Consider the following 72089-nt stretch of genomic DNA (forward strand, 5'->3'; position numbering starts at 1 on the left):
ATTCAGCCACAACATGTGGAAGAGTTTGTGGAGTGGATAAATAAGTCGTCCTCATCCTCCTCGTCCTTTGACACCCACGCTCACAGTAGTTTGCCTTCCACCACAGCTTCCAAAGCGACCAATTCCACAGGCTCCTTCTCCACAACTACACCTTCTGTCGCCCCACCATCATGCACGGAGGAGTTACCTGAACTATTTGATCACTGACATGCTGCTGGAGGATGCGCAGCAATTTGAAAGCTGTGATGTTGGTTTGAAGGTTGATGAAGGGGATAACGTGAGCCTAGAGAGAGGGGGGGACAATGACGGACAAGAAACTAGCAGTCATGTTCCCACAGCTGCAGCATACTGCCAAGTTTGCTCCAGTGATGAGAAGGGAGGGGATGATGAGGTCACTGACTGTACTTGGGTGCCTGACAGGATAGAGGAGAGGAGGGGGAGGGGGAGGAGGAAAAGGAGGAGGAGGCACACCTTCAATGAGGCAGGATGTGCTCCAGGGGCCGCCATAGGAGTAGCCAAATTATTGCATCACAGCACAGAGCTCCACAGGTGAAGAGTGCTTCAAACTCCCTGCAGACTCCGAAAAGTTCATTAGTGTGGGCTTTTTTTCAGCACATAAGCAGTAGATCGCAGCGTTGCTGTTTGCAATATCTGTCTGAAGCAGATCAAGCGTGGCCAGAACACCAGGCTGACCTGCTATGCAGTCCATTGGCAACAGCACCTGATAGAGCCACAAGATCAAAACAAGCATACTGCACCTTGCTCCTCATCTGGGATCTCTAACCCTACTATACCTCATGTCTTCTCAAATGCCTGCATTTAGAGGGATGATGGTATAGCAATGAGTGTCACAGAGACTTGCACCCAATCTGCTAGCAGTACGCCACTGCTTGATTTGAGCAGCAGGCAAATTTCACTATCCCAGTTACTGAACCGTAGAAAGAAATACTGTCCCAGGCATCCACACGCTCAGTGTCTTAATGCTAGCTTGGTCAAATTGCTAGCATTACAATTGCGGCCTTTTCATCTGGTAGACTCTTCTCCCTTTTGTGAATTTGTGGAATGTGCTGTACCACAGTGGCAGGTGCCACAAAGGCATTTATTTTCGCGTAAGGCCATTCTGGCTCCCTACCGGCATGTGGAAGGTAGTGTTTTAGCCTTGTTGGACAGAGAGGTCAGCAGGAAGGTGCACATTACTGCTGACTCTTGGTCCAGCAAGCATGGACAGAGACATTACATTTCTTTCATGGCGCACTGGGTAACTGCTGGCAGCTGGGAAGAATGCAGGACAGAGTTCAGTGTTGCAGCTTGTTTTACCTCCATGCCTCCAAAAAGCTTGTGCTGGTTCTGCCACATCTGGCTACTCCACCACCTCCTCCTCTTCTTCTTCCTCCATGCCTCTTCTGCTCAACTGTCCTCTGAAGCAGCAGTGCTCCCTAAGCATTCAAGGGCTTACGCAAGCAGTCAGGCTAAAAGATGCCACACCGTGCTTCAGTTGGTCTGTCTAGGGGATATGAGTCACACCAGGGCAGAGATTCTGTCAGCAATGCAGGGGCAGGCTCAGAGATGGTTGAACCAGGAATGGTTGTATGCCTCCGTCAGGAACACTTGACACATGTTCCCTCCTTGGCACATGTCCAGAATCTGGAGGTGCAGCGTTTCTTGACCAGATACCCGGGTTTCCAATATCTCCTGAGGCAGGCAGAAAAGTCTGTGGCTATTTCCGCCGTTCATTCAATGCTAGTGCTCGCTTATCTGACATTCAACGGGAATTCAACGGGAATTCAACCTGCCCACCAACCGCCTCATTTGGGACGTGCCCACCATGTGGAACTCAACATTGGTGCACAGGCAGCATAGTGCCATCAATGAGTACCTGTGTGAGTATGGCACAAGGATAGGGTCAGGGGAGCTTGGCTTTTTTCGCCACACCAGTGGCTTTTGTTTAAGGATGCATGCATCCTCCTGTCACCATTTGAGGAGGCCACAAAGATGGTGAGCTGGGATAATGCATGCATCAGTAACACTATCCCGATAGTCTACCTGCTAGAGCACACGCTGCGTGGAATCATGGACAGGGCACTTGAGGCAGAACAGCGGGAGGAAGAGGAGGACTTCCTTTCCGCACAAGGCCCCCTTAATGCAGATATAATTTCTGCAGGGCCAGAAAACACAGAGGAGGAAAAGGAGGAGGAGGAGGAGGATTTCAGCAGCATGGATGTAGAGGAAGAGGATAGCATACAGCAATCTTCAAGGGATGGTTTGGATTCCCCAGAAACCCCAGGAGTTGTACATGGTTGGGGAGAGGTTGCTCCTACTGACAATGTCATCCTTAGTGACTCAGAGGACTCAGAAGCTCATGCCTCCTCAAACTTACATTGCATGGGCTCCCTGATTCTGCAAAGCCTGCAAAAGGACCCAAGTATTTGTGCTATCAAGGAGAGGGATAATTACTGGTTGGCAACCCTTCTTGATCCACATTACAAGGGTAAAGTTGCAGAGCTCATCCTGCCTTTGCAGAGGGAGCAGAGGATTAAACATCTTGGGGAGGCCTTGAAAAAAATGTGTGTACCGCCTTTCCAGACACTGGGAGGTCAACATTATCTGGATGTGTTTCTGAGGCATTGTTCAGCCAAAGGAGGAGCGGTGGAGAAGGCAGCGGGCTGACTGATGCCTTTAAACAGTTATTTTGTCCTCAGCAGAACCAAGGGCTGCTTGGCTTAAGCAACCATTGGCAGCGTCTCCATCATATGGTGCATGATTATCTAGGCGCAAGAGCAGACTTGGAGACCTTTCCAGCTGAGCATCCACTGGGTTATTGGGTCTTGAGGATGGACCACTGACCAGAACTTGCTCAATATGCAATGGAGCTACTGACCTGTCCTGCTTCCAGCATTCTTTCCGAATGGACGTTCAGTGCTGCTGGAAGTTTTGTGACGGACAAAAGAGCGCGCCTGTCCACAGACTCTGTTGACCAGCTGACTTTTATCAAAATGAACCAGTCCTGGATCAACAAGAGCTATCAAGCCCCTGATGCTGATGTAACTGATTGAATATGCTAGGGGTCTTCCATCCCTTGAAGACTGCATATGCTGCCTATCCTATTCCTCTACCTTGATTCTGCTAGCTTCCAAAAATGTTTTTTGTTTAGGTCACTACCAACCCCCAAGGCCTAATTTTTCTGCACTTGTATGACAGGTGCATACAATTTAAATGTTGTATGTCATTTTTAACAGCAGGCCCTGTCCCTGTGCCCTGCTAACTGTGAGGGGTTATGGTGTTCAGGCACCACCAAAACCAAAGGCCCAATTTTTGGCACCTATATGACAAGTACATGCAATTTCAAATTTGTATGGAATTCTTACCAGAAGGTCCCGTTCCTGCTCCCAGCAAGAGTAACTGTGAGGGGTTGGTTAAAGTGTTCAAGCACCACCAACAGCAAAGGCCCAATTTTTTGGCACCTGTATGACAAGTACATGCAATTTCAAATATGTATGGAATTCTTACCAGCAGGTCCCATTCCTGCTACCAGCAAGAGTAACTTTGAGGGGTTGCGGTGTTCAGGTACCCCCAACAACCAAGGACCAATTTCAGTTTCAGTTCCTGCCGATACTAGCCTTCCAGGTCCTCATCACTCCGGCCAGTTTGCATAGCCGCCACCCAACCTTGGCCAGGTCAGATGACAGCACAGCACCCCCTCTAGATCACTGATAAGAACACATACAACACTTGACCTTTGCCAATTTCAAATTGGTATGGAATTTTTACCAGCAGGGGCCGTTCCTGCGCCCAGCAAGAGTAACTGAGAGGGGTTGCAGTGTTCAGGCTCCACCAACACCCAAGGACAATTTTTCTGCACCTGTATGACAACTTACAAGTACATGCGATTTCAACTTCGTATGGAATTCTTACCAGCAGGTCCCATTCCTGCGCCCAGCAAGAGTAACTGCGAGGGGTTGCGGTGTTCAGGCACCACCAACAACCAAAGCCCAATTTTTCTGAACCTGTATGACAAGTACATGCAATTTCAAACTTCCATGGAATTCTTACCAGCAGGTCCCATTCCTGCACCAAGCAAGTGTAACTGTGAGGGGTTGGTTATGGTGTTCAGGCACCAGCAACACCAAAGGTCCAATTTTCGGCACCTGTATGACAAGTACATGCGATTTCAAAGTTTGTATGGATCTTTTAGCAGCAGGGCCCGTTCCTGTGCCCAGCAAGAGTAACTGTGAGAGGTTACGGTGTTCAGGCACCACCAACAACCAAGGCCCAATTTTTCTGCACCCGTATGACAAGTACATGTGATTTTAAATTTGTATGTATATTTATATATGACATTTTTTGCTTTAGAAATGTCAGTATTGCTGCAGCAGGCTACATACATCGTAGAGATGCACTACTTTACAGGCACATTCAGGGGACCCCCCCAGGCACGATATTTGAAGGAATTTTTTATTTTTATAGTTTCACTTTAAGCCTCATTAAAATCAGTAAATCAGTACTCCTTTAAAAACGATCGTTTTAAAATCTTTTTTTTTCATTGCTACATGTTCCCCAGGTCAGGACCCGGACCCCCGTACACTTTTTTGGGGGCAATAACTTGCATTTAAGCCTTCAATATGAGGTTGTTTCAAGGTTTCAAGGTTCGAGTCCCATAGACTTCAATGGGGGTTTGTTTGAATAAACTTTTCCTCTGTTCATGGTGTTCTGGTGCGAACCGAACCGGCTCATCACTGCCAAAAATATGTAGCAGAATACGAATTGGGCTAAAATTATGAAAAAATTAGATTTTTTTTTTTGGGGGGGGGGGGGGTGTTATATAGCAGAAAGTAAAAAATATTGTTTTTTTTTTTTTTTTTCAGAATTGTCGCTTTTTTATGTTTATAGCTCAAAAAATAAAAATCGCACAGGTGATCAAATGGCACCAAAAGAAAGCTCTATTTGTGGGGGGGGGGGGGGGGGGAAAGAACATCAATTTTATTTGGGTGCAGCGTCACACAACCGTGCAATTGTTCATTAAAAAATAATGCAGTGCCGAATCGCAAAAAATGCCCTGGTCATTAACCACTTTACCACCGGAGGATTTTGCTGTCTTACGTCCAGGCCACTTTTTGTGATTCGGCACTGTGCGACTTTAACTGGCAATTGCGCGGTCGTGCGACGCCATACCCAAACAAAATTTACATCTTTTTTTCCCTCAAACAGAGCTTTCTTTTGGTGGTATTTGATCACCTGTGCGATTTTTACTTTTTGCGCTATTAACAGAAAAAGAGCGTAAATTTTGCAAAAATAACAATTTTTTTCACATTTTTTAATATGAAATTCCCCCCCAAAAAAATGTAAAAATCTAAATTTTTTAAAATTTTTGGCCAATTTGTTTTCTGCTTCATATGTTTGGTAAAAAAAAATCGCAAAAAGCGTATTTTGATTGGTTTGCGCAAAAGTTATCGTGTTTACTAACAAAGGGAAAGATTTTTGTCATTTTTGGTGTTTTTTTTTTTTTTAACGAGTAATGGCGGCGATCTGCGATTTTTTTTGCGGGACTGCGACATTGCGGCGGACAGATCGGACCCTTGACTGACATTTTTGACACTTTTGGGGGTACCAGTGACATTACTGCAGTAATCAGTGCTATACATATGCACTGTTACTGTAAAAATGACACTGGCAGGGAAGGGGTTAACTGTATTGGAGAGGGAGGGGTTAAGTGTGTCCTAGGGGCGTGTTTCTAACTGTGATTGGACATGGCTACTATTGTAAAAACAGAGATCAACGGTCCTTCATAGTAGAACCGTCTGATCTCCATTTAAACACAGGGGAGAATGACAGGTGGCTTGTTTACATTAGCCGCCCGCCTTTCTCTCTTCCCGGGGAACGATCGCGAGTGACCGGCGGACATTGGGTCCGCCGGTCATACGCACTGACTTGTTAGGGAACGAGCCGGGGGGGGCGGGCGCGCGCCTCAGCGGGCGCGCGCCCGCCCGCTATTGGCTCACAAGCCAGTGACAGGCTAGTGACGTACCGGTACGTCACTTTGCCTGGCCGAGGCTGACCGCCGCAGTATATGTACTTGCGGCGGTCGGCAACCGGTTAAGGGGGGGGGAAATCTTCCGGTCCAGAAGTGGTTAATTTATTAATTCATTCCTTAATAATTTATTAATAATTTTTATTCACTTTTACTGTTTTTTTTTTTTTCCCTATGAATTTTAGGCCTACAATATAAAACAATAGATTTCCAAAAATACTGACATAATCAGACCGCCAGGGAGGTTAATAGGAAACATTTTATTTTTAACAGCACAGCACGCCTGGAACACGGAGCGGAAGTTCACGCAGATGTTATTTGGTCCTAAAAACAGAAGACGTGACTCATTACAAAACATTACTTTCAGTTTCTGGAAAGCAGAGAAGATCCAGCCGCCTGTCTCTTGGCACCTCCAGGAACGTCACCCACAGGTACTGAATATATTTCCCTTGGTGGGAGCAGAGTATTGATATGATGTGGGGGGGGGGGGGGGTGTTTTCTAAAAACATCTTCTAGACTTTCACATGGAGAAACAATGCACGGCACACCCAGCTTTACACGTCTGATACGAACGTTGCATTCCCTGACCGACAAACCGAAACTGTTTTTTTTTTTTAACGTCAAGCCAAATATTCAGCATATTTAACAAAACTGGAATAAAAATCTAATTTTCTTAAGAAAAAAACAAAACAAAAAAAAAAAGTTATCGGTGACAGTTTGCTTTGATGTGGGCAGAAGATTAATCACTTCTGCACCCCCTTAATGACCAGGCCATTTTTTTTGCGATTCGGCACTGCGTTATTTTAACGAACAGTTGCGCGGTCGTGCGATGCTGTACCCAAATAAAATTGACGTCCTTTTTTTCCCCCCACATACAGAGCTTTCTTTTGGTGGTATTTGATCACCTGTGCGGTTTTTATTTTTTTGCGCTATAAACAAAAAAATAGCGACAATTTTGAAGGAAAAAAAAAAAAAACAATATTTTTCACTTTCTGCTATATAACATTCCCAAAAAAAACTAAAAATAAAAATGTTTTAACTTATTAGGCCAATTTGTTTTCTGCTATATATTTTTGGTAAAAAAAAAATTGCAGTAAGCGTATTTTGATTGGTCTTCACAAATGTTATCACGTTTACTAACTAAGGGAAAGATTGTTGTCATTTTTATTGTTTATTTTTCACTAATAATGGCGGCGATCTGTGATTTTTAGCGGGGCTGCGACATTGCGGCGGACAGATCGGACCCCTAACTGACATTTTTGACACTTTTGGGGGGACCAGTGACATTACTACAGTAATCAGTGCTAAAAATATCCACTGTTACTGTAATAATGACACTGGCAGGGAAGGGTTTAATACTGTGGGTGATCAAGGGGTTAAATGTGAACCTAGGGGAGTGTTTCTAATTGAATGGGGGCGGAGCTTGTGAAATGATCTGCGATTTTTAGCGGGACTGCGACATTGCGGCGGACAGATCGGACACCTAACTGACATTTTTGACACTTTTGGGGGGGGACCAGTGACATTACTACAGTAATCAGTGCTAAAAATATGCACTGTTTCTGTAATAAGGACACTGGCAGGGAAGGGGTTAACATTGTGGGTGATCATGGGGTTAAATGTGAACCTAGGGGCGTGTTTCTAACTGTATGGGGCGGAGCTTGTGAAATGACCATAGAGACCTGTGATCCTACATAGAAGGATCACAGGAGCTCTGTGATCATTCCAGAGAGAAGAACGGTCAGCTGTGTTTACAACATCCGACCGTTCTTCTCTCTCAGCGGGGAGCAATCGCGGGTGCCAGGAGGCAATCAGAGCCGTCTGCCCCCTGCATCGGAGTCCCCACTGCTGAGTGTGGGCGGGAGGGCGTTCGCCCCCTAGCTGCAGGCGCGCAACCGACGTATACCTATGTCGGTTCGCGCAGGAGGGACTGCCTGCCGCAGTATAACTGCGGTGGGGCTGGTCCTTAAGTGGTTAACTTCTGGATCAGAAAGTTTTACCCCCCTTAATGACCAAAGTGAAGAAATGTCATCAGCACACCAAGGATTCATCAAAAGGGTCCAAAACTTTAAAACTTTACCCTTAATGATCAGGCCATTTTTTAGCGATACAGCACTGCGTTACTTTAACAGACAATTGCGCCATCGTGCGACGCTGTACCCAAATAAAATTTACGTCTTTTTTTCCCCATAAACAGAGCTTTCTTTTGGTGGTATTTGATCACCTCTGTGGTTTTTAGATTTTGCGCTATAAATAAAAAAAGAGCGGCGATTCTGAAAAATAATATATATATATATATTTTTTTTTTACTTTCTGCTATAAAACATTCCTAAATAAAAACAAAACTAAAAATCAAATTTTTCCATCATTTTAGTCCAATTTGTATTCTGCTACATTTTCTTGGTAAAATAAAATCCCAATACGTGTATATTGATTGGTTTACGCAAAAGTTATCCAGTTTACAATTTAGGGGATAGATTTATGTCATTTTTATTTATTTAATTATTTATTTTACTAGTAATGGCGGCGATCAGCGTTTTTTTGCGGGACTGCGACATAGCGGCAGACAAATCGGACCCCTAACTGACACTTTTGAGGGGACCAGTGACATTACTACAGTAATCAGTGCTAAAAATATGCACTGTCACTGTACTAATGGCACTGGTAGGGAAGGGGTTAACCAGGGGTTAAATGTGTGCATAGGGGGTGCTTTCTAACTGTGTATGGGATGGACTCAATAGATGAACACAGAGATCTGTGTTCCTAAATAGCAGGAACACAAGATCCCTGTGTTCTGTCTCTCTGGGGAGAGATCGTGGGTGGCCGGCGGACATGGCGTCCGCAGGACACGCTGATTGGCTCCCCCTCTGGCTAATCAGCTTGCGCTTGTGCGACCCCACTGGCTATAGGTACGTTGTTTTGCACAATAGAGCCAACCTTCCGCAGTATATGTACTGCTGGTGGCTGGCAAGTGGTTAATGTGCGTGCCATTTTTGGGAAAGAAAACTGTTTTATAAATTAAAAAAAAAAAAAAAAAACAAATGAAAAAGTTAGTTAAAAGTTAACCAAATGTTTTTGTATAATGTGAAAGATGATATTACATCGAGTAAATAGATAACTTGTTATCCCAAAAATGAGACCGGGTCTTATATTCATTCTGGCACCAAAAGACACAGTAGGGCTTATTTTTGGGGTAGGTCTTATCTCCCTCCATGCCTGTCAGGATACCCCTGTGTAAACCTAGTTTAGTGTTTGTAAAATCCTAGAATCCACTTTATGACTGTTTTATAAAATGTCCAGTGTGTGTTTCTGTAATCTAATAGTGTAAAATACCTTCCGTACAGCGCCGCTCAGCTAATCTCCCGCTCTGCTCTCCTCTCCTTCTCTTCTCATAGCTGTCAATAGGGGATCTAAGCCCCTCCCCTCAGAGCGGGTCACAGAATCGCCAAGCATTATATTATAATAGTGTGAAATACCTTCGGTACAGCGCCGCTCGGCACTCAGCTGATTTCCCGCTGCTCTTCCTTCTCTTTTCCCCCGCTGACAGCTGGGGGGTCACGGAAGCGCCAAGCGGCGCTGTACCGAAGGTATTTCACACAATAATAATATAATGCTCGGCATTTCCGTGACCGCTCTCAACACTGCAGAGGGGAGGGGCTGAGATCCCCCGCTGACAGCTATGAGAGGAGAAGAGCAGAGCGGGTAATCAGCTGAGCGCCGAGTGGCACTGTACCGAAGGTATTTCACACAATAATATTATAATGCTCTGCGTTTCCATGACCGCTCTGAACACTGCAGAGGGGAGGGGCTGAGATCCCCCGCTGACAGATATGAGAGGAGAAGAGCAGAGCGGGTAATCAGCCGAGCGGTGCTGTACCAAAGGTATTTCACACAATAATAATATAATGCTCGGCGCTTCTGTGACCCGCTCTGAAAACTGCAAAGGGGAGGGGCTGAGATCCCCCCGCTAACAGCTATTAGAGGAGAAGAGCAGAGCAGGGAATCAGCTGAGCGCCAAGCTGCACTGTACCGAAGGTATTTCATACAATTATAATATAATGCTCAGTGTTTCCGTGACCGCTCTGAACACTGCAGAGGGGAGGGGCTGAGATCCCCCGCTGACAGCTATGAGAGGAGAAGAGCAGAGCGGGTAATCAGCTGAGTGCCGAGGGGCACTGTACCGAAGGTATTTCACACAATTATAATATAATGCTTGGCACTTCTGTGACCCATTCTGAACACTGCAAAGGGGAGGGGCTGAGATCCCCCCGCTGACAGCTATAAGAAGAGGAGAAGAGCAGAGCAGGGAATCAGCTGAGCGTCGAGCGGCGCTGTACCGAAGGTATTTCACACAATTACCGCTCTGAGCACTGCAAAGGGGAGGGGCTGAGATCCCCCGCTGACAGCTATAAGAAGAGGAGAAAAGCGGGGAATCTGCTGAGCGCCGAGCGGCGCTGTACGAAGGTATTCCGCACAATTATAATATAATGCTCGCCGCTTCTGTGACCCGCTCTGAACATTGCAAAGGGTTGGGGCTGAGATCCCCCGCTGACAGCCATAAGAAGAGGAGAAGAGCAGAGCGGGGGCTGAGAACTGAGCGGCGCTGTACCGAAGGTATTTCACACTATTAGATTACAGAAACACACACTGGACATTATATAAAACAGTATAAAAGGGGATTCTAGGATTTTACAAACACTAAACTAGGGCTTATTTTTCAGGGTAGGGCTTATATTGCAGCCTTCCCAAAAACAACAGTAGGTCTTATTTTCAGGGTAGGTCTTATTTTCAGGGTAGGTCTTATTTTCAGGGTAGGTCTTATTTTCAGGGTAGGTCTTATTTTCGGGGAAATACGGTACCTAACATGTCATGCTTTAAAATTGCCCACCCTCATGGAATGACGCCAAACTTCGGTACTTACAAATCTCCATAGGCAACGAGGTTACCAGTTTAGAGTTAGTTTAGGCTAGAATTGTTGCTCTTGCTCTAACGTTCACGGCAATACCTCCCATCTATGGATTGAACACTGTTTACATATGTGTCATATGACGTCCAGCGGTAAGGAAGTGATTAAAAGTAAAAAAAAAAAATGTGATTTCCAAAATTGTGTCAGTGATTATTATGTGTTATCAGCTGCAGCTAAAGTGTTTTCACTGGGTGAGGAACAGCAACCAAACCAATATAAATATAGATAGCCGCGCTAATTAAATTAAATCACATCATCATATTAACCACTTAAGCCCCAGCCCTATTTTGGACACTTTTTGTTTACAAGTTAAAATCAGTATTTTTTCCTAGAAAACTACTTAGAACCCCCAAACATTATATATATATATATTTTTTAGCAAAGACTCTGGAGAATAAAATGTCGGTCATTGCAATATTTTTTGTCACGCGGTATTTGCACAGCGGTCTTTAAAACGCAATTTTTTTGGAAAAATTTTGAAAAATCACATTTCACAGCATTTAAAAAATGCTAAACAGTAAAGTTAGCCCATTTTTTTTTATATTGTGAAAGATGATGTCATGCTGAGTAAATAGATATCCAACATGTTACGGTTTAAAATTGCGCCCCCCCCCCCCCCCCCGTGGGATGGCGACAAACTACGGTCAATAGAGACCTCAATAGGCAACGCTTTAAATTTTTTTAACGGTTACCAGTTTAGAGTTAGAGTGTAGCTCTTTTTTTTTCATTATTGCTCACGCTCTGGCGATCGCGGCGATACCTCACATGTGTGGTTTGAACAGCGATTTCATTTGCGGCTCGACTTCCGTATAAATTTTTTTTTGTGCGCGAGCTAACGGTGACGGGGGCTGCTAAAATTTTTTTTTTTTTCCTATTTATTTATTTTTTTTTTTTTAAACTTTATTACAGGTTTTTAAAAAAAAAAAAAAACTCTGATCACTTTTATTGCTGTCACAAGCAATGTAAACATCCCTTGTGACACCAATATGTAGTGACAGGTACTCTTTATGGAGGGATCGAGGGTCTAAAAGACCCCAAACCCCTCCACTACACTTTCATGTATGCAAAACGCTGAAAACGGCGTTTTTGCATACAGCCGTTTTTTAAATTTGCCACCTTTTGCAGCACAGTAACCCGGAAGTGACGTCATGGACGCTGCCTCCGGGTTACGTCATCAGAGACCCGATCGAAGCCGTTTCCGGCATTCATCGGGACTCCATCCAGCCGGCGGACGTGCCGGCTGGGTGCTCGGGGTTCCCGGTGGGACGGGAGTCCCGAGCAAAGTCACGGAAGGCGGCGGGAGGGGGGGGACGTCCCCTCCCGCTCACCCGGGTAACGATCGAGCGGCTCCCGGGCCACATCGGTTATTACCGACGGAAAGCCGACCGTTGGCTCTAAACCACGGTACCGGGATGGTGTCTCTAGCTAGAGGCATCATCCCGGTATACTACCGCAAAGTTTGCCGACGTAGGGCTACATCACTTTGCGGTAAGTGGTTAACAAAATACATGAACACCACCGTAAAATGTGCACATAAAGTGACTGTAAACCTCTGCACTCTTTTTTTTGTTTTTGTTTTTATTTACCTGCAAGGCAAAGGCATAATGTGCTAGTATGCGAGCTGCAATGACGTCACTACCGCACGTGGGCGCTGGAGCCGCCAGTCACCGCACACTGCTCTGAAGAAACACACGGGCGGCCGTTCCTTCAGAGCGCATACGCCAGTGATGTAACTGGCTGCTAGGTCAGTAAATATCTCCTAAACGGTGCATGTTTAGGAGATATTTACACCACCTATAGGTAAAACTTAAAGATGGAGGTTTACTTCCTCTTTAAATATATTCACAAAAATATAATGTCCATTCATGCAAAAATATATAATTGCTGGCGCCTAATCTCCCTTCTGTAATTTAATATCCCAGTGCTGTGCCATACATGCTATTCACCACTAATATAGTGTGTAATCCTCAGTACTGTATATACTGCTGGTGAATAGCATGAGCTGGGCCCTGATATGGAGAGAGGTTTGATGTTTCTGGGGCTTTGGATGTGAAGGGGAGGAGCTTTAATGTGCAAGGGGTGGAGGTTCTAAAGTGAAGGGAAGGCTCTGATGTGAATGGGAGGATCTGATGTGAAGGGGGCTCTCATGTAAAAGGGGCTCTAAACTGAACGGGACTTCTAATGTGTAGGGGTCTCTCATGTAAAAAGGGGGGTTCTGATGTGAAGGGGGTTCTGATGTGAAGGGGGCTCTGATGTAGAGGGGGGTTCTGATGTGAAGGGGCTCTGACATTGGGGGGCTCTGATGTGAAAGGAGCTCTGACCTAGAGGGGGGCTCAGATGTGAAGGGGGCTCTGAGTATAAAGTAAATGGAAGCTCTGATGTGAAGGGGCGCTCATGTAAAGGGGGGGTTATGATGTGAAGGGGGCTCTGATGTAAAGGGGCTCTGACAATGAGGGGCTCTGATGTGAAAGGGGCTCTGACCTAGAGGGGGGCTCTGATGTGAAGGGGGCTCTGAGTATAAAGTGAATGGAAGCTCTGATGTGAAGGGGTCTCTCATGTAAAAGAGGGGTTCTGATGTGAAGGGGGCTCTGATGTAGAGGGGGACTCTTATGTGAAGGGGCTCTGACAATGGGAGGCTCTGATGTGAAAGGGACTTTGACCTAGAGGGGGGCTCTGATGTGAAGGGGGCTCGGAGTATAATGTGAATGGAAGCTCTGATGTGAAGGGAGCTCTCATGTAAAAGGGGGGTTCTGATGTGAAGGGGGCTCTGATGTAGATGGGGACTCTGATGTGAAGGGGCTCTGACAATGGGGGGCTCTGATGTGAAAGGGGCTCTGACCTAGAGGGGGGCTCTGATGTGAAGGGGGCTTGGAGTATAAAGTGAATGGAAGCTCTGATGTGAAGGGTGCTCTGATGTAAAAGGGGGGTTATGATGTGAAGGGGGCTCTGATGTAGAGGGGGACTCTGATGTGAGGGGGACTCTGACAATGGGGGGCTCTGATGTGAAGGGGGCTCTGACCTAGAGGGGGCTCTGACCTAGAGGGGGGCTCTGATGTGAAGGGGGCTCTGAGTATGTGTGTTCTGATGTGAAGGGGGCTCTGTCCTAGAGGGGGGCTCTGATGTGAAGGGGGCTCTGACATAGAGCGGGATCTGATGTGAAGGGGGATCTTATGTGAAGGGGGCTCTGATGAAATTGGTGGCTTCTTTCTGATGTGGTAGGGGAGCTCTGATGAGTTGTGGGGTTTCTGACATAATACTTTTCTTTTTTAAATTATTTTTTTCAGCTGGTGAATATTTGTAAAATATACTATATGACCCTCGTACTGAAAATATTGCAGACCCCGGATTTAGACATTGAAATGAAAGTCCATTTGGCTGGACTGCCTTATAGCTGGTTGTTTTATAAGCAACATACAGATTGCAAAAAAACCTCTGTAAAACCCTGCTATGGAATAATCGACCATGTAGAGAAAAATGGGGCCAAACTTATATTGTGTACTCTAAAGAAGACTGTATTTGTTTTAAAGGGAAAATCCTTTTTGATTACCTATATACAGTATATATACTATTTTTTTATCACAAGTTATCTTTCTATTTGTAACTGGAAGTACTTCAAAAAGACTTTTGTAAGTGAGAACTTTTATTCCAGCTCCGGAAATGGGCTGCCATCTTAACTGGGAAATATACCGTATACTTTAAAAGCATAGCCATGATGTGATTACCCTCCACAGAGTTGCCCACAAATGATTTTACTGACAGATATTTATTCTCACATTGATTTGATTCCACAGGACCTCAGAATGAGTGACAATATCAAAGATTTCCGTCTTAGTGACGTTGATGGAAGTGGAGGTTATAATCGGGTCATCTTGCAGCTCTTCGGGTTACCGGGAAATGGAAAATCCTCCTTCATCAACTCCTGCAAATTTGTCATGGATGGCGGGGTGTTTGCTGACCACGCGGAGACTGGAGACAGCCAAGGAGGAAAGACCACTAAAAGAATCCTTTATGAGCTCACAGAGACAATATGGATGGTGGATAATCGGGGGATGCCAACTCTGAACAGGTTCCAGACAGGAGAGATTTTTGCTCAACTTGGTAAAATTTTATAAACATTTAAAAATGACTTCAGAGATTCAGTTATCAAAGCAATGTGCAGAAACCACACATCCCAACTTTAGAACTTGAGAGAGGGACAGATTGACATGAAGATGATATACAGGATATGTAGAGCCTATGGATACGTAGGATCTGTATACACCATGACATTATGGCATGGATACGTAGGATCTGTATACACCATGACATTATGGCATGGATACGTAGAGTCTGTATAGACCATGGCATAATGGCATTGATACGTAGAGTCTGTATACACCATGGCATAATGGCATTGATACGTAGAGTCTGTATACACCATGGCATAATGTCATGGATATGTTGAGTCTGTATAGACCTTGGCATAATGGCATGGATATGTAGAATTTATTGATATCTAGGGTTTGAATACACTGTAGCATAATGGCATGGATATGTATAGTTTGAATACACCATGGCATAATGACAATGGATATGTAGAGTCTGTTTACACAATGGCATAATTACATGGATATGTAGAGTCTATGGATAGGTAGGGTCTGTATACATCATGGCATAATGGCATAGATATGTAGAGTCTATTGATACATAGGGTTTGTATACACCATGGCATAATGGCAGGGATATGTAGAGTCTGCTTACACCATGGCATATTGGCATGGATATGTAGAGTCTGTATACACCATGTCATAATAGCATGGTCATGTAGAGTCTGTATACACCATGACATAATGGCATGGATATGTAGAGTCTGTACACACCTTGGCAAAATGCCATAGATATGTAGAATCTATGGATACATAGGGTCTGTATACATCATGGCATAATGGCATGGATATGAAAAGTCTATGGATATGTAGGGTCTGTATACACCATGGCATAATGGGATGGATATGAAGAGTCTATTTATACGTAGGGTCTGTATACATCATGACATAATGGCATGGATATGTAGAGTCTATGGATATGTAGGGTCTGTATACACCATGGCATAATGGCATAGATATGTAGAGTCTATGGATATGTAGGGTCTGTATACACCATGGCATAATGGCATGGATATGAAGAGTCTATGGATACGTAGGGTCTGTATACATCATGGCATAATGGCATAGATATGTAGAGTCTATGGATATGTAGGGTCTGTATACACCATGGCATAATGGCATAGATATGTAGAGTCTATGGATATGTAGGGTCTGTATACACCATGGCATAATGGCATAGATATGTAGAGTCTATGGATATGTAGGGTCTGTATACACCATGGCATAATGGCATGGATATGTAGAGTCTATGGATACGTAGGGTCTGTATACACCATGGCATAATGGGATGAATATGAAGAGTCTATGGATACATAGGGTCTGTATACATCATGGCATAATGGCATGGATATGAAGAGTCTATGGATACGTAGGGTCTGTATACACCATGGCATAATGGCATGGATATGTAGAGTCCATGGATACGTAGGGTCTGTATACACCATGGCATAATGGCATGGATATGTAGAGTCTATGAATATGTAGGGTCTGTATACACCATGGCATAATGGCATTGATATGTAGAGTCCATGGATACATAGGGTCTGTATACACCATGGCATAATGGCATGGATATGAAGGGTCAATGGATACGTAGGGTATGTATACACTGCACACGTACACCAATCAGCCATGACATTATGATAACCCAGCTAATATTAAGTAAGCCCCCTTTTGCCACAAAGCCAGCCCTGACCCATCAAGGCATGGATGCCACCAGGCCTCCGAAGGTATGCTGTGGTATCTGGCACCAAGTTGTCAGTAGCAAATCCTTTAAGTCCTGTAAGTTGCAAAGTGGGGGTCTCCATGGATTGGACTTGTTTTTCCAGTACATCCCACAGTTGTTTGGTTGGATTGAGATGTTGAGAATTTGAAGGCAAATTCATTACCTTCAACTTGTTCTTTTGTCCCTCAAACCATTTTTGCAGTGTGGCAGGGCGCGTTATCCTGCTGAAAGAGGCAATTGCCATCAGGCAATACTGTTTCCATGAAGGGGTGTACTTGGTCACCAACAATGTTTGGGTAGGTAGTACATGTCAAGTAACATTCATATGAATGGCAAGAGCCAAGGTTTCCCAGCAGAACATTGCCCAAAGCTGGCATGCCTTCTTCCCATACTGCATCCTGCCGCCATCTTTTTCTCAGGTAAGTGAGAAACATACACATGATGTAGAAGAAAACGTGACTCATCAGACCAGGCCATCATCTTCCATTGCCCCGTGCTCCAGTTCCGATGCCCACATGCCCATTGTAGGTTCTTTTGGTTGTGGAAACAGGTCAGCATAGGCACCCTGACCGGTCTGTGATTGGACACAGTGGGAGCCAATCAGCGGGTCCAGTGGCCGCGATGTCTGCTGGAACCCGCCGATCGTTCGGCGGAATGACAGAATGGCGGTCTGCCTATGTAAACAGGGCAGACCGCTGTTTTGTCAGAGAGGAAAAGATCTTATGTTTCAGCTAAGCTAAGCTAAAACACAGATCACTCTTTTCCTCTAGTGCACAGGTGTCAAACACAAGGCTCGCGGGCTGAATGTGGCCCCCCAGGACATTTCAGGTGGCCCTCGCACCACTCCTGCAGCTGCAGGACCCCCCCCCCCCTTATCTTGGCCCCGACCTTATCTCAGTAGTAGGCAACACGGGTGACAGAACTCCTTCGCCAGGTCCAGTGCTTCTCTGTGCAGCTGCAGAAAAACTTGTCTTTGCCCGCCCCCCCTTCTCAGCTGTCTGCAGCAGAGAGGAGGGCAGAACTCCTCCTACAGATCCTGCACCTCTCTGTACAGGAACACCAGCTTGTCTCTGCCTCCCCTGGTCTCAGCATTCAGCAGACTCTGGAAGCTGACTCCAGGGGGTAAGGGGGTGCTTTGTAATGTAAGGAAGGGTGGGTGACTCTTGACATCTCATGTAAGGGTGTAAGGGGGCATGAGGTGCTCTGGACATCTAATCTTACAGATATAATAGGCCCTTTGAGGGCAACCATAATGCTGATGTGGCCCGCAATGAAACTAAGTTTGACACCCATGCTCTAGTGTAATCCACTCCCCCCACAGTTAGAAAGCACTCCATAGGAGCACACTTAACCTCTTGATTTCCCCTAGTGTTAACCCTTTCTCTGTCAGTGTCATTTTGTACAGTAACAGTGTATTTTTTGTTTAGTACTGATCACTGTATTGGTGTCAGTGGTCCCCAAAAAGTGTCACGGGTAGTGTCAGATTTGTCCGCTGCAATGTTGCAGCCCCGCTAAAAATTACTGATCACCGCCATTACTTGTAAAAACAATAAAAAATAAATAAAAAGTCCACAAATGTATTCCCTAGTTTGTAGACACGATAACTTTTGCACAAACCAATCAAATACGCTTATTAGGATTTTTGTTACCAAAAATATGTAGCAGAATACAAAATGGCCTAAAATGATGAAAAAATTGATTTTTAAATTTTTTTTATTGGGAATGTTATATAGCAGAAAGTGAAAAATATATATATTTTTTTCAGAATTGTCGCTCTTTTTTTGTTTTTATTTAAAAGCGCAGAGGTGATCAAATACCACCAAAAGAAAGCTCTGTTTGTGGGGGGAAAAAAGCCATCAATTTTATTTGGGCACAGTGTCGCAGGACCGCGCAACTGTCAGTTAACCACTTAAGCCCCGGAAGATTTTACCCCCTTCCTGACCAGTGCCTATTTTGCGATTCGGCACTGCGTGACTTTAACTGACAATTGCGCGGTCATGCAACACTGTACCTAAATGAATTTGGTGTCCTTTTTTTTCCCACAAACAGAGCTTTCTTTTGGTGGTATTTGATCACCTGTGCGATTTTTTGATCATGCGCTATAAACAAAAAAAGAGTGTCAATTTTGCAAAAATAACAATATTTTTCACACTTTTTTATATGAAATTCCCCCCAAAAAAATGTAAAAATCAAAATTTTTTAACATTTTAGGCCAATTTGTATTCTGCTACATAAAAATCGCAAAAAGCGTATTTTGATTGGTTTGCGCAAAAGTTATCGCATTTACTAACAAAGGGAAAGATTTTTGTCATTTTTGTTGTTTTTTTTTTTAACGCGTAATGGCGGCGATCTGTGATTTTTTTAGCGGTACTGCGACATTGCGGCGGACAGATCGGACCCTTGACTGACATTTTTGACACTTTTGGGGTTACCAGTGACATTACTACAGTAATCAGTGCTATACATATCCACTGTTACTGTAAAATGATACTGGCAGTGAAGGGGTTAACTTTTTTGGAGAGGGAAGGGTTAAGTGTGTCCCTAGGGGCGTGCTTCTAACTGTGATTGGCTGTGGTTTGAGGTGTAGGAACAGTGATCAACGGTCCTACATAGTAGAACCGTATGATCACTATTCTTACACAGGGGAGAATGACAGGCGGCTGTGTTTTACATTAGCCGCCTGCCTTTCTCCCGCTCTAACGGACGATCTCGAGTGACCAGCGGACATCGGGTCCGCCGGGCACACGCGTGGGGCGTCCGTGACCGAGCAGGAGCATGCCTCCGGCGGCGCGCGCTCGCTCCCTATAGCCTCACAGGCTAGTGATGTACCGATACGTCACTTTGCCTGTGAGGGGCTGACCGCCGCAGTAAATGTACTTGCGGCGGTCGGCAAGTGGTTAAAACAACAAAGTGTCGTATCACAAAAAATGGCCTGCTCATTAAGGGGGCAACACCTTTCGAACTTGAAGTGGTAAAGAACAACTTTATTAGAAGAGTTGGGGAATACATAATAACCAGAACCCATTGAGACAACGAGATTGGCCAGCAGTATGTAATGTACAGCTCTGCTTATAGAGTGCAGGTGGCAGAAGTATGCAATGTACAATATAATGCAGTGGTCAGGAGTATGTAAAGTACAGCACAGTGTATAGAGTGCAATGGTCAGGAATATGTAAACTACAGCACAGTGTATAGAGTGCAATGGTCAGGTGTATGTAAAGTACAGCACAGTGTATAGAGTGCAATGGTCAGGTGTATGTAAAGTACAGCACAGTGTATAGAGTGCAATGGTCAGTTGTATGTAAAGTACAGCAGTGTGTAGAGTGCAGTGGTCAGGAGTATGTAAAGTACAGCAGTGTATAGAGTGCAATGATCAGGAATATGTAAAGTACAGCACAGTGTATAGAGTGCAATGATCAGGAGTATGTAAAGTACAGCACAGTGTATAGGGTGCAATGGTCAGGTGTATGTAAAGTACAGCACAGTGTATAGAGTGCAATGGTCAGGAGTATTTAACGTACAGCACAGTGTATAGCAGGGATCCTCAAACTACAGCCCTCCAGCTGTTGCAGAACTACAAATCCCAAGAGGCATTGTAAATCTCTGACATTCACAGACATGACTAGGCATGATGGGAATTGTAGTTCCTGAACAACTGGAGGGCCATAGTTTGAAGACCCCTGGTGTATAGAGTGCAATGGTCAAGAGTATTTAAAGTACAGCACAGTGTATAGCGTGCAATGGCTAGGAGTATTTAAAGTACAGCACAGTGTATAGAGTGCAATGGCTAGGAGTATTTAAAGTACAGCACAGTGTATAGAGTGCCATGGTCAGGAGTATATATACAGCACAGTGTATAGAGTGCAAGGGTCAGAATTATTCTTAAGTTACTGGTTGGTGGAGGTCAAAAAAGTCATAACGTTGGAAGTCAGTGAGAGGATGAATGTCCTAATGTCAATGGTAAGGAAATGTCACCATTGGCAGGAAAAAAAAAACCTACAGGTGGTGGTCCATGGGAGGAAGAATGCTCTGGTGTAACTTGGGGGGGGGGGATACCCCAGCACTGGTGTCAGTGGTAAGAAAAATATTACCCACCATTGGTGTAAATAGGAGGGAGAACATTTCCCAATGGTTGGTGCCACTGGGAGGATTTCCCTAGGCAGGCACCAGGGGCGTAACTACAGGGGTTGCAGGGGTTGCAATAGCAACCAGGCCCCATGCTCCAGGGGGCCTGTGCGGCTCCCCTGTACACCTGTACACAATAGAGAACCAGGAAGGGGTCGAGAAATATGTAATTTACCAGCTCCTTCCTTTTCTGCATGGACAGAGTCATAGTCAGTGACATTGTAAAAAAAATAAAATAAATGGATAAAAAATAATACGATTAAAATACCAAAAAATAAAAACTACTGACACCAGTGGGTGAACTTCCAGGATCGCAAAGGTCACAATTGCGACCGGGCCCTGGCATACCATCACCATGGGGAGGCCCCAAGATGGCAGAAAGGGGGCCCACTGCAGAACTTGTGAAAGGGTCCTGCTGTAGGAAAGTAATAAAGGGCCCCGCAATGAGAGTAAAGGGCCCCAGGATCAGTGGGAAGAGCCCCAGGCTTGAAGGGAAGGGCCCCGGCCAGGGGTTCAGGGGGTCCTTCATGGTTTCTTGCACCGGGCCTTGAAGGTTTTAGTTACGCCTCTGGCAGGCACCATTGGGCAGGAGGTCGGTCCACCTCACAGTGCCAGCACAGACCCAGTACCAGGTGTAGGAATGAGCTTTCCAGTGCCAGAATATGGCAAGGACCTGCAGGACATTCGGGGATATACAGCAACTCCCAGACATTGATCTCCTTTCCTGAATCTAATGAAAGGTGAAATCTGATAGAGAAAGAGACAAAGAAAACTCATTACAGTTTCCCATCTTTTCCAGGAAATTTGCTGCCGCTAAATGTGGAGGTGGAATGGGTGGAAGACTTTAATAAAAATGTGGACAGAGTAATTGCTGAATACAACAATGAGGACAGCTTACATGACTTAATTGTCCCAGTTCTTATACACAGGTAAGAGCTAACAATGTACAATCCTGGCAGGGACGGTGCTAGACTATTTTGCACCCTAGGCAAGACCAGCTACTTGTACCCCCCCCCCCCCAAAAAAAAACAAAAAAAAACAAAAACACTATACACATTGCCCCCCCCCCCCTTCCTGCACATAATGTCCCCTTCTTTAACCCTACACTCCCTTTCCTGTATACACTGCCCCTTTAAATCCCACACCCCCTTTCCTGTACACACTGCCCCCTTTAACCCTACACCCCCTTCCTATACACACTGCCCCCCTTCCTGCACACACTGCCCTCCTTTTAATGCTACACCCCCTTCTTGCATGCATTGCCCCTTTAATGCTACACCCCTTTAACCCTACACCCCTTCCTATAAACACTGCTCCTCCTTCAACCCTACACCCCCTTCCTATACACACTGCCCCCCCCCCCTTTAACCCTACACCCTCCTTCCTATACACACTGCCCCCCTTTGACCATACACCCCCCTTCCTATACACACTGCCCCCTTTAACCCTACCCTCCCCTTCCTATACACACTCCTCCCCTTTAACCCTACACCCTCCTTCCTATACACACTGCCCCCCCCCCCGTTTAACCTTACACCCCCCTTCCTATACACACTGCCCCCCTTTGACCATACACCCCCCTTCCTATACACACTGCCCCCTTTAACCCTACCCTCCCCTTCCTATACACACTCCTCCCCTTTAACCCTACACCCTCCTTCCTATACACACTGCCCCCCCCGTTTAACCTTACACCCCCCTTCCTATACACACTGCCCCCTTTGACCCTACACCCCTTCCTATACACACTGCCCCCCTTTAACCCTACACCCCCCTTCCTATACACACTGCCCACTTTAACCCTACACTCCCCTTCCTATATACCCCCCTTTAACCCTACACCCCCTTTCTATACACACTGCCCCCCTTTAACCCTACAACCCCCTTCCTATACACACTGCCCCCCCTTTAACCCTACACCCCCCTTTCTATACACACTGCCCCCCTTTAACCCTACAACCCCCTTCCTATACACACGGCTCCCCCTTTAACCCTACATCCCCCTTCCTATACACACTGCCCCCCTTTGACCCTACACCCCATTCCTTTACACACTGCCCCCCTTTAACCCTACACTTCCCTTCCTATACACACTCCCCCCTTTAACCCTACACTCCCCTTCCTATACAAACTGCCCCCCCTTTAACCTGACACCCCCTTTCCTATACACACTGCCCCCCTTTAACCTGACACCCCCTTCCTATACACACTGCCCCCCCTTTAACCTGACACCCCCTTCCTATACACACTGCCCCCCTTTAACCCTACACCCCCCTTCCTATACACACTGCCCCTTTGACCCTACACCCCCTTCCTATACACACTGCCCCCTTTGACCCTACACCCCCTTCCTATACAAACGTCCCCCTTTGACCCTACACTCCCTTCCTATACACACTGCCCCCCTTTAACCCTAAACTTCCCTTCCTATACACACTCCCCCCCTTTAACCCTAACCGCTCCTTCCTATACACACTACCCCCTTTAACCCTACACCCCCCTTCCTATACACACTGCCCCCTTTAACCCTTCACCCTCTTCCTGTACACACTGCCCCCTTCCTGCACACACTGCCCTCCTTTTAACGCTACACCCCCTTCTTGCATGCACTGCCTCTTTAACACTACACCCCCTTCTTGCATGCACTGCCTCTTTAACACTACACCCCCTTGTTGCATGCACTGCCTCTTTAATGCTACACCCCTTTAACCCTACACCCCCTTCCTATAAACACTGCTCCTCCTTCAACCCTACACCCCCTTCTTATACACAATGCCTTTCTTTAACCCTACACCCTCCTTCCTATACACACTGCCCCCATTGGACCCTACATCCCCCCCTTCCTATACACACTGCCCCCCTTTAACCCTACATCCCCTTCCTATAAACACTGCCCCCTTTGACCCTACACCCCCTTCCTAAACACACTGCCCCCCTTTAACCCTACACTTCCCTTCCTATACATACTCCCCCCCTTTAACCCTACACCCCCTTCTTATACACACTGCCCCCTATGACCCTACACCCCCTTCCTATACAAACGTCCCCCTTTGACCCTACACCCCTTTCCTATACACACTGCCCCCCTTTAACCCTAAACTTCCCTTCCTATACACACTCCCCCCCTTTAACCCTACACGCTCCTTCCTATACACACTGCCCCCTTTAACCCTTCACCCTCTTCCTGTACACACTGCCCCCCTTCCTGCACACACTGCCCTCCTTTTAATGCTACACCCCCTTCTTACATGCACTGCCTCTTTAACACTACACCCCCTTCTTGCATGCACTGCCTCTTTAATGCTACACCCCTTTAACCCTACACCCCCTTCTTATAAACACTGCTCCTCCTTCAACCCTACACCCCCTTCCTATACACACTGCCCCCCTTTAACCCTACACCCCCTTCCTATACACACTGGCCCCTTTGACCCTACACCCCCCTTCCTATACACACTGCCCCCCTATAACCGTACACCCCCTTCCTATACACACTGCCCCCCTTTAACCCTACTCTCCTCTTCTAATACACACTCCCCCCTTTAACCCTACACTCCCCTTCCTATACACACTGCCCCCCTTTAATCCTACACCCCCTTCCTATACACACTGGCCCCTTTGACCCTACACCCCCCTTCCTATACACACTGCCCCCCTTTAACCGTACACCCCCTTCCTATACACACTGCCCCCTTTGACCCTACACCCCCTTCCTATACACACTGCCCCCTTTAACCCTACACTTCCCTTCCAATACACACCCCCCCTTTAACCCTACACTCCCCTTCCTATACACACTGCCCCCCCTTTAACCTGACACCCCCTTCCTATACACACTGCCCCCCTTTGACCCTACACCCGCCTTCCTATACACACTGCCCCCCTTTAACCCTACACTACCCTTCTTATACATACTCCCCCCTTAACCCTACACCCCCTTCCTATACACACTACCGCCCTTTGACCCTACACCCCCTTCCTTTGTACACTTCCCCTCTTTAACCCTACACCCCTTTCCTGTGTACACTTATCCCCTTTAACCCTACACCCCCCTTCCTGTATACACTGCCTCCTTTAACCCTACATCCCCTTCCCGCACAAACTGCCCCCCTTCCTGCACACACTGCCATGGCTGTGCCCTAGGTTGCAGTGTGCCCTAGGCGGCTGCCTAGTTCGCCTATTGGTAGCACTGGCCCTGAATGCTGGGGGTGTTTTTGACATAGTGGAGAATGGCAGGTAAAGCTGTGATCAGATAGATTAGCAGTCTGTATTTACACTTTTTTTTTTTTTTTTGTACGACTTTTGAGAAAACCCAGCAGAAGAACAGAAAGGGAGTGGAGTAAAAAAAAAAGCTACTTACAATCACAAGATTCTCTGCAGCTCAGGTCATTGGACTTACAGTAATTTGTGTGTAGTGCAAACAGCTAAAGAAACTGTATATTGGAGCAATATTCTCTCTGGGGAACGGAACTAGGAGATGGAGTTTATAGAGATTTTTTTTTTTTAAAGATATTTTTATTGAACATTTTCCCCCCAAAAAACATACAGGTAGTAACAAGAGGTGACAACCAATAGTGTATGCTGTTAGATGGAACAAACATAAGTAACATGTGCAAATTAAAGCGGAGTTCTGGCCTCGGGGGACAATTTTAGCTAAAAATACCCCCGGGACAGTCAGGGCTAGTACATTCGTGGTCAGTTTACATGCCTCTGTCGTCCGTAGCTCTCCCCCGTCCTCTCTTCCCTGTAGAAGCGGAGCGGACCAGGAGAGCGCTGGAAGTCAGCTGACTGCACAGCAGTGCTTCAAAAATAAGGTATTGTGCCGCATCATTTTTGTAAAACAAGGGCACTGAGCGATATCACAGGATATAACAGACGGGATTCGACACATAATTACTTTACATAATTACTTTACTTTGATTCAAAAGTTTATACACAGCTTGAGGTCAGGTTGGAGGCATTAGACACAATTAAGTCTTTCATTCTATGATAAGAAAACCTTTGCAATGTCTATAGTTCAACTGGAGGGGATTTATAATATATATATATTTTTTTTTCTAGTGTAAAAAATAGTATTCAAAATGATGTTGAGTTGTACAAAGCGCTTCTGAACACTGCACGAGAACTTACCGGTAAGGAGGTGGCTTCTGGTTTCTGGTGGGTGTCGTGTTTCCTCTCCTCTGTTCATGTAATGGTGGTCTTTCCTCTTTCTATCCCCCCCCCGCCCTTTTCTCTGTTTCTATATTGACTTCCTTTCTTCTGTGTGCCCAACCATGGGTCCTACTAGGTCCATTGGACCCAGGCAGAACTTGGAGAGGGACAGCAAATTGACCCCCTCAAGATTTTTTTTTACAGCAGTTTTGTGTGTCATCAGTTTGCAGTGTGTTACGGGTGGCATTTCTCCATCTCCTACTGCCGCCCATAGTGCAAACTGATGAGTATGAGGAGGCGGAGTGTCTACTCCGGGGAACTTCCCTCACGTGAACGTGGTGTGTGCGCAATGACGTCAGACATCAGCGCACTCCATCTCATGCAGGGCAGGCTGGATCCTCTAGGGCGGTGGGCACGGCAGACACAGGAGTGACAGGAGGACTGAGGACAGACAGTGGGTGTTTGCTGGACTGGTCTGGTGGTGAGTTACGGAAGAGATAACAGTATATATAATATTTTATAAAGGTTATATTTATATAAAATAATGGGGGCCTTTTGTTGGGCGTGATTTATGTTTTTTTTTGGGGGGGGGGGGGGCAGCATTTCATTCTTGGACCCAGGCAGCACAATGTATTGGGCCAGCTCTGTGTGTATATACCCTTTTTTCATCTCTCTTTCTTTAAGACTGCCATTTTCTCTATCTCCTCCTCACTCTCCTCTCTGTCTATATAACGACTACATCTCCTCTGTCTATCTCCCCCTCTCTTTCTATATAATGACTACCTTTCATTTCTCTATCACCTCCTCGCTCTCCTCTCTGTCTATATAATGACTGCCTTCCCTCTATCTCCTCCTCTCTCTCCTGTCTGTCTATATACAGTATCCCACAAAAATAAGTACACCCCTCACATTTTTTAAAATTTTTTTTTATATCTTTTCAAGTGAAAACACTGAAGAAATGACACTTTGCTACAATGTAAAGTAGTGAGTGTACAGCTTGTATAACAGTGTAAATTTGCTGTCCCCTCAAAATAACTCAACACACAACAATTAATGTCTAAACCACTGGGAACAAAAGTGAGTACACCCCTAAGGGAAAATGTCCAAATTGGGCCCAATTAGCCATTTTCCCTCCCTGGGGTCATGTGACACATTAGTGTTACAAGGTCTCCGGTGTGAATGGGGGGCAGGTGTGTTAAATTTGGTGTTATCGCTCTCACTCTCTCATACTGGTCACTGTAAGTTCAACGTGGCACCTCATGGCAAAGAACTCTCTGAGGATCTGAAAAAAATAAATGTTGCTCTACATAAAGAGGGCCTAGGCTATAAGAAGATTGCCAAACCCTGAAACTGAGCTGCAGCACGGTGGCCAAGACCATACAGTGGTTTAACAGGACAGGTTCCACTCAGAACAGGCCTCGCTATGGTAGACCAAAGGAGTTGAGTGCATGTGCTCATCGTCATATCCAGAGGTTGCCTTTGGGAAATAGACGTATGAGTGCTGCCTGCATTGATGCAAAGGTTTAAGGGGTGTGGGGTTTGCCTGTTAGTGCTCATACCAAACGCCGCACACTGCTTTAGATTGGTCTGCATGGCTGTCATCCCAGAAGGAAGCCTCTTCTAAAGAGGATGCACAAGAAAGCCCACAAAAATTTGCAGAAGACAAGCAAACTAAGGACACAGATCACTGGAACCATCTCCTGTGGTCTGATGAGACCAAGATAAAGCTTTTTAGTTTAGATGGTGTCAAGCGTGTGTGGCGGAAACCAGGTGGGTAGTACAAACACAAGTGTGTCTTGTCTACAGTCAAGCATGGTGGTGGGAGTGTCATGGTCTGGGGCCGCATGAGTGCTGCCAGCACTGGGAAGCTACAGTTCATTGAGGGAACCATGAATGCCAACATGTACTGTGACATACTGGAGCAGAGCATGAGCCCCTCCCTTCGGAGACTGTCCGCAGGGCAGTATTCCAACATGATAATGACCCCAAAGACATCTCCAAGACGACCACTGCCTTGCTAAAGAAGCTGAGGGTAAAGGTGATGGACTGGCTAAGCATGTCTCTATACCTAAACCCCATTGAGCATCTGTGGGGGCATCCTCAAACAGGAGCGCAAGGTCTCTAATATCCACCAGCTCTGTGATGTTGTCATGGAGGAGTGGAAGAGGACTCCAGTGACAACCTGTGAAGCTCTGGTAAGCTCCATGTCCAAGAGGGTTAAGACCATGCTGGAAAATAATGGTGGCCACACAAAATATTGACACTTTGGGCCCAATTATGACATTGTCACTTAGAGGTGTACTCACTTTTATTGCCAGCGGTTTAGACATTAATGGCTGCGTGTTGAGTTATTTTGAGGGGACAGCAAATTTACACTGTTATACAAGCTGTACACTCACTACTTTACATTGTAGCAAAGTGTCATTTCTTCAGTGTTGTCACATGAAAAGCTATAAAAATGTTTTTACAAAAATGTGAGGGGTGTACTACCTTTCCTCTGTCTTTCTACTCCTCTCTCTTCTCTGTCTATAAAATGACTACCTTTCCTCTGTCTATCTCCTCTTCTCTCTCCTCTCTGTCTATATAATGACTACCTTTCCTCTGTCTATCTCCTCTTCTCTCTCCTCTCTGTCCGTATAATGACTGTCTTACTCTGTTTATCTCCTCCTCTCTCTCCTCTCTGTCTATAAAATGACTGCCTATCCTCTGTCTATCTCCTCATCTCTCCTCTCTGTCTATAAAATTACTACCTTTCCTCTGTCTATCTCCTCCTCTCTCCTCTCTGTCTATAAAATGACTACCTTTCCTCTGTCTATCTCCTCCTCTCTCTCTCTTTCTCATCTCTGTCTATAAAATGACTACCTTTCCTCTGTCTTTCTACTCCTCTCTCCTCTCTGTCTATATAATGACTACCTTTCCTCTGTCTATCTCCTCCTCTCTCTCCTCTCTGTCTATATAATGACTACCTTTCCTCTGTCTATCTCCTCCTCTCTCCTCTCTGTCTATATAATGACTACCTTTCCTCTGTCTATCTCCTCCTCTCTCCTCTCTGTCTATAAAATGACTACCTTTCCTCTGTCTATCTCCTCTTCTCTCTCCTCTCTGTCCGTATAATGACTACCTTTCCTCTGTCTATCTCCTCTTCTCTCTCCTCTCTGTCTATATAATGACTACCTTTCCTCTGTCTATCTCCTCCTCTCTCCTCTCTGTCTATATAATGACTACCTTTCCTCTGTCTATCTCCTCCTCTCTCCTCTCTGTCTATAAAATGACTACCTTTCCTCTGTCTATCTCCTCTTCTCTCTCCTCTCTGTCCGTATAATGACTACCTTTCCTCTGTCTATCTCCTCTCTGTCTATAAAATGACTACCTTTCCTCTGTCTATCTCCTCTTCTCTCTCCTCTCTTTCCGTATAATGACTACCTTTCCTCTGTCTATCTCCTCCTCTCTCCTCTCTGTCTATATAATGACTACCTTTCCTCTGTCTATCTCCTCCTCTCTCCTCTCTGTCTATAAAATGACTACCTTTCCTCTGTCTATCTCCTCCTCTCTCCTCTCTGTCTATATAATGACTACCTTTCCTCTGTCTATCTCCTCCTCTCTCCTCTCTGTCCGTATAATGACTGTCTTACTCTGTTTATCTCCTCTTCTCTCTCCTCTCTGTCTATATAATGACTACCTTTCCTCTGTCTATCTCCTCTTCTCTCTCCTCTCTGTCCGTATAATGACTGTCTTACTCTGTTTATCTCCTCCTCTCTCTCCTCTCTGTCTATAAAATGACTGCCTATCCTCTGTCTATCTCCTCCTCTCTCCTCTCTGTCTATAAAATGACTACCTTTCCTCTGTCTATCTCCTCCTCTCTCCTCTCTGTCTATAAAATGACTACCTTTCCTCTGTCTATCTCCTCCTCTCTCTCTCTTTCTCATCTCTGTCTATAAAATGACTACCTTTCCTCTGTCTTTCTACTCCTCTCTCCTCTCTGTCTATATAATGACTACCTTTCCTCTGTCTATCTCCTCCTCTCTCCTCTCTGTCTATATAATGACTACCTTTCCTCTGTCTATCTCCTCCTCTCTCCTCTCTGTCTATAAAATGACTACCTTTCCTCTGTCTATCTCCTCTTCTCTCTCCTCTCTGTCCGTATAATGACTGTCTTACTCTGTTTATCTCCTCTTCTCTCTCCTCTCTGTCTATATAATGACTACCTTTCCTCTGTCTATCTCCTCCTCTCTCCTCTCTGTCTATATAATGTCTACCTTTCCTCTGTCTACTGTAATTCCTCCTCTCTCTTCTCCTCCAGATTATTTCTCTGGAAAAATGCTGCAATTGCTCCTCTGCTTTTTTTCACCCAGATAATGTCTTCATGAACTGATTTACTCTTTTTATTGAAGTCCTTCATGTTGATGTTTCAGGCATTAACCCGTACGTTGTTCTGACACACAAATACAGCGGTGGAGTGGAATCCATGAAGTCTCTCTTTACAGACATGGGACTGAAAAAAATATACAGCATCGAAAATTACTCTGCGGGGGGTCAGTTGGTGAGAGAGAAGCATGAGGATATTATTGAATTCCTCACCGAGGTTTTGGAAGACATCAGATTCCATATGGAACACATGGGGGATCCCAAAGAGGAAAGAAAAAGACATTTGTCATTTATCATAAAATATATGAAAGAAACCAGCGATATGAAGAAGGATGAGGAAAATGAAAAGAAAAAGATTGAGGAAGACTCTGGGAAAAAAAACAGATGTATTGCTTTCTAGATTGCCAGTGCAATATGTAACTAGCAGAACACCATCAGGACTAAATGTAAAATAATCTTCAAATGTTTTAATTTCTTATATTGTACAGCACTAGCTTTATTACAATCCCTGTCCGTACTATATATCTATGAGTTATGCAGTATATAACTGACAACTACGTTCCGGGAAGGTCTAGCTTAATACTTTTCTCTGCTCACTTGGAGGAAAGAAGGGAGCAGCTGAAGGTGCAGCTTAGAAAAGGAGCTACCTCCATGGACCAGTTGGCCTTTTTTTGCCATTGGTTGTCTATGTTTCTATGTATTGGTGGAGGGTTGACATATACTGAGCTCTGCATCTAAGCATGATAGATGAAGTCCAGATGTCTTCATGCTTTTCATTTTTTGAGACGTGGGCCTTCTCACATCCTGCCTTAAGCCTCGTACACACGCGCCGATAATTGCCCGTGAATTTTCGCCCAACGTCCGATCGGCCGATTTTCGGCTTGTTAGTATGATGCTTCCGACAACGGACTCCGACTTTTCGACCGAAAAAAATCTGGTGTGCAGGCTATAAAATTTTTGTTGGCCGTCAACACAACGGCCGATTTTCCGTCAGTCAGTACAGATTTCGGCAGACAAAAATCTGATGAGCAAGACTGGGCATGCTCAGAGAAGAAAAAACACACGGAAAGTAAACCATCACATGACATCACTTCTGAAGTAGATTTTTGTTGGCCAAGAAAAATCGTGCGCAGTCTAGGCACATTCCAACCAACAAAACACCACTCTGGACAAAAGTCGGCCGATCGGTCGGCCGATAATTGTTACATGTGTACGAGGCATAAGTGTGAATGTGTTCACCTCCTTCCTTATGAAGTCATATCAGAGTCTAGGTGCAGATTCTGGAGCATCCCAGAAGCCCCAAATCTCAGGGAGTTCTAATATATACAGTCCCCTCCCCCACCCCAGTGGCTTATGTTGGATCTTTAATGTCAAACAAAATCAAGCGACCAATCAAATTAACCTGTCTAAAAATATGCATTAAAAAATTGTTTAGTCTGCATACATTTGCAAATACATGTGTAAGCTACAGGACCCCTCAAGGCACCTTGTTTTCTGTAGTTCTAACTCTTCTGAGATTCTCCACAATGGAAGCACATGCATTTTAATGGATCGGTAGAGGGCAAGTGAGCCTGCAAGGAGCCCACCCCTCCTTGAAGGTACAGGGGCACACCGAACACCCAGCACATAGCACTATGGCAGAAAAGGTGTCAGTGCGTTGCCTAGCCAATATATTAACATTAACAATACAAACAAGTGGCCACTGCCCCCACCTATAACTGGTCTTTGCAGCAAGGAGCTCTGGAAGGGCAACATATGTCAAACAAAAGCAAAGAAATTTCCAAGCTCAACTTGGGCAGGGCAATAACTGCACAGCATGAAGCAGATATCCTACAGAATGACCTGGACAAAATAACGGAGTGGGCAACGACATGGCAAATGAGGTTTAATGTGGAGAAGTGTAAGGTTTTGCACTTGGGGACTAAAAACATAAAAGCACAATACACGTTAGGAGGGGAACCCTTGGGGGAATCAAAAATGGAGAAAGATCTGGGAGTCTTGGTTGATGATAGACTAGGCAATAGCATGCAATGTCAAGCGGCAGCTGCCAAACCCGGCAGAATATTAGCATGCATAAAGAAAGGGATGTATTCCAGAGATAAGACTATAATCCTTCCACTTTATAAAACTCTGGTCCGACCACATCTGGAGTATTCTGTCCAGTTCTGGTCACCAGTCCTCAGGAGGGATGTGTTGGAGCTGGAGAGAGTCCAGAGAAGGGCAACTAAACTGATTAGGGGATTGGAGGAACCTAATTATGAAGAGCGTCTGCAATCGCTTGATTTATTCTCCCTGGAGAAGAGACGCCTGAGAGGGGACATGATAGCAATTTATAAATATCTCAATGGTGATCTCAGCATAGAAAAAAAGCTGTTCAGTCGAAAGGATTACATGAGGACTCGAGGGCATACAATGCGATTAGATGAGAAGCGTTTTAACCTCAGGCAAAGTGGGATGTTCTTTACTGTTAGGGCTACAAGATTGTGGAATTCTCTACCACAAGAGGTGGTTTCTGCGGGAAGTATGGTGGCTTTCAAAAGACTCTTAGACGTACATCTCAAGGATCAGAACATTCAGGGCTATGTGAGATGATTACGGCCACACACACCTACACAGGTTGAACTGGATGGACTATTGTCTTTATTCAACCTCACCTACTATGTAACTTACCAACCAGCCTGCGACCAACCAAATTGACCTGTCTAAAAATATGCATTAGTTTGGTTGATTCCAGGCTGGTCGGTAAGTTGAGCTTGGAAATATCTTCGGTTTTGTTTGACATATGTCGCCCTTCCAGTGCTACTTGCTGCAAAGACCAGTTATAGGTGGGGGCAGTGAATAAAAGTGAATCCTGAAAGCCTTCTATAACATTTTATATAGCTTTATCTCAATGGCTCTCTAACCACTTGCCGTCCACCCCAAGCAGATTTACTGCGGCAGGGCGGCTCGGCTGTGCATAATCACATAGATATCTCTGTGATTATGTGCACATGGACTCGGTGACGAACGAGCGCCGACGGAGCTGCGCGAGCGCTGTGATTAGACACAGTGGGAGCCAGACCACGGACCAGGAGCAGGCTCGATTGCCACCGGCCTCCCGCGATCTTCGGCTAGAATGACAGAAGAGCCACCTGCCTATGTAAACAAAGCAGACGGCTTTTCTGTCAGAGAGGCAGGGAAAGATCATGTGATTCAGCTAAGCTCACCGATCTCTCACTGCCTCTGTCCAACCCATCCCCCCACACAGTCAGTAAGCACCATTAGGCATACACTTAACCCCTTGATCACCCCCAGTGTTAACCTCTTCCCTGCCAGGATCATTTATACAGTAACAGTGCGGTTGCTGCTAGGGGGCGAGCTCGCCACCCGCGATCGCTCCCCACTGAGAGAGAAGGACGGTTGGATGTTGTAAACACAGCTGACCGCTCTTCTCCCTGGAATGATCACAGAGTGCCTGTGATCCTTCTATATAGTATCATAGGTCTCTATGGTCATTTCACAAGCCCATCCCCCATACAGTTAGAAACACTCCCCTAGGCTCACATTTAACCCCTTTGATCACCCCCAGTTATAACCCCTTCCCTGCCAGTGTCATTATTACAGTAACAATGCATATTTTTAGCACTGATTACTGTAGTAATGTCACTGGTCCACAAAAAGTGTCAAGAATTCAGTTAGGGGTCCGATCTGTCTGCCACAATGTAGCAGTCCCGCTAAAAATCGCTGATCCCCGCCATTACTAATAAAAATAAATAAATAAATAAAAAGTCCAAAAATCTATCACGCAGTTTGTAAACGCTATAACTTTTGCGCAAACCAATTAAAATACGCTTTTGGGATTTTTTTTTTTTTTACCAAAAATATGTAGCAGAATACAAATTGGCCTAAACTGATAAAAAAATTCAATTTTTAAATTTTTTTTTATTGGGAATGTTTTATAGCAGAAAATAAAAAATATTAAGTTTTTTTTTTTTTTTTTTCAAAATTGGCGCTCTTATTTCGTTTATAGCGCAAAATCTAAAAAACGCAGAGGGGATCAAATACCACCAAAAGAAAGCTCTGTTTGTGGGAAAAAAAGGACATCGATTGTATTTGTGTACAGCATTGCACAACCGCGCAATTGTCAGTTAAAGCAACGTAGTGCTGAATCGCAAAAAAATGGCCTGGTCATTAAGGGGGGTAAAACCTTCCGGAGCTGAAGTGGCTAAAGCGGAAGTAAACCCATAGATTTAACAGTTTAAAAAAACAGTTACATTTCCTGCACATTCGGGGAATGTAACTGTCACATTGGATGTGCTCAGGATCAAACTGTCAAACCATCCAATGGCCGGTGTTATAACTGATCACACGCTGCATCATGGCAGCTGAAGATTAACCACTTAATCCCCGGAGGATTTGGCTGCTCAAAGACCAGGGCCTATTTTGCGATTCGGCACTGCGTTAATTTAACAGACAATTGCGCGGCCGTGCGACGCTGTACCTAAATGATATTGACATCCTTTTTCCCCCACAAATAGAGCTTTCTTTTGGTGGTATTTGATCACCTGTGCGATTTTTATTTTTTGCGCTATAAACAAAAAAAGGGCGACAATTTTGAAAAAATAACAATATTTTTCACATTTTTTTTTATGAAATTCCCCCAAAAAATGTAAAAATCAAATTGTTTTAACAGTTTAGGCCAATTTGTTTTCTGCTACATATTTTTGATAAAAAAAAATCGCAATAAGCGGATTTTGATTGGTTTGCGCAAAAGTTATCGTGTTTACAAACTACGGGAAAGATTTCTGTCATTTTTATAGTTTTTTTTAACTAGTAATGGCGGCGATCTGCGATTTTTTTTTGCGGGACTGCGACATTGCGGCCGACAGATCGGACCCTTGACTGACATTTTTGACACTTTTGGGGTTACCAGTGACATTTCTACAGTAATCAGTGCTATATATATGCACTGTTACTGTAAAAATGACACTGGCAGGGAAGGGGCAGGGCCGTCTTTACCACAGGGCAAAAGGGGCAGCTGCCCTGGGCCCGGTCATTGTTGTGGGGCCCAATGCAGCTGCCCCTTGGGCCCGCACTGCCTGCAAATAGGTAATAAGTAGATTTTGGAGGGCCCAAGAAAATATTTGCCCAGGGTCCAGTTAATATTAAAGATGGCCCTGGGAAGGGGTTAACTTTATTGGTAAACAGTGGGTTAAATGTATTCCTAGGGGCGTGTTTCTAAGTGTGTGGCTAGTGATGTAACCACAGAGACATACGATCCTACATAGCAGGATCGTATGATCTCTGCAGTTACACCAGGGAGAACGACAGACAGCTTTGTTTACATCAGCCGCCTGCCTTTCTCCCTCTCCAGCAGGAGATCGCGAGTGACCGGCGGACATCGGAGCCACCGGTCACTCGCACGGGGATGGCTGTGAACGAGCGGGGGCGGGAGCGTGCCTCCGGCGGCGCGCGCTCGCCCCCTACAGGTGGCTGAGCGAGTGACGTACCCCTACGTCACTTTGCCCAGCAGCGGCTGCCTGCCGCAGTATATCTGCGGTGGGCGGTCGTTAAGTGGTTAAACAGTTGCTTCCTTGGCTGAAAATGATAGGAGGGTTTACTTCCAATGTTTGCCTAGACTTGATTAATGCAATTGGAATGAATTTAATTTTTTAATGGTAAAGAAAACACTCATTTTATGTTCAGTATTCCATCTAATTCTGTATTAAACGCACTTGAAAAAAATAAATAAATAAAAAAAAAAAGAGTTATAATTTCTTTTATCTTTTGTCAATGGGGGATGAGAGGAGTGATTCTGCAGAATTTGGTTTCACAGTTTGTTGCTTCTTAAGAGATTTAAGCAACGTTACCTTCAAATTACACCATGTGGACTAATTACGAGGAAAGATGAAATAAGATGGCCGGGCGGATGATCTGTTATCCTGGGTGGATGCCAAATGACGTTCTCCCTCTCGCGCTCCTCTGCAATGACATGTCAGTTATAAAATAAACAATGGCTTGTCATTCATAGTCATTGTGGGCTATTGTGATCTCTGTGATTGGTCTCAGTGATCACATGGTACAGGGCCAATCACAGCAGACCTGTACTATGTAATAGCTGTAGCCAATGCCACATTCAGGGCCAGTGCAAGGATTTTTGATGCCCTACGCAAAATCAAAATTACCGCCCCCCCATATGCTCTGGCATTCCCCCATTCCAAGTTGCTGAAGGGGTTAAAACCAGTGGCGACTGGTGCTCCTTCGGTCGGGCAGACGGACCGGACCTGGCCACAGACTCCTCGTCTGTCAGGAGGCTTTTTTGCTGGAGGCCGAAATGCTGAGAGGGCTTCCCTTGCAGCTCGGTGCGAATCACCCCTGGAAGTGGGACAGGAGGTGACGCGTCCCAAGGAGCACTGGATGCTTGTGGAGTGCAGGTGGATGGTTCAGGAGGGTATCCGGAACAACTTTCAGGAACTCCAGGGGATTCAAGCAGTGCACAAGTGAAGGCCAGGCCGAGGGTCATACACGGGTATCAGTCCAAGGGAGAACAGGTAGTAGCAAGCCAGGGTGCCAAGGCAGGAGGGTTTAGCAGAAGCAAGTCCGTTTAAGCAAGCTGAGGTCAGTACACTGGAAGTCAGGCAGAAAGCACAAGAGCAAGGATGGTCAGGCAAGCAGAGGGTCAAACACAGGAGCAGGATCAGATGGGTCAGAAGGCAAGCCGGGTCAAAAACGAGGAAGCAGAACAGGTTCACAGGTCACAGGTACAAGGAGCTGAAGATAATCCAGCACTGGATGGAACCGAGAGCGATCCTTATATAGGGGCTGGGCTGGCGTGCTGTGCGTCATGACTCACGCGCGGCGCGCCGGAAAGGCTGCACGCAATCCCGCGCATGCGCGGCCGCCTGTGACGCTCACTAGCCACAGAGCGGCGATTACGTCCCTGACACCGTCACTCCAGAGTCCAGTCCACACCATATTCCCCCCAGGCGCCAGTTCACTTACCTTGATCCTCTGGACAGTGACGGCTTCCCCCTCAGTCTCCTCCATGTACCCTCTCAGCGGACGTCTCCTCCCTCCTCCTCTGCCAATAGGATGCCTTCTTCCTTTGGCCAATTGGGAAACATTGATTGGCCGGGAGGAGAAGGTAAGTGAACTATAATAAGTGAATTATATTGAGAAAGGTAACACAAGCCACGATAAAGAAAACAACAACATATGTGAAATGTAAAACAGATTTTCTAGCCTTGAGTCCCAGCTCACACTTCTGACAGGTCACACTGCCATATGCGATACACAGGGGGTGTCAATTAATAAAAGTTAATGACACCCACAGTTGAGATCGCATATCGCAGTGCGATCTGTAAGTTCGCACAGAATCGGATCGCACTAGTGTGAACCACCATGCAATCCGATTCTGCTGTGGATAAAAAAAAAAAGGGTCCTGTGCGTGTTTTAGTGTGATTACAGGGCAAATTCAGCCATGCAAACTGTATGGCTGAAATTTGCACCGCACAGAGATCGCAGTGCGCTCCGAATTACCTGCGATCTCTGTGATCACACTAATGTGAACTGCCACTGAGTAGGAACAGAGCTTAATAGTGGATTACTTCTGATTCTTTGAACTGTAGTTTTCAGTTGTGTACGGAAGGACTAAAGTCTTATAGAATAATAGTGAGGTAAAGAGGGAAGAACTCTCAGTAAGTGTTTGTTCTATTCTATTCCATTTTATTATTTTCTATTATATTCTATTCTGTTTCAATCTATTCTATTTGATTCTATTCTATTCTGTTCTATTTTATTCTATTCTACTCTTTTCTATTCTATTTTATAAAGCAGCCTAAGTAGGAATCATCATTTTATTACTGTATTTATTGCAATATAACAACCTGAAACTCCGATATGTGAATGGAGTCTTAAGGCTCCATTCACATCTGAGGCTAAGTTCACATGTAGGCATTTTGGGGCATTTTTGGGGAGTTTTTCTGCTCTAGGATCAGCTCAAAAAACGCCCAACAAGACAAATCCTATTCTTTTGAATGGCCCCTGTTCACATCTGAGCATTGTGACGTTTCACCAAAACGCCCAACGCTCAAAAAAGTACATGAGCTTCTTTTTGGGCAGATTACAGGCGTTTTTATTTTTTTCCATTGGTTACTAGTCAACATAAAAACGCCTGCACAAAAACGCCTGAAAAAACGCCCATAAAAACGCCTGAAAAAAACGACTAAGGCTCCGTTCACATGTAGGCGTTTTGGGGCGTTTTTGGGGAGTTTTTCTGCTCTAGGATCAGCTCTCAAAACGCCCAACAAGACAAATCCTATTCATTTCAATGGCCCCTGTTCACATCTGAGCGTTTTGACGCTGTGAGCAAAACGCCCAACGCTCAAAAAAGTACATGAGCTTCTTTTTGGGCAGATTACACTCGTTTTCCATTGGTATCTATTCAATCTAAAAATGCCTGCACAAAAAACGCCTGTAAATCGCGGTAAAAACCGTGGTAAAAAATGAATGAATGTAGCCTTAAAACACCTGTAAATAGCAACGCAAAGATGTGAATGTAGCCTGAGTGTATTGGTTTCAGGCATTTTTTTGGGCGTTTTTCAGGTAATTTCTCGGGTGTTTATAAGGAGTTTTTTCAAACATTTTACAGGCGTTTTTTCAGGTGATTTTTTTCAATAAATATTCCATTGAAAAATGTATTTTCAAATTCAAATACTTTGTTTCAATATAAATTATTTTGGATATGCTGAAATTTGCTACTATTGGTATTTGAAGATTTGGATACATCTGAATCACAGAATAACAAAAACGTTTTCCGAATGTCAGTTCGCAATAAAACAAAACACACGTCTTGTATGCGGAACCTTAGGCTCCATTCACATACAGGCCCTTCTTGTACTTATTTTTGGCGACAGGTGTCCCACGATTCTGTTTGCGTGATTTAAAGCGATTTGTCGGGTGACGATCGCGCCAAGATTGCGCCGCGTTTGGGGTGCCATTGCAAGTCAGGGGAATCGCACGGGCGTCCCGCAACTTGCAATGGTTCGGGATCACAGGCAGAATCGCGGCAATTCTGCCCACGATCTGAAGCAACAATATGTGGATGGAGTGTTAACCTCCCTGGAGGTATGATTGATTATGTCAGGAATTCTGTACCAAAAGCGGTACAATTCTTTTCATGGAAATTTGGCGTTATGTATTATAGGCCTACAATTCTTAGTAATTACTGACTTAAACCTGACCAAAACAAGACTCTAGTAGACATCCCAGATGTGATAAATTTGAAACACAAACGCGTGAATTATAATCTAATTTTATTATTTAATATATATAATAAAATTTGATTATTGATTTGATTATAATTCATGCGTTATATATATATATATATATATATATGTGTGTGTATATATATATATATAACGCATGAATTATAATCGAATCAATAATATAATTTTATATATATATATATATATATATATATATATATACACACGTGTGTATATATACACACGCTCTCTGCACATCTACCCCGAGCGTGACTCTGGGATACTGATCCTGGACTAAAAAATCCACCCTGAGTCGCGCTCGGGGATACCGCCAGGAGTTTTTTTTCAAACGTTTTTCAGGCGTTTTTCAAGGCCTTTTTTTTTTCAGGCGTTTTGCAGGCATTATTTCAGGCATTTTGCAGGCGTTTTTTTAGGCTTTTTTTTGGGGTGTCTTTCAGGAGTTTTTTCAAACGTTTTACAGGCTTTTTTTTAGGTGTTTTGTCAGGTTTTATTTTTTCAGGCGTTTTTTGCAGGCGTTTTGCAGGCGTTTCTTCAGGCTTTTTTTTGGGGTGTTTTTCAGGAGTTTTTTCAAACATATTACAGGTGTTTTTTCAGGCGTTTTGCAGCTTTTTTTCAGGCGTTTTTTTGCAGGTGTTTGGAGGCAGGCATTGACATATAACAAAAACGCTTCTAATTTGCCAAAAAAGAAGCTCATGTACTTTTTTGAGCTTCAGGCGTTTTGCATCAGGTGACAAAACGCTCATATGCTAAAAGGGACCATTGAAATGAATGGGATTTTGCTTGTTGGGCAATTTGAGACTTCAGAGCTTCCAGCTAAGAAATGCTCAGGTGTGAACGGGGCCTAAGCAGACAGACAAAGCACCTGGACAGGAAAGGGTGTATTTTACCTGCATTGAGAAACAACCTGGAGGAAATTAGGAGAGGAGAGGAGAGGAGAGGAGAGACTCGGACACAGAGGAGCACAGATCTGCACACTGCCGGATAAAACTGTGAGATAAACTTTTTATTTTTTCTGGTTCCATGCTGGAATGGGGATTTTATATTTCTGCAACTGAATGGCAACAAGAAACACATGTTGGAAAAAAAGAGTTACTTTTTTACATCTAAAGCCTCGTACACACGCACCGATTGTCAGCCGAATGATCGGCTCTCTTCTGTCCAGTGTTGTTGTGTTGGTTGAAATGTGCTCTAGACTGCACATGAATTTTGTCGGCCAACAAAAACCAACTTCAGAAGTGATGTCATGTGATGGTTAACTTTCCGTGTGTTTTTTCTTCTCTGAGCATGCCCAGTCTTGCTCATCAGATTTTTGTCTGCCAAAATCGGCCGTTCTTTGTTGGTCTACAAAAATTTTATAGCCTGCACACCAGATTCTGTTCGGCCGAAAAGTTGCAGTCGGTTGTCGGAAGTATCATACTAACAAGCCGACAATCGGCCGATCGGACGTTGGCCAAATATTTACGGCCGACAATTGATATGTGTGTATGGGGCTTTAAGGTAATGCCAGGGGATACTTTTGTATCTGAACAAAAAAATCAGGGAGTAGAGTGCTGTGTAATGGGCCGGAGGAATGATTGTTGGAGCTCCGTGTTTTTTGTAAGGATGGAATCCATAATGAATTATTGTATCTGAAAAAGAATATAAGAATACACAGCGCTGTGCGCAAAACAAAAGAGGGGATTGTTAACCACTTTACGACTGCTCACAGTAATATTACTGCGGCAGAGTGGCTCGCTATCGTCTGACGACGTAGTACTACGTCGTCAGACACTCCCCCTTCTGGGCGGCGCTTGCGCGCCGCCGGAGGCTCGCTCCCGCTGTTTTCATTCACAGCGGGAGTCGGGCCAGGGGAGGAGCAGCGGCGATCGCCGCTGCTCTTACCTGATCGTCGGGGATCGAGTCTGGAGATCCGCCCGCTGTGTGTAAACAGAGCGAGCGGATCTCCATAGTGACAGGGACTGACAGATCGGACTGTTCAGCATAGCTCAACCTGCGATCTGTCCCTGTGTCACTCAGTCACCTCCCCCCACACACGTCAGTAAGCACCAGGCATACATTAACCCCTCCCTCTCCAATAAAATTAACCCCTTCCCTGCCAGTGTCATTTTTACAGTAACAGTGCATATATATATAGCACTGATTACTGCAGTAATGTCACTGGTAACCCCAAAAGTGTCAAAAATGTCAGTCAAGGGTCCGATCTGTCCGCCCTAATGTTGCAGTCCCGCAAAAAAAATCGCAGATCGCCGCCATTACGCGTTAAAAAAAAAAAAACACCAAAAATGACAGAAATCTTTCCCTTAGTTAGTAAACCTAATAACTTTTGCGCAAACCAATCAAAATACGCTTATTGTGATTTTTCTTTTACCAAACATAGGTAGCAGAAAACAAATTGGCCAAAAATTTTTTAAAAAATTGGTTTTTACATCTTTTTTGGGGGGAATTTCATATAAAAAAATGTTAAAAATATTGTTATTTTTTCAAAATAAACGCTCTTTTTTTGTTTATAGCACAAAAAGTAAAAATTGCACAGGTGATCAAATACCACCAAAAGAAAGCTCTGTTTGTGGGAAAAAAAGGACGTAAATTTTGTTTGGGTACGGCGTCGCACGACTGCGCAATTATCAGTTGAAGTCGCACAGCGCCGAATCGCAAAAAGTGGCCTGGACGGAAGACAGCAAAATCCTCCGGTGGTAAAGTGGTTAAAGCTGCAGGCGGTATTATTATTATTATTATTATTATTATCACCACCAGGGCTGCTGTTAGAAATCACGCCCCCCCTCCAAATATATCAAGACAACATTTTCACAAAAAATACACTAAGATCAAAATTAATGGACACAAATAGAGAACCTGTGTGAATTAACCCTCTTTAATTGTTTTAAACATTTAAAAAAAAAAAAAAAGTGTATGTATGTGTGTGTGTGTGTGTATATATATATATATATATATATATATATATACATACATACATACATACATACATACATACATACATACATACATTTTTTTTTTTAAATGTTTACAATTATTTTATTATACAATTATTTATAATTATTTATTACAATGTTGTTTATTATTATTCATTATTATATATATATATAATCCTTTTTTTTTTTTTTTTTTACAATTTTCTATTTTTTTTAACAGGGCAGAGAAGCCTGCAGTGCTATGGGGGGGGGGGGGGTGATCAGAGGCAGGCAGAAAAAGGGAGGGGGGATCAGTTTCGGAGAATCAAATACAGGAAGAATGCCCTGTGTCTCTCCTCGCAGCAGCTGAATGCTGGCAGGAGGGGGAGAAACTGGCTTTCGGCTGCTGCAGAGAACTGCACTGGAGTTCCTTCTGTAATTGCACCGATTCCCCATGCTGTTGGGCCCCCCTGTGTGCTCAGGGCACCTAAAGGAGGACTGGTGGTTCCCCCCCCCCCCCTCTATCAGTGGTCATCATCATTCTTCATCATTCATTCATCCCATCCAATATTCATTACTTATTCATCATTCGTTCATCCCATCCATTATTCATCATTCATTCATCAATCATCCATTATTTATCACTAATTATTCATTCATCCCATCCATTATCTATCATTCGTTTATCCCATCCATTATTCATCATTCATTCACCAATCATCCATTATTCATCATTCATTCATCAATCATCCATTATTCATCATTCATTCATCAATCATCCATTATTCATTCATCCCATCCATTATTCATCATTCATTCATCAATCATCCATTATTTATCACTAATTATTCATTCATCCCATCCATTATCTATCATTCGTTTATCCCATCCATTATTCATCATTCATTCACCAATCATCCATTATTCATCATTCATTCATCAATCATCCATTATTCATTCAACCCATCCATTATTCATCCTCCTCCATCATCCTCCATCCTCTTACATTGTGTACATGAGCAGACATATCTGAATGCACATTGCTGTGTTAGGATAGAAGGTATGATTGCTAAAGCCACAATTGTTCTGTAAATGTGCATATAGGAGAAAGTCCCGGTTCACACATATGCGATACGAGAACCCTTACAAATCAACTGCATCGCACTCAACTCGCAGGCAGTTCACACTGCCATATGCGAATCGCTGGGGGTGTCAATATGAAGTTAATGACACCCTCAGTTTGCATACCTCAGTGCATGAATCCGATCACATAGGTGTGAACCACCATGCGATCCGATTCTGGTGCGGACCCAAAAAAAGAGTCCTGTGCGACTTTGGTCCAAATGCGATACGAATTTAGCCATAAAATCTGTATGAAAGGGAAAAAGGAAGGCGCCTCTAATTGCAGTGTAAAACCATTTAATGACATACAAATAAGGAACCCTTACATGATCATTCGGGAGAATCCGGCATGTAGGGACATCACGGGGGTTCATTCCTAGACTCCCTGTTGGCTCCCTTTCCCTGAAGCCATCCAGCAGCGTAGGGGGGTGGAAAGGAGAGGCGTGGAGCACTTGGAGGAAGGTCCCGAGCCGAGGTTGTGGTGGAACGCGCCCATGACGTCACCACGTTCCTGCGGTCTATGAGTGTGGCGTGCGTTCCACCGCGACCTCGGCTCGGGACCTTCCTCCCAGTTCCTCACACCTCTCCTTTCCATCCCCCTACACTGCTGGACGGCTTCAGGGAAAGGTCCCTACATGCCCGATTCTCACCAATGATCATGTAAGGGTTCCTTATTTGTATCTCATTAAATGGTTTTATACTGCACTTAGAGACGCCTTCCTTGTTCCCATTTGTGTTCCCTTTTTTGGAGCGTGCTTCTGCTGGAAGAGCAGCCCGAGGGACAGCCAGGAAACCATTCACCTACACAGGAGGAGGCCAACATCGCGTGTTTACCCAGTTCTGGACCGGAAGGTTTTGCCCCCTTAATGACCAGGCCATTTTTTGTGATATGGCACTGCGTTACTTTAACAGAAAATTGCACAGTTGTGCGACGTTGTACCCAAATAAAATTGAAGTCGTTTTTTCCCCACATATACAGCTTTCTTTTGGTGGTATTTGATCACCTCTGCGATTTTTTTTTTTATTTGTTGCGCTATAAACAAAAAAAAATTGCGACAATTCTGGACAAAAAAAACTATATTTGTCACATTCTGCTATATAACATTCCCCCCCAAAAAAATGTAAATATCAAAATTTTTCATCCCTTTGGGCCAATTTGTATTCTGCTACACATTTTTGGTAAGAAAAATCGCAATAAGCGTATTTTGATTGGTTTGCGCAAAAGTTATCGCGTCTACCAACTACGGGGAAATATTTATGTCATTTTTATTTATTTCTTTTTTTTTACTAGTAATGGCGGCGATCTGCGATTTTTGACACTTTTGGGGGTACCAGTGACATTACTACAGTAATCAGTGCTAAAAATATTCACTGATACTGTAATAATGACACTGGCAACTAAGGGGTTAACCTAGTTGGTGATCAAGGGGTTAAATGCGATTATAACATTGTCTAGATGTAGATTCCCATTCACCTATTGTTTCTGTCTGGATGGCTAGGTAACTAGTGCAGGTGAATTATATTTCTGTACACCATTTCATCTGCATATGATAATGTAATCAGGCACCTGACCTGGTGGAAAATCTGATCAGGAGGGAGATGTCCTCCTGTGTGGTATATATTGTGTGTGAGCCTGTTCAATAAAGGTTCCAGATCTAAGCTGAGTTCCGGCTAGTTTTGTATGGGGGCGCCTGTAATATCTGATATCTATGTTCAAGACCGAAGGAATCGGTATTCTTACAGAAGCACACAAGCGCATTGTGGGGTCGTGATTCCATTACAGCGAGGGGCATTTAAATGTCCATAATATTAATTAGTGGCATCTGGATATGAGGGTAATGCTAACAATATCCTACCCTCAGTGGTCTGTCTGTTAATAATAGTGAGATTGGGCTGGCAGCCCACTCAGCAACTCTTTGCTGAAACTAAGTCTCATGGTAGAAGGGGCCCCCTCTAGCACTGGTCCCAATGTGGTGGTGGTAGTTGGACTCTCTCCAATGGCTTGCTCCAACAGGTCTGGAAGCTGGCATCCCCCATGGCGCCAGGAGCGTGGGATTTTCCAAGGCAAAGAATGTATACCCCTTTAAGGCTGCTCCTGCCACACACAGGCCACCAGGATTTGTAGTTTAGAAAGACATTCAATGGCTGCGTCCTTGAACTACATTCCCCCAGGATTCAATTCACCCCATATTGGAGTCTGTAAACTTGAAATAAATTGTCTCTCCCTCTGCTGGCTGGAGTAGAATGGTGCAGCAACAATAATAATAATGCAGCATAAGGGTGCAAAAAGTCAGATGTATTTTAGAGCAAGTTATTTGTCTCATTCCACTGTAGTTTAGTACCTGGCTACATGATGACCAATCTAAAAAAATATCAGGAAAGCATTATTTGCCAAATCAATGGAAAAAGGCAAAGGAGAGGGGTGGGGGAAGGGAGGGATAGGGAGGAAAGAGGGGGCCACTGGGATTTTAATGGTACCGTAACAAAATAAAATATTCTAATGTAAAACAAACTTTTATTAATTTACAATCCACAATTAAAGCAGAGTTCCGGCCTATTTTGCAACTTTAGTGATTCCCGAAGTGCTCACTATGCTGATCAACAATTGGGCATTTTCTAATTTTTTCGGAGGTCCCTTACTTTATTTTCAGGGCATTTTTGATTGTACTTCCTCCTTCTCCCCCCCCCCCCCTCTGTGGCCACGGCCACCGACATCACTTCTGCCTTTGCATTGCATCCTGGGAGCTGTTTGTCATCACTCCCAGGAGGCTGGAATCAGGAAGAACTCCCTGGAATCAGGAAGAAGGACACAGCAGATTACACTGCGGCTTCAGATGCCCACATCCAAGATGGCCGCGCCCAGACAGCGTTTTTAAAAGTAAGATTTTGACTAAAATCCAATGCTGTACACCTTGAGAATAGCGGTTCTGTAAAGGGCAATGGATTAGTATTATAGGTATTTGAGGCCGGAACTCCGCTTTAAAAACAATACACGCACATAGTAATCATAATGACATTGGCATAAATGCAAAAGAGGTGCACTCCATAAAAAACCATAGAGTAGATGGTTACATCATGGTCCAGCCCGACATGTTTCGCGGTTATATACCGCTTCTTCAGGAGCATGGATCTTAAAGAGCAGTGGTCCTCAACCCTGGCCCTCAGGGCCCACTAACAGGCCAGGTTTGCAAGATAACTGAAATACATCCCAGGTGATATCATTTGCTGCTCAGTGATTGCAGTATTCTAGTCTGCATCTCCCCAAGGTAATACTTAAAATCTGGCCTGTTAGTGGGCCCTGAGGACCGGAGTTGAGGACCACTGTTAAAGAGGACCAACTCATCCTACAATACAAATAATCATTATACAAATTCTACATGACAAATCTGCCGAAATTGTGTGATGAAATCATGTCACCATGGAGTAGAACCTCCAATAAATGTTAGAGGAGCATTAAACCTGTGCCATGAAGAGATGAGGGAGGTCCGAATCGGTATAAGTATAGTGTTACTAATACATTGCTCAATGAATGCACTGTATGCTGTTCTACAAATTTACCAGCATGCTGGTTCTGAAAAGCCTTTACATACTGTATTTTCTGGTGTATAAGACTACTTTTGAACCTCAAAAAAATCCCCCAAAAATGGGGGGTCGTCTTATACGCCGAGTATAATATCTCCAAGGTAACCTAAGTATAAGTATTACCGGTAGATGTAATCTCTCAAGACGCTGGCTGTGTGGGAATCCTGTACCGGTATACGGTGTACCATAGCTTCGGCTACATACAGTGTTCCGCGCTGAGCCAATCAGAGAGAGCGATGTATTCTATTATTGAATGCAAAGCCTGCTCGGATTGGTGGAGTAACATCAGCCCGCCTCTCTGACTCTGCCAATCTGAGCAGGCTTTGCATTCAATAATATAATAAATTGCTCACTGTGATTGGCTCAGCGCGGTACACTGTATGTAGCCGAAGCTACGGTACATACGGTATACCGGTACAGGATTCCCACACAGCCAGCGTCTTGAGATTACATCTACCGGTAATACTTAGGGTACCTTGGAGATATTATGAGAGATTACATGTATTACAGTACTTGGGGTACCTTGGAGATCTATGAGAAATCTGATGTTTTTCAATGGTGTTTCCGCTTCGGAAGGGGGGGGGGGGAATCTTATACGGCGAGTATAGCCCAAAACCTATGTTTTAACTTGAAAATTAGGGGGGTCGTCTTATACGCCGGAAAATACGGTAGTCCTGAAAAAAATGTTAAATATTCATTGACATAGCATGTGCACGTTATGTAGTCTGTGTCTTGGATGTTTTGTAAAAGTTTTAAAAAGTTTATATCTGACCAAAATCTTGATGTTACAGGACTTGTCCCATCCCCATCCAGATGATGAGATGGAAGAATACAACATCCCACCGTTTAACAAAATCCCCGATGACTCCGGAGTGACATCCCATTATAACATTTGTGACGAAAATCAAAATGTGAAAACTGAGCAAGTTCCACATCAGCAAAGTAACCCTAACATATACAAAGAAGCTCCACATGAGAACGTTCCACACCAAGAATGTGATTCCTCCTCCAAGGAATCGAAAGCTGGACATGACCTTTACACCTCATGGAACATGGAACCCCTGCAAAATGACAAGGACCACTGTTACAATGATGGAGACAGTAGCACCGCGGTGGCTTCACATGGACTCCAGCTGTCTCGCAGACAGGTGAGGTTTATGTTTGCAATAGGAACTGAAAACAATTATCCTGGAAGAAATATTTTCCAGGAAGACTCAACAGATTTAGGGATTTAGAGGGAGTGTTGCTACTGCATTAGAGAAGAGAGTGTTGCCACTGCCTGAATAGACCCTGAAACTTTACCCAATCAGAACAAAGTGACAGAGACTCTTGATAGGCAGGGCCGCTGATAGGGGGGACCACCAGCCCTCTTGTAGGGGGCCCCAGCACACAGGGGGGCCCACACAGAGATGGGGATTAGTAATGGACAACAAATACGGAAATCTTCCTCCAGCACCTGAATCTGATCTGTCCCTCTCCCGGCTATCAGCTTTTATCTGCTGAGAAAGAGACAGTCGTCCCTTCACTAATCCCCCTCCCTTGTGTGAACCCCCCTCCCAGCACCGGCTCTAATGTAATCTTTACTCAGGAGTTTATTTGTAACTTTGTTTCTCTCTCTCTGTCTCTCTGATCACTGAGCTCCAACTGCCCAGCCTGTAATATTTTTCTCATCTCCTCTTCATTTTTATTTTTAACGTAGTTTTTTTTTTTTTTTTTTTAGATTTAGCAGGAATTATGTGAGTTATGTTATACTTGTGTCTGCTAATAGTGATTTTGTTGTAATTTTAGCTAAATATATCTTTAATATTTTCTTGGGGGGGCCCTGCCAGGTAGTCTGTATGGGGCCCCGCGATTTCTAACAGCAGCCCTGTTGATAGGTATCCCAAAAACTCTGATCTCACCCTCCCTGTGGTTCCCCTATATCAGTGATGGCGAACCTTGGCACCCCAGATGTTTTGGAACTACATTTCCCATGATGCTCCTGCACTCTGCAGTGTAGTTGAGCATCATGGGAAATGTAGTTCCAAAACATCTGGGCTACCAAAGTTTGCCATCACTGCCCTATATCCTCAATCATCCACTGGTTCTACCATCTTGATTTTTGGCAATACTACATTCCTGGAATTAAAGAAGCTCAGGTGTATAAACTAGTTGACTAAAAAGAAACAAAGAAGTCAGTTAAGTAGTTGTAAAAGATGTTTTCTTAAAAAACAAATTTCTCCTATGCTTCAGGGGATGTGAACACTTAGGATCCTTTATGCATACATGGTGGTCTTGCCCAGGATTAGAAGCTTCTGGAACAAGATCTTCCATCTCATTTGCACGGTCACGGACACCCCACTACCTCAAACCCCTCAATCAGCTTTATTCCAGGCACACCCAAACACTCTCTATCTTTTGATATTTTTTATTCTGTTGGGAGCCAAACTCACGGTGGCCAAAGCGTGGAAGCAACCTTCAGTTTCATTTAGCACTGCCAAATGTAAAATATCCTGGATCAGGAAAAAATTGTGTCGATCCTGCAAGACAAAGTTTCCAAATTTGAATTGATATGGGAACCGTGGGCTAGACTAAATCATATATCCATTTCATAGCTGGATTTCCCAGAACTCATTGTTCCCCGGTGATCCTGATCCTATCCCTTTTCCCCTCCTCCCTCTCCCTTTCCTCTTCTCTCCTTCTTCACTCTCCTTACCCCCTCTACCCCTACTATGCTGCCTTCCCAACTATGCTTCCACAGGACTGTTTCCTTTTTCCACAACTGTGCATATTATCCCGCTCTTTCTCTTGACCCCAGTAAAGAACATTGGTTTCCTCACTCTGAAGGAACTCCTATATGCTATCTAATTAGTTGCACGTCCTGGATCCCCAATGTTTTGCAACCTCTGTTGGGTGCTGGGGACCAGGCACATCTACTGGGTTTATGACACTCTCGGGGGTCAGAGACTTGAGCGGTTCTTTCTCGTTTTTAGAATTTATCTGAACCTGCACAAATGCTTAGTCATTTTCCCCTTTTCTTTTATTATTCTTTTGACCTTTTTTGGTATACACAATACTTTAGTTCTAATGTTGTGCCATGATTCTGTAGTGGGGAGAGGGTTACTCACTTTTTCGAGATCGGCTTTAACTGGTCTGCTGTTGATATGGCTATGTTATATGGCCCCGCACTGCATATCGTGCACAAAATGTTATTTCTCTTGCAGTGAGGTAGTATAGCTGTTTCACTACTGCTGCGTTACTTGTTGTCATTATATTGTATTACTTTTTTTTTTTTTTTTCTCAATAAAAAATATATATGGAAACTAAAAAGCAAATATCTCTATACTTGTTCTATTGCACAAAGGGGCCCTAAAGCTCCTCCTCTTGGGTTCTCCCCTGGCGCTGTTGGCTCCTCCTCTCTGTCCAGTGCCCCCACAAGAAGCTGCATCCCATGGGGGCACTTGTGTGTGCTCGCTCCCGAGCCATTGACACACATATACGGTGACTCGTCTCCCTCCCCTCCACACCCCTCCCTTATCACTAGATGTGATTGACTGGTAGCCAATAGCTCTCATTGCCCCAGAAAAGCCAGTGGGACATGGAAGTGAGGGGAGATGAGAGCTGCAGATGTGCACAGCACTGGATCGAATAAGGACTCAGGTGAGTTTAAGGGGGGGGGAGGGGTTCAAGGGGAAAAAAATGAACGCCTAAACATTTTTTTACCTTCATACAAGGAATGTATTAAGGTAAAAAATGTTTAGGTTTTAGAACCACTTTAAGTACAAGAAAATTGCAGAATTGAATACCTTCTGCCATGTGACAAAAATAACGGTGTCCTAAAACTCAGATGCCAAAAATCTGGGGATATCTGGGCATCTTTTTGTACATTTTATAAGATAATTGCATAGGTACAAGAGTTATGCTGATCTCCCAGTCATTCAGCTATTGTTTAAAGAAGAGAGAACTTGTTACAAAACAGTAACAGTGGAGCAGAAGAACATGCCATAAAATCATGAAGGTGCAGATCAGAAGCTTCAGTTGATGGTCACATCAAACGCTAAAATGGGAAAAAATGTGAACTCTGTTCTTCTAACCATGGCATGATTGTTGGTGCCAGATGGGCTGGTTTGATTATTTCTGTATCTGTTGATCTGCTGTGAATTTTGCACACAGCAATGTTCAGAGTTCTCTCAGAATGGGGTAAAAAAACATAATAAATCCAGTGAGCACCAGTTCTAAGAATGGAAAAGGTAAGAAGAGAATGACTAGGTTGGTTGGGGAAAGGTTACATGAACCCCTTGGCGCTGACATTACGCACAGATCCAGCCTCTCAGTGGGTGGACCTTAACACCAGGCGGGTGCATATACATAGCCCTGTGTGAACAACTTACCACACTGGGAACATGCTCCCTGCACATTCCCAGCACGGTAGCCAGAGGGGATCGGTAAACTCCCAATGCATACTTGCAAAAGCGGGGTCCCCCAGGGTTCTGTCCTGGGGCCAATCCTGTTTAATTTATTCATAAATGACATAGAGGAGGGGATATCTAGTACAATCTCAGTATTTGCGGATGATACTAAACTAGGCTTGCCAATATCTTCTATGCAGGAGGTGGAAACCTTACAAGCGGACCTGAACAAAATAACGGGGTGGGCAACTACATGGCAGATGAGGTTTAATGTTGAAAAATGTAAAGTAATGCACTTGGGGGCCAGAAACCAGAAAGCAAGCTACTCACTAGGGGGGGGGAACCTCGGTGAGTCTAGGATGCAAAAAGGACCTGGGGGTACTGGTAGACAACAGGCTTGGCAGTGGCATGCAATGCCAAGCCGCTGCAAGCAAAGCCAACAGAATACTAGGATGCATAAAAAAGGGGATTCACTCCAGAAATAAAGAGATTATTCTCCCTCTCTACAAGACACTGGTCCGGCCGCATCTGGAGTATGCTGTCCAGTTCTGGGCACCGGTCCTCAGGAAGGATGTGCTGGAACTGGAGAGAGTCAAGAGAAGGGCAACAAAAATAATTAGGGGAATTAGATGCTTGAGGGGGGATATGATATCAATGTACTGGTGATGACCCTAGCATAAGGAACAAACTTTTCAGAGAAAGGGAATACAATAAGACACGTGGCCACTCACTAAAACTAGAGGAAAATGGTTTAACCTTAAAATACGTAAAGGGTTCTTTACTGTCAGAGCAGTAAGGATGTGGAATTCGCTTCCACAACAGTCGTATCAGCAGGGAGCATTGATGGTTTCAAAAAACTATTAGATGGGCATCTTAAAGACCACAACATACAGGGGTATACAATGTACAACATACAGGGGGTATACAATGTACAACATACAGGGGGTATACAATGTACAACATACAGGGGGTATACAATGTACAACATACAGGGGTATACAATGTACAACATACAGGGGTATACAATGTACAACATACAGGGGTATACAATGTACAACATACAGGGGTATACAATGTACAACATACAGGGGTATACAATGTACACTATACAGGGGGTATGCAATGTACAACATACAGGGGGTATGCAATGTACAACATACAGGGGGTATGCAATGTACAACATACAGGGGGTATACAATGTACAACATACAGGGGGTATACAATGTACAACATACAGGGGGTATACAATGTACAACATACAGGGGTATACAATGTACGGTTAAAAGCAAACACACACACACATCATAGGTGGAACTGGATGGACTGATGTCTTTTTTCAACCTCACAAACTACTGTATTTAACTATGTATGTGACAGCCAATCACAGTGCCCGCCTCCACCTCCCGGCTTTTAGAACTCTTAAAGGGCCGGAAAGATGTCGGCAGGAAGGGGTCAACTCGCATATTCAATCTTTACAACTATGGTGAGCAGAAAAGCATCTCCGAATACACTGCATGTCAAACCTTGAGGTTAATGGGCTACTTTAGCAGAAGACCATGTTGGGTTCCTATGAGCCAGGAACAGAAAGGAGGAGTTTGCAATGTGCTCAGGAATGGATCATTAAAACTGGACAGGTAAAGACTGTCGAAATGAAGCCTTGTCTTGTAAATATCCATTTTACTACTGAGGCACACTAATAAAAGGCCAGTCACCAGATCTGAATTAAACGGGACACCTATTTGATATGGTAGTACGGGAGATTCCCAGCATATTACTGCAGCTGACTAATCTACAGAAATTGTGTGATTAAATCATGTGACCATAGAATAGTATCTCCTAAAAAAGTTTTAAGAATGTAAAATCAATGCCATGAAGAATTGAGGGAAGCCCAACTTGGTATGAATATAGTGTTCCTAATAAATTGCTCAGTGAATGTACTGTATATATGTGCTCCAAATTTACCAACATGTTGTTTCTGATAAGTTTAAAGCTTTATATCCTCCTGAAATATGGAAAATACCCATTGCCACGGCATGTTCACATCATAACGTTATCTTGTGTCTTGCAAAATCAAATGTATAATAATAGCCCAATCTGTGCGTCTGTTCGTTATATCATACATTCAGCGGAGCTTCAGCACACACAATGTATGTGTGCAAGTATATTAGTCAGTTCCTGCTATTTATTCATGATTTGAGTAGATATATTTATTTCTTTGTACCTTTCACTGATTTATATATTTTAGCGCCGGGCGGGTGGTTGACGTTTTTTAGCATCAGTTACCTTTTACAATGTTATCTTGTGTCTATCTCTTCTATGTTTATTAAGATTGTAAAAGATTTAAATCTGACCAAAATCGTGATATTGCAGGACATGTCCCGTCCATCTCCAGATGATGAAATGGAAGAATACAGCATTCCACCATGTGGCAAAATTCCTGATGACTCCGAAGTCTCATCACAGCATCACACTTGTGAAGTAAAACAAAATGAGAAAACTGAGGAAGTTCCACATCAAAGCAACACTGACACCTACAATGCAAATCCATATGGGAGCATTCTACACCAAGAATGTGACGACTCTTTCATGGATATTGATGCTGAACTTGACCTTTACACCGCATGGGACATAGAACCCCCACTAAATGACAAGGACCAATGTGACAATGACCGAGAAGGTGACACAGAGGTGACATCACATGGACTCAAGTGGACTCACAGACAGGTGAGGTTTATGTTTGCAACAGGAACTGAATACAATAAGCCTGGAAGCAATATTTTCCAGGAAGATGCAACAGATTGAGGGATTTACAGGGAAGTGACCACCATACTAGAGAATAGAGCTTCACTAATGCCTAAATGGACCCTGAAATGTTGCTCATTCAGAACAAAGGGACAATGGGGTTCATTTGCTAAGCGGGAGAGTGCATGATTTGGTAAAACTCTGCATTGAAAACAATCAGCTTCCAGGTTTTATTGCCAAAGCTTAATTGAACAAGCTGAAGTTAGAAGCTAATTGGCTACCATGAACAGCTGCACCAGATTCTGTGTGCCCAAGTTTAACCACTTGCCGACCAGTCACTGGGAATGTACTGCGGCAAAGTGGCTCGATTCCGTCCAGCGACGTAGACCTACGTCGCTGGGCTCCTCCCCCTGTAGGCGGCGCTCGCACATGTTTTCAGTCACAGCGGGAGTCAGGCCAGGGGAGGAGCGGCGGCGATCGCTGCTGCTCTGCCCGGATCATCGGGGAATCGAGTTTGGAGATCCGCCCGCTTGTGTAAACAGAGCGGGCGGATCTCCTAAGTGACAAGGAGTGACAGATTGCAGGGTTCAGCGTAGCTGAACCCTGCGATCTGTCCTTGTGTCACTCAGTCACCTCCCCCCACACATGTTAGTAAGCACCAGGCATACATTAACCCCTCCCTCTCCAATAAAATTAACCCCTTCCCTGCCAGTGTCATTTTTACAGTAACAGTGCATATATATAGCACTGATTACTGTAGAAATGTCACTGGTAACCCCAAAAGTGTCAAAAATGTCAGTCAAGGGTCCGATATGTCCGCTGCAATGTCGCAGTCCCGCAAAAAAAAATTTAGCCATTACTCGTTTAAAAAAAAAAAAAAACACCAAAAATGACAGAAATCTTTCCCTTAGTTAGTAAACGCAATAACTTTTGCGCAAACCAATCAAAATACGCTCATTGTGATTTTTTTTTTTTTTTTTTTACCAAACATAGGTAGCAGAAAACAAATTGGCCAAAAATTAAAAAAAATTTTGATTTTTACATTTTTTTTTTGGGGGGGGGGAAATTTCATATAAAAAAAAATGTTAAAAATATTGTTATTTTTCAAAATAAACGCTCTTTTTTTGTTTATAGCGCAAAAAGTAAAAATCGCACAGGTGATCAAATACCACCAAAAGAATCACAAAAAGTGGCCCAGACGTAAGACAGCAAAATCCTCCGGTGGTAAAGTGGTTAAAGGCCCGTACACACGATAAGAAAATATGAAGGGAGATTTTGTCCGACGAACGATCTGCCGATTTTCGGATTGTTAGTATGGTGCTTTCGACAACCGACTCCGACTTTTCGGCCAACAAAATCCTGATGTGCAGGCTATAAAATTTTTGTCGTCCGTCAACACAACGTCCGATTTTCGTCTCATTAGTACAGATTTTCGACGGAAAAAAATCTTAAGAGCAAGACTGGGCATGCTCAGAGACGAAAGAACGCATACAAAGAAATCCAACACATGACATCACTTCTGAAGTAGAATTCTGTCGTACGGGAAAATTCGTATGAAAATAACCTCTTCACTTTCCACATCAGACTAGCATGCCACAAAAAACGGACGACAGATCATTCAATAATCTGACGTGTGTACGGGGCTTTAGTAAATCAACCCCAATGTTGATAGGTATTCAAAAGCTCTGACCCTCACCCTTCCTGTGGTCCTCTCTAGATCCAGATCATCCACTGGTTCTTTTGAATGTCAATTTTTATGCTGAGGCACACAGATGGTAGTCCTGTCACCAGGTTTGAATCCAACAGGACACCTTTAATGATGTGGTAAAACAGGAGATTCTCAGCATGAATATGCAGCTGACAAATCTTCGGAAATCGTGTCACAATTGAGCATGATCTCAAATAAATGTTGGAGGTAATTAAAATCCATCCATGACATGAAGAATTGAATGAAGCTCAACTCAGTATGTGCTCCTAATAAATTGTTCATTGAATTTACTGTATATCTGTGCTTTGATTTTATCAGCATGTTGTTTCTAAATAGTTTGAAAAAATGAATTAAATATGGCCACAGCATGTTCACATCATGTAATCGTGTCTTTTAAGTTTATTAAGGTTGTAAATATTACAGGACATGTCCCAACCATCTCCAGGTGATGAGATGGAAGAGCCCAACATCTCACCATGTGACCAAACTCCTGATGACTCCGGAGTCCCATCACAGTACCACACTTGTGAAGAAAGCCAAAATGAGAAAACGAAGGAAGTACCGCATCAACAAAGCAACACCGACACCTACATAGCAAGTCCACATGGGAGTGTTCTACATCAAGAATGTGAATCTTCCTCCGAGACTAAAGCTGAACCTGACCTTAACACGTCATTGAAGAAAGAACCCCCACAAAATGACAAAGGCCACTGTGACCTTGATGGTGAAGGTGATACAGAGACAACTTCAGATGAAGATTTTGTAGATTGTTCCTCAGAGTTAATTGTTGATGAAGACCTTACCTCTTGTGAAAAAACGATACAACTGCAGAATGCAGCTAAAGATTCAACAGATCGTGAAGAACCTGCTATTGAGACTTCCATACACAGGTGAGCAAGTTCAAAAATCAAAATTATAACCTTGTTACTCTGTGTTAAAGCTGAATTCCAGTCAAACACACAGATGAAATACATACAGCATGTTAGAGCTGTTTTACCTGCCAAAAGATTTGCATACCTGTCCATCCAGGCATGTTGCTGGACACTTTTTACTCTGCTTTATCATTTATGGTCCCTTTATTGCTTGAGTGAAATTACCATGCCATGTGTCAGTAGTATGTAGCATTTACTCTTAAAGGAGCCTCTGTTGTTTGAGTCCCCTCACTCCAGATGACCAGGGCCGGATTAAGAGCATCATGGTCTTGGTGCTGAGGATTTTGAAGGGCCTTAAGGGCCGTGCCTTGGCATGCACCCAGAGGAGGAAGGGTGCAGCCATGCATGCCTAATTCAACATGGGATGCTGTCTCTGAAGCCCATAAACACATCCATGCATCGGCAACTGTCCCTCCTTGTCCGGCCTTCGCGCTGTGTGGGGAGGTTCTGAGGGTGCTGCCTGGGGAAGCGAGCATAGAAGCCAGACTTCTGTGTTTACAAGTGACAGAAGAGTGGTCACAGTGAATATGGCCAACCCGGGGCCTATATAAAAGGTAGGGGCCTGGAGCTGCAGCTCCAATAGCCCCTACGTTAATCTGGCCCTGCAGATGACATTGACCCTTCCAACAATGTTACCCCCCTTCCAACTTTTGCTGTATATTACTTTTATAGGAGTCTCCCCCAAAAAATACATACCAGACCCTTTGGGTTTAGTATAGATTTTAAGGGGATGCCTTTATACAAAAACAAAAGTTTTAGGACCTTCCAGGAAATACCAGACCCTTATGCCTCGTACACACGCATCGATTATTGGCCGGGAATTTTCGGCCAACGTCCGATCAGCCGATTTTCGGCTTGTTAGTATGATGCTTTCGACAACCGACTCCGACTTTTCGGCCGAATAAAATCTGGTGTGCAGGCTATAAAATTTTTGTTGGCCGTCAACACAACGGCCGAATTTCCGTCAGTCAGTACAGATTTCGGCAGCCAAAAATCTGATGAGCAAGACTGGGCATGCTCAGAGAAGAAAAAACACATGGAAAGTAAACCAACACATGACATCACTTCTGAAGTAGATTTTTGCTGGCCGAGAAAATTTGTGTGCAGTCTAGGCACATTCCAACCAACAAAACACCACTCTGGACAAAAGTCGGACGATCGGTCGGCCGATAATCGTTACGTGTGTACGAGGCATTATTCCAAGACACCCAAACTTGAACAGGGTTCTGGCACATGAAGTCTATACACACCAACTCTGTTGGTCCTTATCTTTGGAGGTGGTCCATTGGGGCAGCTCTGAAGGACAATGTCTTTCTCTTGACACAGCGTGTGCAGGAGTGACAGTAACTCTGAACTTTGGGTTGCATACAAGGCCAGTAGAACTGATTTTTCTCACTAATTTGAAAGTCCTCTTTACCCTTAAAGGATAAGTTAAACAAAAATAATAAATGCACATTTTGCAGGTTAAAAAAATGTGAATTATTCTATCTATCTGTCTGTCTGTCCTATTTTTTTTTTGGGAGCCTGGGAAGCATGATCAGCAGATTGTGGGTGCTATGCGGGGCTCTTGCAGACTCTGTGTGTAAGCTGTTTGGCCGTACATCCTACAGCCAAGCAGTTACATAGTAGCCGGAAGCATCAATTAACTACCACAACTCTCAACAGCGCCTTGGTCGTTCATTGAGAACTACAAGCTGACAGCCGCAAAAGTTTGCCAGGCCTTGTCGTTTTCTTTATTCAAAACTCTGCGTGACGTGGCTGGGCGGAGGCGCAGAGTGTGACAGAGAGCCAGGGAAGAAGATTGCCGGCCACCTGTCACATTGAAGAGCCAGGGGGATTTGGTGGCTGGTTGATTTGTAACATGTTACACCCTGAATATGGGTGTAACATGTTACAAAAGGTGAACTTATGAAGTGATCAAGATCGTTATGCAAGGTGACTAACAACAGAAACAACTGACGCTTGTCTTCAGGGCTATCTGAGGGGCCCCTTTGGTTGACCACCGTATTACTCAGCTGTAGGAGATGTGTGTGATGAGTCCTGCGCTGTCTGGGAAAGATTATGTTCAAAGACTGTAGGGGCCTATCCCAGATGCTGCAAGTACCGAGACTGGTAACCATGCAGTGTCAGACTAAAATCAAGGGTGGGGGATACTGGGCTTCTGGGACGTTGATAAATAATCTACTATAAATATAATCTGGTTAAAGTGTATAAAAACTGTGAATAGGACAAAATAAATACGTGTTCCAAGTGGTTAAATATAAATAAAGTGTACAAGATATAAAATGTTCGTCCTTCAATCACGTGTGTGCGTATAATACATCACATAAATAAATAAATCAAAGTGCTATAAATATAGAAAGGCATCAAAAATATACGTTAAATGGTGAAAGAATATACATAAATAAATTAAGGTATGCAACACCGCTTATAGTGCCTTTAAATTCAGTCGGTGACAGGTAAAGTGCTAAGTGCATAAACTGGTGCATAAGTAAATACACTGAATATCTAAAGTGTCCTCGGTGCTCCAAAAAGTCAAGATGATTAAATAAATAGTCCCAAGAAGTGTATCCAGGTGGGGAAATTTCAAAGGTGATGCTCCTTCACCTAACACAGTGCTTAAAGTGGTGGGGTGCTTCTTCTATGCCCCTCTATGTGTGCTAGCCGCTCACCTCAAGGTCTGAAAATATAAGCCTTATCAGATATCCAGGGGGCTCCTCTCCACTCCTGCTCCCCAATAGGGCCTGTTGTATGGGCTGCTAAGGATGGATCATCTTCCTATCCCTCTCCAGGTCCCCAGCGGATATTTGCCAAGAAATGAATGCGCAAGGTAAGTAATCCGAGTGGGACCGCAGTCCTCACTTCCGCATGTGTGCGTCACTTCCGGTCTAGCGTCCCTACGCGTTACGCCACTTCCGCATCACGTGGCTTCTTCAGGGGATTGCTATTGGCCGTGTGTGACGCTTATTTATATCACCGAAGCTGGATGTGCTGCGTTCACCATATTGTTTGGGTTCGTATTTACTACGTGGTAAACCGGAAGCGGATGTGCCGATTCCGCCATTTTGGAAAGTCTCCCCGGGAAACCCAAATTATATTAGTATTAATTGATGGATGTATTTCTAGTGGTAGGAATTAATAATAAAAAAAACCTGTGTCCCTTTTAAAAAGTGAAAATTAAATTTTAATAGCTTTTTATATACCCTTTTTAAACTTATATTATCCTGCAGAGGTTTTATACTATGAGCATTCGTTGATGAATTATTCCCTTTATATGTGATCTGATATTCTCACCAAATTCACCCGCAGTAGTATAAGTTTTTAGATAAATTGTTGTAATGTTGTAATAATCAGTTTTGCGGTATATATATTTTATAAGACAACATATGATGATAAGAGATTTTGGTATATTGAATAGTAGGTAGTTTGTAGGAAAATGCAGTATTGTGATTGTGTACTCCACTTCCGGTACACGTACCTCCGTGAGTATTTACTCCAAAATATTAATTCGGTTCACATTAGACCTCTAATATGGGCTAACATTGCAACCGCAGTATCTGAGCAGTGTTTTAATAATGAAATACATCCATCAATTAATACTAATATAATTTGGGTTTCCTGGGGAGACTTTCCGAAATGGCGGAATCGGCACATCCGCTTCCAGTTTACCACGTAGTAAATACGAACCCAAACAATATGGTTAACGCAGCACATCCGGCTTCGGTGATATAAATAAGCGTCACACACGGCCAATAGCAATCCCCTGAAGAAGTCACGTGATGTGGAAGTGGCGTAACGCGTAGGGACGCTAGACCGGAAGTGACACACATGCGGAAGTGAGGACCGCGGTCCCACTCGGATTGCTTACCTTGCGCATTAATTTCTTGGCAAATATCCGCTGGTGACCTGGAGAGGGATAGGAAGATGATCCATCCTTAGCAGCCCATACAACAGGCCCTATTGGGGAGCAGAGCAAGAGTGGAGAGGAGCCCCCTGGATATCTGATAAGGCTTATATTTTCAGACCTTGAGGTGAGCGGCTAGCACACATAGAGGGGCATAGAAGAAGCACCCCACCACTTTAAGCACGGTGTTAGGTGAAGGAGCATCACCTTTGAAATTTCCCCACCTGGATACACTTCTTGGACTATTTATTTAATCTTCTTGACTTTTTGGAGCACCGAGGACACTTTAGATATTCAGTGTATTTACTTATGCACCAGTTTATGCACTTAGCACTTTACCTGTCACTGACTGAATTTAAGGCACTATAAGCGGTGTTGCATACCTTAATTTATTTATGTATATTCTTTCACCATTTAACGTATATTTTTGATGCCTTTCTATATTTATAGCACTTTGATTTATTTATTTATGTGATGTATTATACGCACACACGTGATTGAAGGACGAACATTTTATATCTTGTACACTTTATTTATATTTAACCACTTGGAACACGTATTTATTTTGTCCTATTCACAGTTTTTATACACTTTAACCTGATTATATTTATAGTAGATTAATTATCAACGTCCCAGAAGCCCAGTATCCCCCACCCTTGATATTACTCAGCTGTAGTTAAACACTATCCTTGTAAACCAGATGTGCTTTCTTTGGGAAATGCACTTAGAATTTTTGGAAGACCACTCTCCAGAGCTTTCAGGGTCAGACTACACCGAAATCCTCAAATCTTTCTTTGATAGAGTAGGCAGGGGATGCTGTGCCTGAGATAGATGACAGGATGCTAATAGAACTTACACTTTTTAAGGGGCAGCCTAAAACCCTCATTGAGTAGTCTCTTCAGACCTTCTTCAGGTTCCTCATGCACTTCAAGGGTTCTTCCAAAGAGAATTATTTTGTGCAAGTACACGAGCACCTGAGTCAAGTTAATGCCTTCCACCATCCACTCCATCTGTCCCTGGAAGGTTGCAGGGGCTCCTGACAGACCTTGGGGCATTCTGTCAAATTTGTAAAATCTCAATGGGCAGATGAAAGCAGTCTTCTCCCTATCTTCTGGGTGCATGGGAATCTTAAGGCACCCACTCCTTCTTTCCAATACACTGAACTACTTCACCCCTGAAAGGCATTGTAGAACATCTTCTATCTGCAAGGTGGTGTACTGGTCAGGAATAGTTATCCTGCTAAGGGTGGGACAATAATGCACATCATCAGGGAACTGTTCTTCTTCAGACCATCGTTAATGGAGAGGCATAAGGACTCTGTGACTCTGAGATTATTCTTGTCCTCCTTCTGGAGGTCTTCCAAATCACCCAGTGAAATACATTCTTTCCCAATTTCCAAATTTATAAAGAATACAGATCATGCCAAAAATGTGTTTTCTTTTTTTAATATGTGTGATCCTTCTTTCTCTCTTTCTGTGCCTCCTCCTTTTTTTTATTTTTTTTATTTCTCTCTCTCCCTCTCCCCCCCCCCCCACCTCGCTAACACCCCAACCACTCCTCATCCTCATGTTCATCACACCTGACACCCTACTGCAACCTTGCTAACACCCCATCCCCTGTCATCCTCAGTGTTGGTCATCTTTAAAAAAGTAATAAGTTACAAATTACTTCTCCCAAAAAGTAATTGAGTTAGTGACTCAGTTACCACATTGAAAAAGTAATTAGTTACTCAGCAAAGTAACTGCAACTTTTTATTACTATTCTTTAATGCAATTACGTTCTATAAGATCTTTAATAGTGGTGGTGGTGTGGCACACTGTGGGGGTTTGAGTCCTCCTGACTGTGTGAGTAATTTTTTTTTTTTTTTTGGTACCTGCTGCCTGGAGTGGCTGGCTATTGGTGGTGGCGTGTGGCACACGGGTGGTGGCAGTGTGGCATATGGGTGGCGGTGTGGCACACTGGTGTGGCACACTGGTGGTGTGGCACACTGGTGGTGGTGGCGGTGTGGAACACTGGTGGTGGTGGCGGTGTGGAACACTGGTGGTGATGGTGGCGGTGTGGCACACTGGTGGTGGCAGTGGTGGGGGTGTGAGTCCTGACTGTCTGTGACTGACTGAGTCTATGAGGTTTTTTTTTTTTTTTTTGGTACCTGCTGTGCTGGCTGCTGGTGGTGGTGTGGCCTGGCATGCTGCACTGGCACACTGTGGTCTGCGTCCGTCTGGCTCTGTCCTCCTCCAGGCCTCAGGCCTGTCTGTCTGCGCCTCTCTCTTCTCTTCTGGGCTGGCTATGTGCCGTGGTGGACTTCCTGGGCCTGGCGCGCTGTGCTCACTCACAGTCTGAGTCTCCTCCTCATCTCTCTCTCCAGTACCACGGACAGCGACATAGAGGAGAGGGGGGATTACAATTACATATACTGCCATCTAGTGGCAGTAGATGTAATTGCGGTAACGCAGCCGAAAGTAGCGGCAACGGCATTGCAGGGAGGGGACGGGTAATCAGATTACTCGTTACAGATTACTCGTTACCCCTTAAACGCAGTTACTACCATCACTGGTCATCCTCATGTTCATCACACCTGGCAACCCACTGATACCTTCCAAATACACTACCCTCTGTCATCCTTATCCCCCCTATAACCCACTGCCAGATCCCAAACGCCTGAATTGAGAAAGCAGCTTATTCCATGATTGAGAGGACGAGGGTCTCTTCCCCCACAAATGTGTGGTGGTGGGTTATGTGGTCTGTAGATGGGTAATGTGGTCTGTGGACGGGGGCATATTAAAATATGGAGCACTATGTTAACAATAAAGATGCCCCCCCCCCCAGGTGAATATATATGTGTTACTAAACCCACAATAGTAAAATCAGTCTGTGTATGCAGTAAAGCATACTTGTTCTACCCCTTAGTGTGAATCCTAAGTGGTTAATTATCTTCCTTGTGTAAAAAGGCTGTTGTATCCTGTCTTTTCTGATAATCTCCTTCTTCCACAGACTCCAAAAAATAGTCTGTTATGCAAGCTTAGTGCACCAGCACTACATATGTGCTTTTGTGAAATTTTTGACACCCTTTTTTGGCAATACCCTCCATCAGGGGCCTCTGCAGCATTATTCAGTGTGCATTTTAAGCTTTATAGCTAATTTTCTGGGTTTTTAAAAACACTCTTTTTGGGCTAAAATCCATAATTTTATAGCCCTTGCTGCATCTGTACATGTAGAATTCAAGCGTTATATACAGGCTGTCATATCGTGTTAGTAAAAAAACACCCTTTTTGGGCAAAATACACAATTTTACAGCCCTTGCTTGGTGCATCTGTGATAAAAACAAGCTTGAAATACTTCAAGAATTTTCAGGCTTTGAAAAAACACCCATTTCTGGCAATACCCTCTATCTGGGGCCTCTCCTGCATTATTCAGTTTGCATTGTAAGATATATAGCTATAATTTTCTGGGTTTTTAAAAACACAATTTTTGGGATAAAATCCACAATTTATAGCCCTTACTGCATCTGTCATTGTGAGATACACCCTTTAGATACTGTTGTTCTATTCTGCTATTCAAAAAACACCCATTTAGGGCAAGATCCAAATATTGAGAAATATGAGGAGAACGTCAAATAAGGGACGTGGCCCCGGTCGTGGTGCTGCTGGTGGAGCTCCTGTTGCAAGGAGAGGACGTGGTCGATCTGTGCCAACTACACACACAAGTGAAACACCTTCCTCAGGTGTGAGTAGGCGACAGAACCTGCAGCAGTATTTGGTCGGGCCTAATGCAGCTCTACGAATGTTGAGGCCAGAACAAGTACAGGCGATAGTAGATTGGGTTGCTGACAGTGCCTCCAGTTCCGTCACATTGTCTCCCACCCAGTCTCCTGCTAAAAGATCAGAGTTGGCACCTGAAGCCGATGTCCATCATTCTTTCACCTCACCCCCTTGCAAATCAGCCAAGCAGTCTGAGCCCCAAGTCATGCAGCAGTCTCTTCTGCTTTTTGATGACTTTGTTAGCAGGGTTTCCCAGGACCATCCAACTAGCCCTGCCCTAGAAGTGGAAGAGATTGAGTGCACCGATGCCCAACCACTTATGTTGAGTACATGGGAGGACCATTGCAGCATGTCTCGGATGATGACAAAACACAGATACCAACTGCTGCGGCTTTCGGAATTGCGCAGACCGACAAGGAGGGCAGGGGTGAAGACTGGGTGGAAGATGATGTGGAGGACAATGAGGTCCTCGACCCCACATGGAATGAACGTCATGCAGATGACCCGTGTAGTTCGGAGGAAGAGGCAGTGGTCCCACAGAGCCACCAGCACAGCAGAAGAGGGAGCAGGGTGCAAAAGCAGAGCGGTCGTCCCCTAGACAGTACGCCTGCTACTGCCCAACACAGCAAGGGACCGAGCGCACCAAAGCCAGGCCCAATTAGTTCCCCAGTGTGGCAGTTCTTCAGACAATGTGCTGATGACAAGACATGAGTGGTTTGCACGCTGTGCAATCAGAGCTTGAAGCGAGGCATAGACATTCTCAACCTGAGCACAACCTGCATGATCAGGCATCTAAGTGCAAAGCACTAGCTGCAGTGGAGTAGACACCTCAAAAACCAAGAAAGGTCTCTGACTCCTCCTGCTTCCTCTTCTGCTGCAGTCTTGGCCTCTTCATCCACCTTTGTAGTGACAGTGGCACCTGCCACCCTGCAAACAGAAGATCTGCCAGCAACACCACCACCTGGGTCACCAACCATCTCCACAATGTCCCATGGAAGCATTCAGCTCTCTATCTCCCAAACACTGGAGCGGAAGAGGGAGTACCCCCCTACCCACCCGCGATCCCTGGCCCTGAATGTCAGCAATTAAAAAATTCCTGGCCTTTGAAATGCTGTTATTCCGTCTGGTGGAGAGGCAGAGTTTTAAAAGCCTTATGGCAGTGGCTGTCCCACAGTACGTCGTGCCCAGCCGCCACTACTTTTCCAGGCGAGCTATCCCTTCCCTGCACAACCAAGTGGGGGACAAAATCAGGTGTGCACTGTGCAACACCATCTGTGGCAAGGTCTACCTAACTACAGATACGTGGACCAGTAAGCATGGTCAGGGATGTTATATCTCCCTAACAGCACACTGGGTAAATGCAGTGGCAGCTGGGCCTGAGGCGGATTGCAGTTTGGCGCATTTCCTTCCACCACCGAGGATTGCAGGGCGCTTCAGTTTGCCTCCTGTTGCTAACTCCTCCTACTCTGCTTCCTCATCCGCTACAGCCTCCTCATACGGTCAATGTAACACCTTCACCACCAACTTCAGCACAGCCAGGGGTAAACGACAACAGGCAGTTTTAAAACTTTGGAAAAACTCCACACCGCGCAGGAGTTGTGGAGGGCCGTGGAACAGACTGATGAGTGGTTGGTGCCAGTGAGCTTCAAGCCTGGCCTGGTGGTGTGTGATAATGGGCGAAATCTCATAGCAGCTCTGGGCCTAGCCGGTTTGACGCACATCCCTTGCCTGGCGCATGTGCTGAATTTGGTGGTGCAGAGGTTCCTTAAAAATTACCCTGATATGTCAGAGCTGCTGCAGAAAGTGCGGGCCGTCTGTGCGCACTTTCGGCGTTCTCACCCTGCTGCTGCTCGCCTGTCAGCACTGCAGCGTAACTTCAGCCTTCCCGCTCACCGCCTCCATATGTGACGAACTCCACCTTGCACATGCTGGCCAGACTGTGCGAGCAGCAGCAGGCCATAGTGGAGTTTCAGCTGCAGCACGCACGCGTGAGTCGCTATGCGGAACAGCAGCACTTCACCACCAATAACTGGGCCACCATGTGAGACCTGTGTGCCTTGTTGTGCTGTTTTCGAGTACTCCACCAACATGGCCAGTGCTGATGACGCCGTTCTCAGCGTTACTATCCCACTTCTATGCCTCCTTGAAAAAATGATTCGGGCGATGATGGAAGAGGATGTGGCACAGGAGGAGGAGGAGGAAGTGGGATCATTTCCAAGGCTTTCAGGGCAGTCATTTACAAGTGGCTCCGAGGGTGGGTTCCGGCACCCACAAACGCCAGGTAAACAATTGTCCAGCAAGGGCACAGTTATGGAGGATGATGAGGTGGAGCATAAGGAGGAGGAGATGGAGGAGGAGGAACCATGCTCACAGCAGGGTGGCACCCAGAGCAGCTCATGTCCATCACTGGTGCGTGGCTGGGGGGATACAGAGGACACAGACGATACACCTCCCACAGAGGACAGCTTTTTGTTGCCTCTGGGCAGCCTGGCACACATGAGCGATTACATGCTGCAGTGTCTCCACAACAACCGCCGAGTTTCCCACAATATAACTTGTGCTGATTACTGGATGGCCACGCTGCTGGATCCCCATTACAAGGACAACGTACCATCCTTAATTCCCTCACTGGAGCGTGATCGTAAGATGCGCGAGTACAAGCGCAAGCTGGTAGACGCGCTGCTGGTGGCATTCCCACCTGACAACGGAGGCACAGTGGAAGCACAAGGCGAAGGCAGAGGAGGAGGAGGAAGAGGTAGCCAACGCAGCCGGGGCACCGCCAGCAATTCAGAAGGCAGGGTTAGCATGGCCGAAATGTGAAAAAGCTTTGTCAATACGCCACAACAACCAGCACCACCAGCTGATATGGAAGGTTTTAGCAGGAGGCAGCATTTCACCAACATGGTGGAGCAGTGTGTGTGCACACGCCTAGACGTACTGAATGACGGGTTTGCCCCCTTCAACTTCTGGGTCTCCAAATTGGGCACATGGCCTGAGCTTGCCCTTTACGCCTTGGAGGTGCTGGCCTGCCCCGCAGCCAGTGTATTATCTGAATGTGTATTTAGCATGGCAGGGGTTGTTATCACAGACAAGCGCAGCCGCCTGTCCAGAGACAATGTGGACAAGCTCACGTTCATTAAAATGAACCAGGCATGGATCCCACAGGACTTGTCCGTACCTTGTGCAGAATAGACATGTATACCGGCCTTACCCAGCCATTGTTGTATTTGTGCTCTTTCTCACTCTTTTTTGGGGTGTACCCTAATTTAAAAAAAAATACAATTAAAAACAAAAACCAGTGTTGGCTACCTCGTCCTCCTCCACGCCGCTTCCACCTACACCGCCACATCAACCTCCTACTCCATGTGGACCTCGTCCTCCTCCTAGAACAAGAATTATTATTTTTCATTTTTATGTATTTTATGTTATTTTAAGTTATTTCCCTATCCACATTTGTTTGCAGAGCACCTGCCATGCTCTTAACAACATTTTGCTGCCATTTGCAGCCCTCTAGCCCTTTCCATTGCTTTTTTAGAGCCATTTTAGTGCTCAAAAGTTTGGGGTCCCTATTGACTTCAATGGGGTTTGGGTTCGGGGTCAAGTTTGGGTTAAGTTCGGGGCCTGAGCTCTAACTTTTTGCAAAGTTCGGCCAAACCCGTCAAACCCAAACATGCAGTTGTCCGCACAACTCTATTAGTAACACTTTAATTTAGGAAGCTGAAGTTAGAAGCTGATTGGCTATCATGCACAACTGCACCAGATTTTGCACTCTCCAGTTTTAGCAAATAAACCCCAATTAAAGGTAATTTAATGCCTATATGTCTGGATCCAGCTCTCCTCTGTGGAAATCCTACTTTCTTTTCGTAGATCACGGGACACAGAGCCATAATCATAACATATGGGTTATATAGGCCACCTACAGGTGAAGGACACTGGCAACCAATCAGAATTGATGACCCCCTATATAGCCCCTCCCACACAGGAAGTACCTCCGTTTTTTTTGCCAGTGTCTAAAAGGTGAAGGCTGTGGAGAGGAGCTCCACATGTTTGTTATGTTTCAAAGAAGAAGAAAGAAGATTATTTTATGATACCCCAATAAAAGATCACTGAATCTAAGGGGTTAGCTATCGGATCTATCGAATAACAGTCAATGGACTAAAAAGATGGTACCCGAGCCTCGGGAAGCAGATACGAGGTTTTGCCTGTAATGCTGTCCTTTTTTAGGCGCTGGACCCTGGGATCAGGACCCTTTGGAATACCAAACCCCAAAGGCGCTCCATGCAGGGTGCTCTACAGGTCCAAGGCCGTGGCCCCTCAAATATAGGGGACTCTGACCTTGAAGGTCTTTAAGGCTATGCTCACCGTGAGCAGTGAAGATTGGAAACTTGCTTTAACAGATTCCTGAAGCGAGGACTGGTGAGTCCTTTTTAAATATTTACACAGCAAACAAAGAACCATTAATGATTAAAATTGTAAATTGTAAAAATGTAAATATGTTATGCACTGTTACCCTTATTAAGATTACAGAGACTTGTGCCAAGTGTATTACTGCTCGTATTCACATTGCAGCAGATTATGCAACATAAAACTTGCTTATACCATATGATTACACTGTTGTTTCTACCCTGAAGCTGATTAACCAAATAAACTTCAGCTGTGACTGACAAAACTCAGCATGCTGCTATTCCCTCTTTGTGTTAAGTCCTGGCACATAAACGTTTGCATGGTTGCCTTTGCAGGACATTGAGGCAGGTGGGTGCAAATTATGTTTAAAGCATTGTATTACTTATGTGCTTACTATGTGCTGTTTGTCTGGAAAACCGCTGACATTATAGCAGATTTATGCAGAAGCTGTTTAATCATACTTAATCTATGTGTTGCTTTGTGCTGATCATCTGAAAAGCTGCTAGACATTGTAGCAGATTTTTACAGGGTAGGCTTGAAACTGTTTAAAGCATATTGTTACTCTATGTTCTTACCCTGAGCTTTCAGCTGTGGCAAACTGAATCAACCTTAACTGCTCTCTTTCCCCATTCATTTGGGTCAGTCGTGGCGCATATGCGTTTGCATGGTAGCCTCAGCTGCATCGCATGCCACGTGTCCATGGCGTTTGCGCATTTAAATATAAACGCTTGCCACATGATAGGTGTGGTCTGATTGCGCTCTGGCGTGCACGCAAACGCCACGCAGGCATAAAAGGGCGCGTTCTGCAAAGAACGGTTTCCAACACATTAGCCTCTGCAGGCTGAAAGGGGACACAGAGCATCAGCAGCTGCTTTGCGTGAGTCACTGTGGGTGTATGTTACTGGCACTAATACTGTAGGTCCTGTATTTTTGGTAATTCAATGTTGTGTGCATTAGGCTGAATAAGCTTAGCACAAACCTTGAGTACACTTCAAAGGTAGTACCTCAAGTATTGTCTTGCTATAAAGCAATGTCTGCCCGAAAAAGGGCTGGAGGGAGCACAGTTGGAAAAAAGGCACTGTGATGCCACCATCAGGCCCTGAAGGCCCTAGTCATGCTCCCACTGTGTCTACTCCTCCTGGTAGGCCAGAGGCAAATAGCCAAACTGAGCCATCACGGTTGTCAGGCATAGCTACTGCATGTACTTCTGCCACAGGCTATGCTACCAAGGACAATTTGGCATCGGCATTAGCCAGCCTAGAGGGTAGGATTGCTGACATGCTTGCAGCACCTCATGGAGGAAAGAAGCAGGTTAGATCCCCCTCTCCTGAGCCGCCCTCTGAATAATTTCAGGATTGGGCAGAGAATGTGGAGGATGTGGAAGATGTAGCTGAAGATGACCCTATAGATGGTCAAGCTGAAATTTCCACTTCTGGGGAGTCCGAATCAGCCTCTCAATCCCAAAGATTATTTATCCAGTCTCTTGCTGAGATGGTCCGGGCTGAGTTTAAACTCCCACCCCTGGAGTCAACTAAGAGCTCCTTTTCCTCCCTTGGCTCACTGCGCCCTCCTCAGAGTCCTCGGTCTTTTCCCATGCATCCACTCTTGGAACAAGAAGTGTATAGTGACTGGGATCATTCAAAGAAATGGAATATTCCCTCTGTGGATGCAGCCATTTCTTCGGTTAACCAGACTTTAACCTGTCCTGTGGATAATGCCGAGGTCTTTAAAGATCCAGTAGATAAAAATGCTCTTACGGACTCCATAAGGCAAATTTCACGGTTTGCACTGATGAAAGTCCATATGCGCAGAATCCTATGGTTAAAGAGCTGGTCTGCGGAATTACCATGTAAAAAAATTACTGGCTAGCTTCCCCTTCAAGGGAGAACACCTTTTTGGTGATGACCTGGATAGGTATTTCCAAAAGATCTTGGGAGGGAAGAGTACGCTGCTACCTGCAAAAAAGAAGAGCAGGCGCCCTTCCTTTAAGATCCCCAGCACACATAATACCAGTGCTTCCAGTTCCAGGCAGTGGCAATGGCCTCAGCCGCCTGCATCCAGACCCAAGTCCTCAGGGCAAGGTCCGAAAAAACCCTGGGCCTAGAGACAAGTCTTCCTCTAAGCCCTCTAAATGAAGGGTCGCCCCCACTCACCAGGGTGGGGGAAGACTCCTGCAGTTTTCAGGGGCATGGGTGGAGTTGATCCAAGACAAGTGGGTAGTCTCCACCATCTCACAGGGGTACAAGCTGGAATTCCGGGTGTTCCCGCATCCTCGGTTTTTAAGGTCGACTATACCAACAAATCCACTAAAGGAAAGCACTCTTTCAGGCATTGGACCAGATGGGAGCTCAGAGGGTGATAACCGAGGTTTCAGAGAACGAAAGGTTTCAGGGGTTTTACTCAAACCTATTCATTGTCCCCAAACCAAACGGGGATGTGAGACCTATTTTGGATCTCAAGGCACTGAATCAGTTTCTGAATGTTTGTTCGTTCCGCATGAAATCAATTCATTCAGTCGTAACCTCCCTGCAGGGAGAGGAATTCCTAGCATCCATAGACATCAAGGATGCATATCTTCATGTGCCAATATTTCAGACCCATCAAAGGTTCCTGCGTTGTGCAATTGGAATCCATCATTTTCAGTTTGTAGCCACAGCACCAAGAGTGTTCACAAAGATCCTGGCTCCAGTATTGGCTGTTCTAAGGTCCCAAGAGATATCAATTATAGGATATCTAGATGATCTGTTGCTAATAAATCGGTGTCAGCTCTAAGCCAAAACATCCTTCAGACTGTACATTTTTTGAAACGTCTGGGTTGGATACTGAACCTAGCAGAGTCAGCATTACAGCCAGTCCAGCGTCTGGAATACC

The 72089-nt window shown here is 44.6% G+C and overlaps 1 protein-coding gene across 1 annotated transcript; it reads left to right on the forward strand.

Moving 5' to 3' along the window:
• Positions 1-14775: 14775 nt before the first annotated feature.
• LOC309558398 (uncharacterized protein) lies at positions 14776-30903 on the forward strand (the record flags this gene model as incomplete). Its single annotated transcript, XM_082261472.1, has 4 exons — positions 14776-15089; positions 21787-21916; positions 26049-26119; positions 30551-30903. The coding sequence occupies exons 1-4, from the start codon at positions 14792-14794 to the stop codon at positions 30901-30903; spliced, it is 852 nt and encodes a 283-aa protein (XP_082117598.1). The 5' UTR covers positions 14776-14791.
• Between the last annotated feature and the right edge of the window lie 41186 nt (positions 30904-72089).

Source organism: Pelophylax lessonae (genome assembly GCF_965119305.1).
Source record: "Pelophylax lessonae genome assembly, chromosome: 6".
Taxonomy (NCBI): domain Eukaryota; kingdom Metazoa; phylum Chordata; class Amphibia; order Anura; family Ranidae; genus Pelophylax; species Pelophylax lessonae.